The following is a 72,089-nucleotide window of genomic DNA, read 5'->3' on the forward strand; positions in this document are numbered from 1 at the left end:
ATACAATTTTTTGGGCTTCCCTGGTGGCACAGTGTTTGAGAGTCTGCCTGCCAATACAGGGGGCACGGGTTCGTTCCCCGCTCTGGGAAGATCCCACATGCCGTGGAGCAGCTGGGCCCGTGAGCCATGGCCACTGAGCCTGCGCATCCGGAGCCTGTGCTCCGCAACGGGAGAGGCCACAACAGTGAGAGGCCCGCGTACCGCAAAAAAAAACAAAAACCATTTTTTAAAAATACATAGTCTAACCTCTAAGCTAGACCAAACGCTAGGTTATAAAACAACCCTCAGTCAACTTAAAATGGACTGAAATTATTCAAAGTTATGTTCTCCAACCACAGTGAAATAAAATTAGAAATGGGCAACAGAAAAAATTTGGGAAATCCCTAAATATTTGCAAATTAGACAATATACTTCTAAATAATTCATAGTTCAAAGAAGAAATGACAAGGGAAACTAAAAAGCATTTTGAACTGAATGAAAATTTAAACTCAATACATCACAATTTTTATTACACACTAAAACATGGATGAACCTCAAAAACATTTCCTCAAGTTAATGCAAAAGAGCACGTATTGTGTTGTTCCACATATACGATATGTCTAGAAAACTCAAATTTATAATGACAGAAGGCAGATCAGAGGTGCCTGAGGCTGGGAGTGGGGTCCAAGACTGACTGTGAAAGGGTGAGAGGAAATTTTTGAGGTGATAAAAATGTTCTAAAACTACACGTGGTAATGGTTGCACAACTCTCTAAATTCGCTAGGAATCATTCAATTGTATACTTATAATGGTTCCATTTTTTGGCTTCTGAATTGTACCTGAATATAGCTTTTGAATAAACAGAACACACACATTTATCAAAAAAAATTAATTTGGTCAAAATCTGGAAAGTCTTTTATAATAATTTGGTCTATTTTTGTTTATTTCTTGGAAATAACCCCCGTAAGTGTTTAAATTGAAAACAAAGCCTTAGACTAAAATATTTTGTTACAAAGCCCCATTCTTCCTAGAGAAAAACACAGGATAGCTATGGCATTCCAAGTGTTCACAATGGGTGACTAGCTGCTGTTTCTATGTACATGGATAGGTAGAAGCTCTCTTATCCAGTCAATTTGGAAGGAATCATTGACTAGCAGCTTGAAAAAGTTCTTTTAAAGTGGGCACAAAATTAAATCACATGTCCTTTAAATATTTTTGTTTTAATTTAAAACAAACATAAAAATAATTATGCAATAATTATTCTGCAATCATTTCATTGTTAGGTCAATTATTTGTGTTTGGGTTCATTTACTCGAGTTTCCTGTTATTTTCTGGGATAAGCCACATAATGCAATTTTTTCAAGTTCACACTTTGGTTTTGTTAAGGTAAACCATGAACTCGTACATTAATTTCAAAAACAAATGCTAGATTCTTACTAAATTTCCTCATGTATGACAGTGAAAAACTTAAGGACTAATTTTCTATACTGTTCAAAGAAACGGTAAAATGTATTTTCGAAGAAACATTTTAGCATATGGTTTATCTCTTTTTGTACTCATGAGTCTTCTAATTATGTGATAATTAAAGTACAAAATTATAATAATAAAAGCCACTGACATAAACAGGTATAGATACAAAAATGTGAGGTAAGCCTAGAACTGAGCTGGTTGAAGCAGCAGTGCATGGGCTTCAATTAATCTGGTCAATAAATTGAACGGATATTGTTCTGCAGCAAACATTTGAAAACGGTGTTGCCACCTATTTGGCTTCCATATCACTACCCCATATTCTCTGTGGAGCTCCTTTTTCTTGCATCACTTACTTATTGCCACCCAACAACCCAAAACACCACATTGGAATCAATATGAATAGGAAATATTTGTGGTCTACAATTTCACTGGAACTCTCAGTGTGGTTCTACAATCCTGAGCCAGATCCTGGTGGTCCTCCTTCAGTCCCAGTGGGACCTTTCAGCAATGGTCCCACACAGTTTCTTCTCTCCTCACATCTCAAACTGTTTGTATCCCCACAGCTCCATCATTCAGAAGATAAACTTGGTTTTTTTTTCACAAAAATAAAAGTCTTCATTTCTCCTCTCTGATATACATGTACCAAGAAAATATAAAATGTGCCAAATTTTGTAGTGGCTCAGAATGAACCAAATGTTCTTTGACAAGTGTTTAAACACATAAGGAAAATAAACTTTTTCAAGAGCTAGTGGGTAGTGTTGGCTTTGACTTTCTACTTTTGAATAAATTACATGTAGGAAACATAAGTCATACAACACTGACTAAAACCAGTTATAAGTGACTTTTTATTAGAATGTTTCACTCAGGCTATTAAATAAGACAATTACATAACAAGATCTTTTTCCTTTATAACTGTTTTCTTGTTGGATGGGATTAAGATTTGCTAATCTTGTAGAGCAGTATTTCTCAGCCTTTTAGAATTTATAGTATACTTCAAGTACTGGAATATTAGTTAGCAGAGCTAAAGTAATGTAAAGTTTCAAAACAACACATGATAATTAAAAACTACAGCACAATCATACTCTGGTATGAGTGTTTTAAAAAGGTCTATAGTTAATTATTCACTCTTTCAGAACCACATTGGTTTTGTGTAGAAGAATTTCTGCCTTGATCTTGCTTTGTTATACTCACAAGGAATATGTCAACAATTTCCAATAAACACAAAGCTCTTACCTTGCTACCTGCCTTCCGTTAGACTAAAACTAAGTCTCTTCACTCTTGCTTACAACAGACAACAGATTGAATTCTGCCGTTCTTCATTTCACAGGATCCATTCCATTTGGTGTTCTGTTTGAAAAATATTATTCTAATACAATACATACTTAGCTTAAGTATCCCCCCCCCAAAATCATTTCACATTTTGAATACATTTGTCAAGCGCTCAGAATATACATGTGGATTATAATAGCCTGGCTGAGAATGACTTTTGCAGAGAAGTTAGAATGTGTAATCCAGACTGTAAAAATTGAGATTAGAGATGATTTGCTTTAGAGGCAATTCCATGGGATCCTACTGAAGATTTTTAGAATACAAATTAATTTATAATATTTAAGGGCATCAAAGAGAAGGACATTTTAGAACATGGGAAAAATCAAGTCCAGGAGAAGATTCTATTTACTTCTCATACTAAAGTATGTTTTGATTTAAAAACAACAGACAAAATGAAGAGCAAGATACTCTTAGACATCAGAGTCCCATAAAATAAAGTTTCCTTTAGTGATGAGGTTGTATAGAGCGTTTCAGTGTCCATCAGTGTCAGAAGGATTAAAACAGGAATAGAATACAAGGGGTTCAGAAGCACATCGAGAAGTAGTGCCCTTTTATCTGGCAGAGTAGAGTCATAAAATGTTAAAAAGCCATGTTTCTCTACTTTCTGCATTACATGAAGTCCTCAAGATAGGAATAATGATCATCTCAGAAACCTATATAACAGAAAGACTGTAGCATTAATTTCCCAATCAATGAGCCATTTCCGCTGATCCTCCAAGCAACTGGGAAGAACTAGACATCATTATTAAACAAAGAGCAACATTCCAAATGCCAAGCATACATCATAATTTTAAATAATAATACCTTACATTTGTGTAGCACTTCAGAGATTACAAAGCAGTTTTAGGTACATTATTTCATTTATCAACCTCTAAAAGAGGAAGAAAAAATTAAGGCAAAGAAAAGGATTAACATTAGTGTTGCACTGGATAAATGAGGGTGAGTTTCTAGAATAACAGAAGTCCTCAACAAATTGTCATCAGAAACTGATGAATTGCTTATCTCAACTTCATTATCCTTATCATGAGCACTTATGAGAGAAATGAAAAATTGATGAGTACCGCCATAATCAAAGAGAATAAATGTTTCTCTGTTAAAGTGAACGCAGAATCTTTCCAGGAATAAAATAACAATATTCATTCATTATTAAATTCTGATAATACTGACACCAAATCTTGTTTCAACCATTGAAGGGAATTAGCGATATAGAAGAATACTATTTGGATTTGGTGTTAAACTGTATGTATACATGTAAGATATTTTCTCCTCTAAGATCGAGTGCCTTGTCTCTACCAACTGGGAAATATTTTTGGAATCTATTTATGATAGAGTGAGGGCTCATTTTTTATTGGTAGACTGATTACCTTCTAAAAACAGACTGAACAAATATCAAAGGCCTTACTTACAGGAGAAATAACATAATGTCATCTTACAACAAATGGGATTTTCTTGAGTGATCAGTTTTCATGAAAAGATTGTCATGTTTTCTTTTTTGTCCCCTACACCCTCTTAGCCCAGCTTTACACAAATATAATGTTAAGAAGGATAATTTACCCCATTATGTAATTGCCTACTTTCTCCAGCTGATTCTATCATTTCCATTAAACTGATGGAAATTAAAATAGAAAAAGGTGATATTATGCCATTAGCTACTTTAAAATATCCATTAGTAATGTACTTAAAATACAACACTTTTGTACCATGCCCCACAATTCAACTTTCAAAGAAATGCCAAATATAAGTAAGCAAAAGAAAAAAAAAAAGCGTTTCTTCTACTGAGAGATAACCACTGAAAAATGCAGGTTCTGCACTCCTGATTTTTGTGATCATGTATGTGTGCATCTTTGCTTGTGTCTGTGTGTCTGTATGAATCTCTGTGTATAACTGTGCATGTGTGTGCATAGTCTGTAGCTGGGCACATATGTAACTCAGCTGAAACATGAAGGTTTCCATTTCATACACTAGGGGACAGTTAGCAATCGCTACGGCACTAATGCTATATTAGAGTATACTCATACCAGACATTGCAGATCATTATATTATTAAGTGTTTACCGACAGAGAAAAATATCCATGATATCATAAATGAAAATATAAAAATAATCATGATGCACATATAATATTGTAACCTCCTGAAAAATCATGATGCAAAAAGGTTTAAGAGATTGAAATTATGGTTTAATGACATGTATTTAATAGAGATCACACTAAAATTATCCCAATAAATATAAATGTAATAAGCTTTGAGTACATTTCTTGTGCCTGAAAATGTGTTAAGCTTTTAAAATATATTAAGTATGATCCTACATCCAAATTTATTACAGACTGTATTATGCAAAAGTAGAAATGTCTCATTTTCCACCTTGTACTTAAATGTCATCTTGGGAAAGAGAAGAAGAAATCATTTAAGAGGGGTGAAACTTACTATCGTCAATCAGTCTTGTGTGGGCTCTGGCTTAAGGAGTTTTATAGGTATTACTAAGGCAATTCAAATCTCAAACTCTTTATTAGTTCTGTTTCCCCCTTGAAATAGTCCTCCTCCCATGTTAGCATTTGGGGTTAATGGCAAGTAGCCTCCCAGTGGTGTTGGAAGGAATCCCTAGGTCTTTCACTAGGCTGGTGTTGCTGAGGTGTCTTGCTTGCCTGGGGGCACTGTGATGGCATTCACTGTTGAACATCTTGGGCCTCACTGAATTAATGATGTTTACTGCTTCATTCAGAGGCCAAGCACCACCTAAAACAAAACATTAATGCTTGGCTTTGAGCTTAGAACTAAAAATATAAAATCTTCAATGAGATTTTAGTCTTTGAAGCCTAAAATTCTTCAAAGAGAAAACAATGTTGTAATTTCCCTAGATCTTCTTTTTTAAATCAGGAGAAAAGCTTGATGTTATGAGTATATAGTTTTACTCTAAGCCACGGTATTTAGAGGAAGAGGGACATGAAATAAGGGAAGTTGCTTCCACATAAGAAGGGCGAAATTACTGCTGGTGCTAGGAGAACCTTGGAGAAGGATTTGGAGGGGAAAAGTCCAGGGGAAGAGCCCTAATCAAATGGGGCTCTAACCTCAGATGGAGCTTCACCCCAAGAGTAGGGAGGTAAGATGATGTATATAGAGAAATATACCCTATTTGTAGTTTCATGCAATCCTCTCAGAGAAGTCCTACACTCTGTATCAAATAACAGCTACAAGGCATCAGACAGGAGAGAGTACAATGGCAAACTAGACCTCAGATCACTCTTATATGTGTGAGTGTTGTGAGTGGTGGTGAGGTAGATTCAAGAGTTCAGTATGATTCGGTTATGAGAAGTGAATGTACTGAGACATGCAGAGTATCTGAAGATGCCTGAGATTGGGAGGAGAAGATTCCATGAATGAGACATCATGGGAGGAACCATGAGCTTCATATCAGGTGCCACTATGAAATACCATAATTCCAAGTGGCCCAGCCACATCTCATGAACACAGAATGAGGCAGCCATGACCCAGTGGGACAAGGGCCATCAACTACCCAGAAAACAGGTCAAATACTAGAGCATCTCCCTGAAATGCTATGAATATGTCCAATTCTTGAGGATACCTAGAGAAGGAGCCAGGCAAAGGGAGAGTGAGAGTTGCTGATAGAAAGTTGGTCCTTGAAATTGACTGAATTCTCTAAACTGGAAGAAATAGTTTCATTCACTTGGCAAGTCACTTAGGTAGAAGTTGAAAAGAAATGAACCTTTAAAGAGCACAGTGGTCAATTTCTTGAAGGACTTTAGCCTTTCAAGGGATTTTGGACTATAAAATTCTACAGTTTCTGAAATTGTCCACTTGTCTTTTGAAGTGAATATTTTGCAGTATTTATGATTTCTACCTTAATTTGCAAAAACTAACTTGTTAACAAGTAAGATTTCACTTCCAAAGATTGTACTTTCCATAGAAACAAAATTTGTAAGCAATTCCTTTACCTCTAGCAGGAGATATTCTATCATATTAATTAAGAAACATAATCTTTGAGGTCATTTTGAAACTGAAAGTAGACATTTATCTTACTGCAGAGTATTTCCCTTTTCTAATCAATCTCATTAATATCAGAAAAGTTTCCATATCTTTAATTTGAAAAAGGTACAGGAGAAAAGAAAATATTTGAATTAAATATAAATTTTAGACATTAGATTTTCAAAAGAAAGAACTTTCGATCATCACCATTGTCTTTTCTCTGTTTTTCGAGTTATGTCAAACAAAGCATAGAAATGAACTGATCCTTCCCCTTGAGGAAATTACATAGTAAACAGTAGGCACAATATTATGGTACAGGCGTCCACACAATGTAATATCACTGACCATTTAAATGTTCTTGTTATTGCTAAGTAAAAATGTGGTTTTAATATAGTGTGTACTTATGATCCCATTTTGGAAACATATATGTACATCTGTTTAGAAAAATGATTATAAAACTGTGTTTCAGAATACCACCACTTGTCTTTTTTCTGTTTATCTGAACTTTTTACATTTTCTTTAAAATGTGTCACACATAGTAGTAGAATTTTTTAACTTTATAAATGGAACAAGAAGAGAGTTTATTGTTTGTGTTGTTAAAAAAGTTAGTGAATCTCTGTCCTGAAAAAAAAGGACAATCCATCACATAGAAGTAAACATATACTTGATGTTACAGAGCAAATAAGAAACTGGAAGTTGGAGAAGTGATCCTTGACTGATTCTTTGATATCAAGCAAGTCCATGTTTCTTTTCTTTTCTCTAGATATCTTTGCTTAAACCTGGTAGTCACAAATTGGCAACAGACACTTGATTCTATGCCACTTCTGTTTTCATTCAGGCAGCTGCTCGAATGGCTAAAATTTTGAGAGGTCAACTCAAAAAGATGATGAGACCAAAAGGAACACAGCAGGCAGACCTTGCCCCAAGTCATCAAGTGCAATGAAATACAGTACAAAAATCTAACATAAATAAACTGATATGGAAAGGGGGCACTCTTGAAATTCAGAGGAAACCTTTCAGCTCAGAAGAGCTGCAGTGTAATGTTCCTCTTCCAGCTCCTCCTCAATGGAGGGAGGGCAGGACCCACCAGTACTACACACAGCACTGCGAATACAAGAGGGCAAGACATTTTCAGAAGGAAAAACTTGACAGCTTCAGTGGCTTATAATTTTTTTTCCTTTCTCTTTTTCAAAAATTTCCCCTAAAGATTAGGAGTGTCAGACATTGACATCCGTCTCAGAGAACTGACCCGTAAAGTAATTAGAAGAGGAATTCCCCCCATGCCCCACCCTCTTGTCTCAGAGCTGGGTCAGATGAAAGGCACCTCTGTTTACTTCCTGATCTGTCTAATTTCTGTAACAAGGACCATCCCAAACTCATCTCCCAGCAGCTGCTATAACTGAAACTCAAGAGATTGCCCCAGGCACCATGGCACCTCCTTAGAGCTGCTCGACCCTAATGGATTAGCTCTCCTTAGCACAGGTGGCAATTTAACAGGAGACCAAACTTTTACACTAGTAAGAGACCACTGAAAATTACTTCAAAGACCATAGGTCTAAAGCAGAGCTAAGAAAACACAGGATTTTCTAAAATGTGTATCAACTACCTATCCTCACACCCACGCTTTCCAAGGGAAAATGATTATGGGAGTAGCGGGAATGACACGGAGCAAAGATTGATATCATTTCAAAAATGATAAAAAAGTAACATATTTAATTAGGAGTTCTAAAACTGCATGTTTTAACCATTAAATACAAATTTAAGGACCCATATCTGCATAAGGACTTAGTTATATTTCAAACAAAATATGACTAAATTTTTCCCTGATAGACTGCTTACAATGTTATAAAAAGCAATATCAATGATTATTCTTTTTTACTATACATTTCCCATTCATTTTAGGATACTAAACACCTTAAAAAAGTAACAAGCCATGTCATCCTTTTCACAATAGCCCAGCATTTAAATTAAGCTGCTTGCATAAAAATGTTGGTAAACAGGGCATAACACGTATACCATAATATTTCCTAACCTCCAGTGAAAGCTCACAAAAATATTTAGAAAGCAGATGAGTTAGATAGTTAGACAAAAGTCAGATTAGTCAAAAGACAGATTGGAGGCTGAGAAAAATGACTCTGAAATGCTGACAGAAGACTCTAAATTATGGATAATGCACATAAAAGCACTTTGACACATGTAAGAAAAAATGTAGCCATTATTAGAAGGTTAGTAATTAAAAGGGAAACAACAGTCCATACACTGGCATTCGTGTATATATACATGATATATGTATATACATGATGAACTCTCAAAATTTTTCCTTAGTTTTTTAAACATCAGGTTTTGTAAATTCTAATACAGAACTTAAAGTGATTTTGGGATTGATTTCTTTTTGTATAAAAAAAATAAAATCCCAGTTGTTGAAATCAATGGAAAAGAAGTAAAGCTTATAACATGCCTACTTGGAATGTTGCGAAAAATGTCAGATTTGTCTCACATTTTTAGATTTTAATCTCTTACTAGCTGACCACTACCTATGTGCACTACTGGAAAGAATCCTTTTCAAAGTGAAGCAGATGTGGGGAAAAAAATGGAAATGAAAGCATGTTGCATAATAATAAATAAAGTCTCAAAATGCTTCAGAGCTCATATTGACTCAGATTTTAACTTCTTTATCTTCCTTAGGGTAGAAAATTGAAATAAAAATATATGGTATCTATTAAGACATTTTGGTACCATTATTGTACATTTTTTAAAGAAAAATACAATTTCTACTCTTATTTCTCAGATAAAACTGTGCATTTTTTATATCTGCCAGAACTTTCTCTAATATTAATTTTTTAAGTAAGTTAAACTTGTGATTTCCTTCCTATGCAAGCAAAAGCATCCTAAGGGGTTTGATAATGATCTGAATAGGTTCTTAGGGCCGCAAATTGACCTTTTAGAACAGATTCCCTTTTTCTTTATTGCACCTCACTTGCCCTACAGGAAACAGTGCTGAGTTCCACTTATAGACAAAGCATTTTTCCAGGCATGTATGGATCCCAGAATCCTGCATACTATTTTAATCATCCAGAGCTCATTTTATGAGGTTCCATGGAGATGTTTATGAATTAAGTAGCAGGAGAGAAGTATGCTGGAAAAAATACTGATTTAAATATCTGAAGGCTGGGTGGTGTGACGTGAACCAGCTTTGTGAACCTGGACCAATCATTTCATTTCTGTGTACCCGATTTCTCACTGTTAAAATGAGGAGGTAGGGGTGGATTTGATTTCTAAAGTCAATTTTAAGATTAATATTGCATCATAAGATAAATTATATTTGAAGTTTTAGCACCCCTGTCATATTTTATAATACTGTTATAATTTTGCATCCTTTTCTCTTAAAGTTATCTTCACAAATGAGCTGAGTAGTCATGCAATGGAATAATACAGCCACTTTTGTTTTTCTATTTTTGAAGGTAACGGAATAGACTCTAAGTTTGTGACTCGCTGCAAGCCACGAAACAACTTAGTGACAGACTAGAGAAAGGAAACCAGGACCCCTAACTTCCTAATCAGTGTTCTGAATTATAGATGTATTTGTTTAAGAGACGTATTTTGCCAGGAAGTGCCAATTAAGAATAGGATTTGACCTTTGCTACCATTGCTGGCACATAAAAACAAAATTGAAAAAAAAGAGGTTGGATTATGCTCAACCATATGCTTAAATACTTCTGGAAGTAAACAGGGTCCCAGAATATGAGTAAATAACCTGTCTCTCTCTCTTTCTCTCAGAAAAAGCACCCATTCTCCACTACCCAAAATGACCCTTATATAATCTAAGAATAATTAATAGCATCTTTATTGTTTTATTTTATTCCTTACAACTTTATCTTAGATTATTTATTATAAGCTTTTCTATCACTGTATCTGCCAAGCATGGCTGAGAGCTTTTCAGTAAATATATTTATGAATTTCCCAATCACACAGGTGCTCACACTGCAGTTTCTATGCCAAGAAAGACCTGTTTTTAAATCCCCCCTTTGACATTTAGCCTTGTGACCTTCAGCAGATTTTACTCAAATTCCTTGAACCTGAAGTTCATCGTTCCTACCACACAGGGTTATCATAAAGATGAAAGGAGATAATGCAGGTGAAGGCTTTTCGCACAGGACTGTTGGTTCTTCTTCTTGTTGTTAATGTTAATATTTTTATCATTATTTATGTCTATCTATTTCTTCTTTTCTCCCCAGAGACATATCTTAATATCTATATGCCATCCCAAAAGGAATTCAATTAGTTTTGAATTCATTAATGCATAATCATTCTCTGCTTATACCAATAACTTTGTTAGATGCCCTTTTTTTCCAGGTTAGCTCCTGCCCCTGCATCCTGGTCATTTATCCTAGTTTAATGTGAGACCAGTGAATGGCCCCACTGGGCACATACCAGGGAGATGAGAGAAGCTGCAGAGAAAAAAAGGCTGGGAAAGAGCTGGCAGATGTGAGAAGTAAGAAAAGAAAGAGAGGAGCCCTAAGAAATGCCAATGTTTAAAAACTGAATCACTAGGAAGAGGGTGATGTCATCCACAAAAACAGAAATCACAGAAAGAGGAATGAGATTAGGTGGGATATTATAGAGCTCATGTGCAATCTTTTAGCAAGGAAATAGCATCACATGCTGAGATGGCAACACACAGGCGAAAGCGCAGGACTGTAACCTGGGAGACAGGTCAGCCTCGGGTTGTCATCTGTTTCAAGGTTTTAGTTGAAACCAGAAGTTTAAGTTAGGTTGTTAACGAAGAGAGAATAACTGGAGAAGAGATGGTTGAAGACAAATCTTTGGGAAAATATCTGCATTTATGGGTTGGAAGGAGAAGGAAATATTAATTTTTCAACACAGCTACTAAGTACTATATCCAAGGTTTATACAGGTATAAAACTTTACAGTAGTAAAAAAACTGGGTGTGTGATAAAAATATTATACCTTAAATGCATTACTTATGCACATTTTAAAGTAGCTAATGGGAAAATATCATCTTTTCCCATTTAATTTTCTGTTTAATTTAAATACAGTTTCCCATACCTCCATGGCCCAGGATAGGCTACACTGAAAGTCAACACCAAATTATACCTCCTTCTAACTTCAAACTTGGCTGCACACTAGGATGACTTAGGGAAGTCTTAAAACTCTTGATGTCTAGGTGGCACCCTGTGGCAATTAGATCAGAATATCTGGTGTGGAAGCCAGGCATTAGTGGTTTACTAGACCCTCAGGTGATTCCAATCTGCAATAAAGTTTGGGAACCTGTTCAAAGAAAGTGTGAATGAAGGGATCTGTGTGTGTGAGAAGGGAGTGTCAGCATGTGTGCTTTGCAAGGGAGGGCCGACCACGATTTCAACTGGTGAAATATGAGCTTTCCCGTTTTGCCTGGACCAGATCCTGGACCATCAAAACTATGTGGAAACATTAAAATCTTAAGCTTACATATTTTTTTATATGAAGAAAGAATTGCAGAAAGATTTCATCTGTGATTAGGGAATTAAACTGATATCTGAGTTTAAGAAGTAACTCTTTTGGCTTGGAAGATGAGTCTCTGTTACTTGACTTTGGGAAAAGTATTTGGATTATTTATCTGGGCCTTTATGATGATGTCTGAAGAACTTTGCAGAGTTTGCAATGTCTAGAATTGACTGTAAATGATTCACAGTAAACAAAACACAGAAAATTATATATTCTCAGTAGCGTATGGAGTTTAGGAGAAAGAATTTTTTATTTCAAATGCCATTAGAATTAGCATGTATTAATGGAGAAAAAATATCACTCACTAGAGTGGTTTTGGTTATTTTAATTTTTTAAAGGTGGAACAAAAAAGTATATTAGTTATTTATATATATGTAGTTTTACAAACTTCTTTCTTAACAATACTATACCATGAGCATTTTATTTCCCTTTCTTTTTTGGGGGGGGAGAGAGACATTTTAAATGACAAAGCAAATGTCTGACATATAGGTGGACCAGTATTTATCTTAAAAAATCCAGTATGTTAGATATATTTTGTTTCCAAAATAAACAATAGTATAATAAATATTTTCACAGAGTCCTTTGTATTTTTAATTATTTTTAGGATAGATTCCTAGAAGTAGAACTATGACAGATACAGTAGAGAAGATAAAGGACAAACTCTGAAGGTTCATGATACTTATTGACAAAATATTTTCCTGAAAAGTTGTACAAATAAAAACTTTCACTAGTATTTCATGAGTATATGTCTCATTCTACACATTCTAACATAGACTATTATTGCTTTAAATATTTGTTAATATAACTTTACACATTCAATCCACATATCATCAATTATTAGTAATATTAATCATGAATAAAACTGATTTATAACTTCCTGCTTTGCAACAAATTTAGAAAAAGTGACAGTCCTCTATTTCATTACATCTTTGAATTTCAGAAACCAGAATAAAATTTACCGATTAAAAAAAATGCAAATGAAAGTCTTTTATTTTCCCTGTGAAACTGAATAAATGATGGCAATTTTCAAAGGCAAAGGAAAAAGATGTAATATTTTTGAACATGTACTAAATATTCTTAAAGTAATTTGGGGATTTTCTTGTTATTTTAGCTGATGAAATTGAATCTCAGAAAGTAAAGTCTTCAGGAATCTTCATTTACTAAGTGGCATCAAAGTTATTTAACATCAGTTTTTACTTCAAATTCTATGCTCTTTTGATTAATTTTAAATAAATAATGGCTTATTTTTATTTTCATGGTAAAAAAAATAATGTGGGATTTAGTAAGGGCATTGCTTTCTCAAAGGGCAACCTTCTTAGATACTGTGTTGAAAATTAAGAATATTGTAATATATAAATGTAGTGAATTAAAAAAAGAGGTTTGCCTAATAATATAAATATTACAAAAACGTAACAAAGAAAAAACATTTTAAATTTTGTTGAGCCACAAATGAGTTTAAATTAATTGAGACAATGAACTTAAACATTGTTTCTGTCTCAATCCAAGAAACCAAGTGGTTTTTTTTCTAGGTTCATTTCTTATTAAAATATGATGCTACAACACAGAACCCCTACATGTCACACAAAACTTGAATGTTTCATGTTCATAAGCCACAATATAAAAGGGAATGAAATTGTTATATTTAAGTATATAGAAGTTCTTTAAGTTTCAAAGTAGCAGAAATGGTAACGCTGAAATTCAATAATGAGTCAAGTATTCCTATTTAAAGAAGAAAAACATTTTTATTCAAATATAATTCCTCTAAAATATTTCTTTGTGACCATTTATTTGTAAGAATAATAAAAATTATACTTTGTTTAACATGTAATGCTGCATCTCTTGATACTGGGAATATATTGAATATATGTATGCGTGTATACATGTATTTAGATTATAGATTGAGACATATTTTCTCCATGCATATAAACATAATAGTCAAATATACACTTAGAAATGTAAATAACCCAGGTTTATATTCTCTATTACATATATACTTACTTGCAGATTATCTCTATACTATATAAGCAATCACATATTATTCATAACTATGTATTCTTTGCAAGTGTATGAAAGTAAGTTCCTTTCCCCTTTAAAAACAATGTTATACATTTTATTTGGAATAAAATTAGCTCTGAATTTCTAAAAAAAAGAATATTAAATAAATGCAACAAGGATCCAGCATGGAATCATGAAATCCAAGCTGTAAATGTAAATTTCCCAAAATAATGAAGTATAAATACAGGAACAAATTTTAAAAGGGGGACAATATCCTTTATGCTTAAGAACATATAGATGACTAACTTTCTTTTTCTATTTCTATATTTTCGTCATTTGGCGGGAAGGGGGAACAACCTTCAAAAACCAAAGGTAAAGCAGTTGTACAAGAGTAAATAAATGTTTAAACACTTAAAAATAAATGTTTCCCCTTTAAAAATGTGTTCACATTTACTTTGAAAATAAAATTAGCTCTGATTTTTTAAAACGATTACACATAAATGTGAAAATAAGTGGACAAGGACCCAAGATGTGTGCATTATTTATAAAAATCTCTATTAATCATACCTGCCACACAACTTATTTTAATCAATAATTTATTGAAGGTCAGGACCCTTCCTTTGTCTGGTGCTGCAGACAGCGGGGCAAACTCTTCCTGGTTATAATGAAGGTGATTTTCTCATGGTGGGGTTGTGGTTATTGATTTTGAAGTGCTCCTGCCCTGAAGATCTGTAAACTAGCCAAATTTGACATTCTGGCTTAGGAAATCACTACAGTGTAAGCCTATTATTAGATAAGGTTCTTTGTATTTTTCAAAACCAAATTAAGTTACAAAATATCTGTTTTAGGACCCAGAAACACACCTCATACTTATGTGGTAAGCTAGAAAGGCCAAATGAGATCAAAGGAAAAATTTACATTTTCTTTTTTGCCAAAATATCGCTATTAACATTCCCCAAATTATTACATTTTACTAGGTTTCTTGGCTGGTTTTAGCCCTCAAGCCCACAAAAGTATTAAAACTGAGACTAAGGAATCCAAAAGAAGCACTAAAATTCAAGCATTTGTACATTAAGAAAAAGAATGCTATCTATTTAATTAACATGTCACCTCCTGGAAGGCCAGGTGTTCCTTAGAAGTTACCTGTGTTAAGTATTGATCCATCTAAACTTCATACAACTTGACAAGATAATGTGGTAACAGAAGCTTTGTCTGAGGGGAAAAAATATGTCTAAAGACTTGTTTACTACTTCATCTCTTAAGAAAGGATCTCACAGTGTGTCTTTGTTCCTAAGTAGGATAGTGCCTTTAGTACAAGTTTATGCTTGTAGATAATTTTACTGTGATTGTTTGTTGTTCATTATTTAGATGTGTAGTTTAGAAATGTTATCAGAGTTTTCCAGGCTATGTTCCGCACCCCCCGCTATGTGAATAACATATTTGCTATATTTAGATATGGTAGGGTTGATTTCAGAAAATAAGAAAATGCTGTATAAAATAGCAAAAGAATGTCTATTTGCCCTTCATATTTATTTGTTTAATTATATACTTTTATATATATACAGATATGCACACACTCATGCATGTTTATGAACTACAAATATATAGTTATGCATATATTTGTATACTAAAACGTTTTCATGCAGATTCATACATTTATGAGAATCATTACTGTAATTGGGATAATTTTTTTTTCATATTAATGAACAGTTCCTTGAGAAAAAAAAAATATAAATATGACTGACTCACTACTTTAAAAATGCTTAGGAGTAATAATAATTGTGTAATCCATAAAATAAATTTAAGATGAGTGTAATAAAAATATAAATGGGTCCTAGTACCAAGCTTTTATTGTTTAACCAAATGTAAAGATGCGACCAGTAGGTACCATTTCAGAAATGAGGCTAACCAAGCCCTAACTACAACAGACAGTGCTCACCACTTAAAAGGAACTTCTGTTAGATAACCAGTTGCACTGCAACTGTTATATGACTTATTACTCACTTTTAAGAGTCAGGTCAAAATGCTTTAAAATATTAAAAAATAAGTAATTTTAAGTCTGTGAAACTAAATGTAAAAATGTACTATCATAATCTGCCATGACTCACTGAATTGACTAGCAAAATGCAAAGGGAAATTAAGAGATCTAGCCAGGCCTGTGTAAAAGAGACACAGAAATACACACAAATTTTGGTGATTAGGAGGATTTAATAATATAGGGTGAAGTAGGAGCAATTGTCCAGGGTCTACCATATCATAAAGAAAATATTCCACTATGAATCCATATGTTCAAATTTTGTGATTTCTTAAATTAGGTTCTTTTTCAGTTGTCCATGTGACAGATGACTCTTAAGCTTAGTGGCTTAAAATGCTGACTAATTAAATATCTTTCATCATTCTCCAGTTGTCTGGGCTTAGCTCAGTGGATTTTTTGTTCTTGCAATGTCACCTGACTGGACTCCTGCACCTGGTTGGTAGTTGGTGCTGGCTGGCTGTTCTGAACTCACATGAAACTTTTGAGAATGCCCCATTTCTCTTCCACTTGACTCCTCCATGTGGTTTGGGCTTCTCACACAGAGCAACTAGGTTCCAAGAAGGAGCATTCAAAGAAGACACATTCCAATGTATGACGCTTATCAAACCTCTGTTTGCATTATGCTTACTGACATCCCATCAGCCAAAGCTTGACACCAGGCCAAGCTCAACATAGATTTAGCAGAGGACTACACAGGGAATGAATTAAGAAGGCATAGGTTCATTGGGGGCCTCAAAAATAACTGTCTTCCATAGTTTACCTTGTATTTATATGCCTTAATAGGGGTGAAGTGGATTCAGGGTAGCAGGATTTGGAGGGTGAAGGCCAGGAAGAATAGGACTCCAGCTGGAGAACAGTTTCAGACTGATTGCATGGGAAGCTCTGAAGCTAAATTTCATACAGAGTTAGTCCAACCTTCAGGGAAGAGGGCCATGGGACTCTTAGAACCAAGCCAGTCAACTTTCAGCAGAGATCAGCTCTACCTCTTAAGAAGGGGATACAGTGGTACAGTTCAGGGCAATTCTCTGGGAAATGGGATCACTGTTAATTATTATCAGCTAACCCTCATAGTGGCTGGAGCTAGAAGTACACCGTGGATATTGACCTGCAAAACTTGGCTTCCTTGTTCGTAGGGATATTGATCTCAGCAATCTTGATTCCATAAATACTTCTCCTTGTAAAATTGTCATCCATTCTACGTCTTGACTTTCAGGACCTAAGAGCTACTACATCCCTAACCACAGTAAAGCATTCTCATGAACTTGAGTCTTACTATCAGAAAGACCTAATATTTTTTCTCCCTACTCAGATATATGAGTATTTTTATATTAGAATAATTATTATATTTTCTCTCTACACTTATAAATCTATATAAAGGAAGACAAAAATAATCTATGGCATTCTTATTTTTCTTTACTTATTTTTGGAAAATATATCCTAATTGAAGAAATGACTTAGCTAATATGTTAGCTACTATGTATTTAGTACATACTATGTAACAGTCACCGTACTAGCATTCTACATGTATGAAATTATTGGGTCTTCACATCATTGTGGGTTCTAAGGATGAGGCTATGAGAGGCTCATGAGAGGCTATGAGAGGTGATTCTACTGGCAAGTGATACATCTAGTATGTGAATTGTGGATGGGAAAATAGGAGATATATCCATTATGGTATGTTGCCTCTTTAGGGAATAAGGGCTAGATATCTTTCAGACCATTTATTAGTCAGGGTCCAATCAGGAGAGATATATCACTCAGTAATTTCGGGACTTCCCTGGTGGCGCAGTGGTTAAGAATCTGCCTGCCAATGCAAGGGACATGGGTTCGAGCCCTGGTCCAGGAAGATCCCACATGCCGCAGAGCAACTAAGCCCGTGTGCCACAACTGCTAAGCCTGCACTCTAGAGCCCGCGAGCCACAACTACTGAGCCCGTGTGCCACAACTACTGAAGTCCGTGTGCCTAGAGCCCATGCTCCGCAACAAGAGAAGCCACAGCAGGGAGAAGCCTGTGCACCGCAATGAAGAGTAGCCCCTGCTCGTCGCAACTAGAGAAAGCCCGCATGCAGCAATGAAGACCCAACGCAGCCAAATATAAATAAATAAAATAAATGTATTTTTAAAAAGCATATTACTCAGTAATCTAAAAAGAGGGAGTTTAATATTAAGAATTATTGAACTATGATAGAAGAGTTTGTACAAAGATGTAAAGAGAACTCTGAAGGGTTCCCTAGGGATGTGAAAGTACTCAAGAAAGGACAAAGTTTGAAGTGAAGCCCTTTCCCAAGGCAGAGGTTCAGATCTCATTGGAGAAGGTGTGATTTCTGATCACTGTATGGCAGAGAAATTGACTGGTTTTTCCCAGGCCAGAGCCGGTTCATGGTCACTGTCTAAGCAAGGAGAAAACTTTCAGGGTGTAAGCAAGCTAAGTCTCATGGGCAGGGATGGAAAGGGAGTCAGGGTGCTATTGTGAGTGTAAGACCAGGAGTATGTGATATCTACTCTGGGAGAGACACAGAAAACAAACCTCTGGAAAGCAGGTGAGTGAGCCTGGCTGATACAGCTCTCAAGGTTGGTGGGCAGTTTCTCGCTGTGAGTCACTGTACTGATGCAGGCAGGAGTCTGGAGTATGTGGAATCTGCACTGGGAAGGCCCAAGGCAAGGTCACCTCAAGCTCCGGCCCAGGTTGTGAAGTCACTGAGGGAGTCCCCTCTGGGTTCAGAGCTGGGGCGGTGCACAACCTGATGTCTCCACTCACATGCCCTACTGACTAAACATGTAGCAGGAACAGGAAAGAGCAAAATAAAGCCCACTGGAACCAGGGGAAAAAAAGCCCTCTCCCTCCTACCGTGTCCCTACTGCGCCCTCTTCTGACCAAGCTTTACACAGCGGTCACTGTGTGGGAGAAATACTTAAAGAGCCCAGTAGCTATCATGGGGCTGGTACTGAAGGGTGAATTTGCAGATGGGATGCAGTAAAGCCATCACTGGCACAAACCATAAAACAACTGTTATTATAGAGTTGATTTACACAGCTTAAAAATCACTGGAGAACAGTTACACTACTATTTAAGATTATCTTTTGAGAAAAAGTTAAACATCTAAGGAATGGCATAGGCTGTCTAATAACACCTAACAAATTTTACGACCTGAATTGCCAGGAATGGTGTACCCCAAATCTAACAAGCCCTGAATGCTCCCAACTTCCTTCCAAAGCACAAGTTTCTCCATGGAATTATTATTATTATTATTATTGGCTGCACTGAGTGACTTGCAGGGTCCTAATTCCCTGACCAGGGACTGAACCCAGGCCCTCGGCAGTGAAAGCACAGAGTCCTAACCACTGGACCACCAGGGAATTCCCCTCCATGGAATTACTGAACAAACCACTTTCCTAGTCTATTCAGGAATTCTTTCAGATCGAAGGGCTTCAGTCATCTCACAGTAACAATACTTTTAAAGTAATCAATACTTGTGACAACTCTTTGAAATCCCTAGCATGAGTTCTTTCAACTATGGACATATTTCATGGTAGATACATGAATTCACCAGGAAGGAAAATAAAAAGTCAGAAAAGTTTATGATTTTCTATTATAATTGCCTTTTAGAACTGAATGTGATTTTGGTCTATACCACCCAAGTTCTATTCTAGTTTTAGGTTTACAAGATCTTGAACGGAATCTAGAAACTGTAAATGGTTGCTCTTGGTTAACTTTTATTATTAGCAACCAATCAGAAACTCATTTAATGTATCTTCAAGTTTCTGAAATTGGTTCTCATTTTGTTTTTGAATTATTTTTTGGAAGAGTAGAAGAGTAACTACTCTTAAAAGTCATTTTCTTTAATGTATTTTGAAGAAAATAAATTAGGACTAGACAAAATTGAATTATAATTTATGTTCCCATAAACTTTGTGAGGTTTTAAGTACTTATTTGCCATAAAATTTTTAGCCAGTTTTATGTCCTTAACATAGGAACAATGCATTACAGAATTCCCCATTTCAAATGATTATACTGTTTTAATTACACTCCCTTTCCTAATCGCAAAGGAAATGTTAAGTGGAGAATATTTTTTTAAGATTTATATATTTTCCTCTAGTTGAGATAAGATCAGATATATTATGTGGGGGAATAAGAGAGATTTAATAACTAACTGGCTTTCCCTGTATCTGTCACTAAACCAGTTCTTTTTCTTGGTTATGTTTAGGTAAGTTTAAAAATTAACTACTTAAAATTTATATATTTTATTACAAAGATCTGTTTTCAATAGAAGCTTCCTTAGTTTTATAAAAAATGGAACCTAGATATATACTAGGCACATTATGTACTTAGCATATGACCTATGGGCTCAGCAAAACAACCTATATGAATTGCTATAACAGAATATAACAGGAATATTAAAAAATTAAATTTAGGAATTTTATTCACCTGTAGTGGAATTTCCAAGGCCTGTTCTCTCCCCTCTCCTCCCTCTCTCTCTCTCTCTCTCACATACACACACACACACATACACACATGCACACACAACACAGAACCTATTATAAGAGATTTCATTATTATGAACTTAACTATCATATTATGATACAATTCATCTTTATGAAACATAATCACATAAATTCCATATAACATGGTTAGTAAAAAAGGTGGATACAAGTGCTTTCATCACTTTGTTTAAAAACAGTCCAGGATGCCTTATATTTCCCCTTAATTCCTTTGCAAATTAAAGAGTAATTTTCACTTCTAAGCAGCATAACATAGAAAAGATCTTGTGACAAACCCATGTGAAAAGGCCTCTATTAGAGTTAAGATCAGAGATTTAAAATAGATATCTCAGTTTTATGAGATAAATTATAAATTTAGATTCATCAAACTTACCAAAATTACGGATTTTGAGGTTTAAATCTCAGTACTGCAACTTCTAGTCCTGTGGTCTTCACCTAGTTTATGAGCTTCTTTATGTCAGTTTTCTCGTCTAAAGTTTGGGTGAAAATAATACCTACCTTGAAGGTTGTGAGTATGAGGAAGGTAGAGTATATACAGAATAGTGTACAGATATAGTTAGATAGATATAGACAGATAGATGATAGATAAAGTGGTGAACCACGCACAATGCAAGATGTTTACTGAAAGGTTAGTATCATTGCAACTTTCATCTTTTTCTTTTCATCACTATAATATAAAATGTTGCCTAAAATAGTCTGAGTGCTCAATAAATACCACAAAGTACCTCCTAGTAAAAAAAATGCAAAATATATTTTGCTGTACATTTTTAAGTGAACAAATAATTAAATTAATGACTGTTCTTAACATCTTTCCATTTTTGATGCTATACTATAAAATCTAGAAAGGCAAATATTGATATATTTAAGCACAAAAATGAAGACTTATTTTCTCTTAGTCAATGAATTAAAAGTGTGTGCACCAGTTTCTCAGCAGTTGATAGAATAATTAAATCAAAGAAAAATCAATAAAGACAAAGATGATCTGAACTAGAGGAACAGCCTTGACTTTCCATTCACTGAGATAGATCATATACTGGACCATAAAACAAGCCTGGATGTTATCAAAACAACTGAAATCACAGAAAGTATGTTTTCTGACATTAATGAAATTAAACAAAAATCAATAACAAAAAGATATCTAGCAAATCTCAAATATTTAGAAATTAAACAGCACAATTCTCAATAATTCACAAAGACAAAATCATAAAGTAATTAGAACCATTTTTAATTAAGTGGCATGGAAAATACAACGTATCAAACTTTATAGGATGTAGTTAAACACGTTTAGAAGAAAATTCATAGCTTGACTCTTTTAACAGAAAAGAAGAAAAGCTAAAAATCCATGGCATAAGGCTCATATTAAGTAGCTAGAAAAAGAAGAGCAAAGTAAATCCTAAGTAATATATGTAAGAGCAGAATTCAATAAATTTAAGAGAACAAGGATAAAACTAACAAAGATAAAAGTGGTGCTTTAAAAAAATCAACAAAAGTGATAAATTCCTAGCAGATTGTTCAAGAAATAAAAAGAAGAGGGAATGAATTACCAACACCAGGTATGAAAGAGGGATTTTGCACTACAGTTCCTTACAGACATTGTAATAATTATAATTTATATGTAATTATAAAATAATTGTAAATAATTATAATGTAACAATTATAACTTTTAAATAATATTAAATAATTATAAAGTGATTTTATGAACGTAATGAAATGTACACACACACACACACACACACACACACACACACACACACACACACACATGCATGTACACCACAGAGGGCCTGATACTTTCACTGGTGAAGTCTATCGAACAATAAAAGAGTACTGATCTTAAACTATTTCAAACAACTGAAAAATATCGATTATTTCTCAACTGCTTTTGTGAAAAAGAAATTAATTACCAAAACTTGAAAAAGACATTACAAGGAAAGAAAATTATAGGCTAATAACCCTCAGGAATTTAGCCCTGAATGAAATATTAGCAAATAGAATCCATTTATGATGATACATCATGACCAAGTAGAATTTACTTCAGAAATGGTGGATTGATTGAACATTCAAAATTAATCAATATAATTCACATTATCAGAATAAAAAATAATCATATGATTATTTCAATAAATATATTAAAAATTTGACAAAAGTCAATTCCCAATCATGTTAAAAACTCTCTGTAAAGTAGGAATAAGAGGGAGTTTCCTAAATTTGATAAACACCCTCTGTTAAAAAACTTCCAGGTAGGGCTTCCCTGGTGGCGCAGTGGTTGAGTCCGCCTGCCGATGCAGGGGACGCAGGTTCGTGCCCCGGTCCAGGAAGATCCCACATGCCGCGGAGCGGCTAGGCCGGTGAGCCATGGCCGCTGAGCCTGCGCGTCTGGAGCCTGTGCTCCGCAACGGGAGAGGCCACAACAGTGAGAGCCCCGCGTACTGCCGGGAAAAAAAAAAAAAAAACCTCCAGGTAACCTTTCACTCAGTTATGAATTATTGCACAAATTTCCTGTAAGCTTGGGAATGAGGAAAAAATGAACACTTTCACCGTTTTTATTCAACATTTAACTAAGTATGCTAGTCACTGTAATAACTAAATAAATAAGCTGAAGACATAAAGATGATAGAGGAAGAAATAGAAACTCTACTTGCAGATGGCATGATTGTTTATGTAGAAAATTCTAAGGTATTTATAGAATAGCTTTAAAAACTAATTAATAAATTTAGTATATTCACAGGGTATAAGGTTAATAAGTAAAAATACATTATACTGATACATACTAGCAGCAAATATTTAGAAAATAAAAAATTTAAAAATATATTTACAATAGGTCAAATTCATATAATACTTAGGAATAATGATAACAAAGCATATGCAAGTTCTCTCAATGGGAGCTATAAAATATTGCAAAGAAAAAATGTAAGAAACAAATGGAGAGAAGTATGATGTTAATGGACTAGAAATATTTATATTATTAACATGCCAATTTCATTGTAGTTGATCTATAAATTCAATGAAGTCCTATGAAGTCCAATGAAGTCCTCATCATAACTTTTTTTGTTACCTTCAAAAGAGTTTTTTGGTAGAAACTGATGAATTAATTTTAAAATAGATATGGAAATGCAAAAGACCTGGAATAGCCAGAGAATCTAGAAAATGAAGAATAAAATTAGAAGAACTACACTATCTGACTTTTAAGATTTCTTATAAAGCTGCTTGAGAGATGGTCAACTGTGGATATATCTTGTTCTTCTACACCATTTAAAATTCTGAACCATCAATTACCATATATTATTCCAGAGGTATGTAAAAATGAGTGCCAGATAGTCACACTTAGGAGAATCTACTGAATATGAAGAGAAAAAAAATTAAATGCACACACATAAGGCGTTCATAGAAGAAATTAAATAGGATGTAGGGTTAGGAAGGGGCTGGTCAAGGTCTTTTCAAAATCATTCTACAAAATACTGCATCTCTTAAGATATAGTTTTTAAAAAACATTCTATGGCCAATTAAACTAGAAAACTTTTGCGTGGATCATCCGTCTCCTCATGGTCACCCCAGGCAGAGTTGCAACAAAGGGAAACTGACTAAACCCATGGAGAAAACCTGAAGTGAATAAACCTGCTTATTTTATCGAGATTCAGTTGTTTATCAAGCTCTTTGTTGTTATTATTTAGTTAATCATGGAACCCTTTTTCTTGGGAACAATATTAACAAATTAATATTAATGTGTTAAATGCAGCACACTCTGGGAAGGGCTGGATTATTCTAGTAAAAGGACTCTGAGGAACTGCGAGTTTGTGGGAAAGGATGATTATGCAGGAAGGAGGCAAAAGGAAATAAAAAACTTATCATCTTTGGCAAGTTTCTTTTACCTGACTTAACAGGAGTTTCTGTTTTCACATCTATTTGCCCAGATGGGTATTTTAACAATAAGCCTGTGAATAGCTCAGTAGCATGGGTAATGCAGCATACTTCTTAAAATCACCCAGAAGCTGGGGAACCCATCTCACCTTTCCCAACAAATCACAAGTGAATAAGAAGAAACCGAGGTTTCTGAGGACGATACAAATTCAAACTTGTGAATTCTTAACCATCAGTGCAAACCTGGGGTTAACTGGAATCTAGGCTTAAGAGTACTTTGAAAAATCATGTTAAGTATTATATTTTTTAAAATAATAGTATTTGAATATCAATTATAGAAGCAAACCCTTATAAAAATCTTCCTGACCAGAAGTGATTTGAGGAGATAGATGTTGGAGTACCTATATTGGTGAGTCATAATCATTGGGAATGTGGGAGTATGTGTCCTACTGGATATGTACTTAGAAAAGAAGAAAAAGGTAAGAATTCTATGTATTTAAAAGAGAGCAGGCAGAGCTTAAAGTATTGAGAGACATTTCTATCAAACCAGAATTGTTCTGGGAATTGCACAAATTTCTCCGATATTGATGAGATAAACATCCACCAGGCACCTTACATATTCCTATTGCTTTTCCATTTCCAGGTCCCCATGGGTCCCCTGGACATTTAGAATTAGACTCATTAGAATTATTATTCCCAACGTGGGCTGTGATCACAGCAGCACCCTATTAGACACAGGAACTTCAGGGACAACAGAGGTCATCATTACATAGCTCCGAAGCAAAGAGCCTTTGTTCCACTGGTTGGGGGTTTAACATTCTCTGGCTGTGCTTAATTACTGGATGGCCTTTATGCATTAGAAGAAAGGTCATTTTGGTCAAACATTTAAATAAACCATCTCTCCTACACTCATAGAGCACCTATGACTCAGAGTTTTATAAGAATTAACTGGTGGTAAAATAGAGGACAGTCAGCACCTGTGAGATCCTGCGCAATCTTGCTTTCTAGAGTTCAATTTTGCCGCGTGTACTGTGAGAGAATTGGAGTAACTGGACTCCGGGATCCCTCCCAAACTCTAAAGCAAGCAAGCAAACAAACAAATGAGTAAAAACCACTATAATTTTATTGATGTCAGGGATCTAGGTGGGAGAAGGAATACATTCCTCCACTGAGCAAGTGGACCTCTCCAGGAGGTACCCTGCCCCTTCTTACTGGGACAGTTCTAGCGTCATTATAACAGTCTAAATACTGAAACACAAATCTCACTCAAACTAGCATTTTAAATGTTCTAATTTATTATGGTCACTTAAGGAACACTGTAAATTCTCTTTTCTTCACTTGAATACTAAAAATAGTAACATGAAGAGCAACTGTTTTATAAGGAGCTGAATTTATTGAGGGAAGAGGGAAAAAAGATGAAGTCTTTTATTTCTCTCAAATAATCTATGTGTGGTACATAAATAGATGTCACATACCTACTAGAAGTGAGTATTTTTTCTAAAAGGTGGGAAAAACTGTCTGACTTTCTAAAAGGTAGGTAAAATTCCTTGTAAAAAGCTAGTCTTCATTACACAGAAGAAAAATATTTGATCAAAGTTTGCATCCTGAGATACAGTACAAACTATATAGGTCATAACTTAATTTCATGCTGACTGTCCCAGATAAAGGCTGTAAGAGGGAAGGTTAGCTCATATGTTTTGCTTTCAGATTCTCTCAGTCAAGTCTAGATCCCCCTTTTTCCATCTGATATGACATCCCAGCATGCACTCTGCCAATGACATCACATAAACCAACAGGAGACTAAGGCACCCCAGCATGAGACAAATAAACAGCTTTCTGTCAAACTTCCAAAGGTGATGTACTATAATACATTGAAAAAGCAAGCAAACTTGAAAGACAATTGGAAAGTTAAGTTGATCATCAGTGGTGTGGGGCAGGCACAAACTGTTCTGTGAAATGAGCGCTTTGAATTAGGATAAATATGAAAGCTTAAGGCTGATAAATAGTTACTGTATTCAAAGACTTCAGAGATATATTTCTTAGAACTGTGGACCAGAGGAGAACTGCAAGCAGATTAATTAACAATAATGTTTTTGTTTCCATTGCATGGAACCAAACAGAATAAGCAAGTTCTACATGAGTAAATATTATTTCCCAAGGAAATTGGGTTGCAAGATCTTAGTCATAGATGCTTTTATTGGCCTGTGCCCAGATGTCTGCCATCACAAAGTCAGAAGAAAACCACTATGTGGTAACAAACAAGGAAATCGACCTATAATGGAAGTTAGAGTTTTCCTTCCCTAGATGCTGCTCCAGTCTTAGAACGTTCTTACGTTATTTTGGAGTGGCGGGGGTCTGACACGGGTTGTTTTTTTTTTTTTTTTTTTTTTTTTCAGATAACTAAGCCAAGGTACTGTTCTTGGAAACTTTATTTTCTCCATGTCGTTTCTCATCATTAACCCTACTGAAGGATGTGGTGCCTGAAGAAATACAGATTACCCAGCTTTCAGATGATGAGGTTAGAAATGGGATTCAGCTGGCACCCTGTCAGAATTTTTTTTTTTTTTTCTTTCCATCACTCATTTCCTTTCAGACCCTGCTATGGTCACAGTAGAGGATTTCCCATAAGCAGGACCAGAGATGATGACGTAAAGGACTGTCAACATTGCTCTTTCTCTTTCAAGCATGGTCACCATTAATGTAAATACAGTAAAAAGAATGGAAAAAAAACTGTTATAGATTCAAAACAATGCATCCCTTCTGAATCCATGTCTGAGTGCTCTGAATAAGGATATACTCAGATTGTCTTTTCACTAATTTGTTCTTTCCTTCTGTTATTCATTCATTGTTTCACATTTGGTGACTCAATAATCATTTATCACTTGCTTTTTTTTTTTTTAAGATAAACACAATGCTACAGGCTAAGGAGAAATACAGATTTTCTCGTCATCAAAGATTGTGCTGCTTTTCCTGAACGGTGCTTCCAAAACACATGGAATTGGTTAGCTTTATAATGAATGTGTTGAAACATAATGGAACAATACTCTGAATGTTGGAAAATCGGTGCTCTCAAATGATTTTCTATGCATTTTATAAGTAATTTTAAGCCTATGGTCAAGTACTACTTGACCTATGCTAATGCCTTGATTTCCCCAACAGCAAAATGAAATCAATAATACACAGCATTTGCTTACTTTGTGGGAATATTTGGGATGTATGAGAAAGATGATTTTTGCTATTTTGAAGAATTATAAAGTATCCTGACAAATTGTTTTATCACATTTATCAGATGAGAAAACATAAAAGCAACAAAATTTCAAGTAAATCCTTTACACTTAAGACATTTTAATTGGAACAGTAAGTGCATGTGTAAGAATGACTATGTATCTATCATATAAAGTTGTTTTATATAAAGGAGCTGTACTCCATAGTACTGAACCAGGTATTAAATATTACAGCCTGCAATGGTTAAAAAAAAACTAAATTAAAAGACTACTGGGCTTCCCTGGTGGCGCAGTGGTTGAGAGTCCGCCTGCCGATGCAGGGGACACGGGTTCGTGCCCCGGTCCGGGAATATCCCACATGCCGCGGAGTGGCGGGGCCCGTGAGCCATGGCCGCTGAGCCTGTGCATCCGGAGTCTGTGTTCCGCGACGGGAGAGGCCACAACAGTGAGAGGCCCGCGTATCGCAAAAACAAACAAACAAACCACAAAAAACACTACCATATTTTTATGTTATTTACTTTTCCTTTTTTTTTTTAACATTTTTATTGGAGGATAATTGCTTTACAATGGTGTGTCAGTTTCTGCTTTGTAACCAAGTGAATCAGCTATACATATACATATATCCCATATCTCCTCCCTCTTGTGTCTCCCTCCCACCCTCCCTATCCCACCCCTCTAGGTGGTCACAAAGCACGGAGCTGATCTCCCTGTGCTATGCGGCTGCTTCCCACTAGCTATCTATTTTACATTTCGTAGTGTAGATACGTCCATGCCACTCTCTCACTTCATCCCAGCTTACCCTTCCCCCTCCCTGTATCCTCAAGTCCATTCTCTACATCTGCATCTTTATTCCTGTCCTGCCCCTAGGTTCTTCAGAACCATTTTTTTTATTCCATATGTATGTGTTAGCATATGGTATTTGTTTTTCTCCTTCTGACCTACTTCACTCTGTATGACAGACTCTAGGTTCATCCACCTCACTACAAATCAATTTCATTTTTTATGGCTGAGTAATATTCCATTGCATGTATGTGCCACACCTTCTTTATCCATTCATATGGACATAAAGAAACTTAGGTTGCTTCCATGCCCTGGCTATTGTAAATAGTGCTGCAATGAACATTGTAGTACATGACTCTTTTTTTTTTTTTTTTTGCGGTACGCAGGCCTCTCACCGTTGTGGCCTTCCTGTTGCGGAGCACAGGCTCCAGACGCGCAGGCTCAGTGGCCATGGCTCATGGGCCTGGCTGCTCCGCGGCATGTGGGATCTTTCCAGACGGGGGCACGAACCCGTGTCCCCTGCATCGGCAGGCAGACTCTCAACCACTGCGCCACCAGGGAAGCCCCACATGACTCTTTTTGAACTATGGTTTTCTCAGGGTATATGCCCAGTAGTGGGATTGCTGGGTCATATGGTAGGTCTATTTTTAGTTTTTTAAGGAATCTCCATATTGTTCTCCATAGTGGCTGTATCAATTTACATTCCCACCAACAGTGCAAGAGGGTTCTCTTTTCTCCACACCCTCTCCAGCATTTATTGTTTGTAGATTTTTTTGATGATGGCCATTCTGACTGGCATGAGGTGATACCTTATTGAAGTTTTGATTTGCATTTCTCTAATGATGAGTGATGTTAAGCATCCTTTCATGTGTTTGTTGGCAATGTGTATATCTTCTTTGGAGAAATGTCTATTCAGGTCTTCTGCCCATTTTTGGATTGGGTTGTTTTTTAGATATTGAGCTGCACGAGCTGCTTGTAAATTTTGGAGATTAATCTTTTGTCAGTTGCTTCATTTGCAAATATTTCCTCCCATTCTGAGGGTTGTCTTTTCGTCTTGTTTATGGCTTCCTTTGCTGTGCAAAAGCTTTTAAGTTTCATTAGGCCCCAATTGTTTATTTTTATTTCCATTTCTCTAGGAGGTGGGTCAAAAATGATCTTGCAGGGCTTCCCTGGTGGTGCAGTGGTTGAGAGTCCACCTGCCGATGCAGGGGACACAGATTCATGCCCTGGTCTGGGAAGATCTGACATGCCGCGGAGCGGCTAGGCCTGTGAGCCATGGCCGCTGAGCCTGCGTGTCCGGAGCCTGTGCTCCACAATGGGAGAGGCCACAACAGTGAGAGGCCCGCCTACCACAAAAAAACAAAACAAAACAAAACAAAACAAAAACGCATCTTGCAGAGATTTATGTCATATAGTGTTGCCTATGTTTCCCTCTAAGAGTTTTACAGTGTCTGGTCTTACATTTAGGTCTTTTAATCCATTTTGAGTTGATTTTTGTGTATGGTGTCAGGGAGTGTTCTAATTTCATTTTTTTACATGTAGCTATCCACTTTTCCCAGCACAATTTACTGAAGAGGCTGTCTTTTCTCCATTGTATATTCTTGCCTCCTTTACCAAAAATAAGGTGACCATAGGTGCGTGGGTTTATCTCTGGGCTTTCTATCCTGTTCCATTGATCTAAATTTCTGTTTTTGTGCCAGTACCATACAGTCTTGATTACTGTAGTTTTGTAGCATAGTCTGAAGTCTGGGAGCCTGATTCCTCCAGCTCCGTTTTTCTTTCTCAAGATTGCTTTGGCTATTTAGAGTCTTTTGTGTTTCCATACAAATTGTGAAATTTTTTGTTCTGGTTCTGTGAAAAATGCCATTGGTAGTTTGATAGGGATTGCACCGAATCTGTAGATTGCTTTGGGTTGTACAGTCATTTTCACAATGTTCATTCTTCCAATCCAAGAACATGGTATATCTCTCCATCTGTTTGTATCATCTTTAATTTCTTTCATCAGTGTCTTATAGTTTTCTGCATACAGGTCTTTTGTCTCCTTAGGTAGGTTTATTCCTAGGGATTTTAATCTTTTTGTTGCAATGGTAAATGGGAGTGTTTCCTTAATTTCTCTTTCAGATTTTTCATCTTTAGTGTATAGGAATGCAAGAGATTTCTGTGCATTAGTCTTGTATCCTGCTATTTTACCAAATTCATTTATTAGCTCTAGTAGTTTTCTGGTAGCACCTTTAGGATTCTCTATGTATAGTATCATGTCATCTGCGAACAGTGACAGCTTTACTTCTTCTTTTCCAATTTAGATTCCTTTTATTTCTTTTTCTTCTCTGATTGCTGTGGCTAAAACTTCCATAACTATGTTAAATAATAGTGGTGAGAGTGGACAACCTTGTCTTGTTCCTGATCTTAGAGGAAATGGTTTCAGTTTTTCACCACTGAGAATGATGTTGGCTGTGGGTTTGTCATATATGGCCTTTATTATGTTGAGGTAAGTTCCCTCTATGCCTACTTTCTGAAAGTTTTTTTTTTTTAATCATAAATGGGTGTCAAATTTTGTCAAAAGCTTTTTCTGCATCTATTGAGATGATCATATGGTTTTTCTCCTTCAATTTGTTAATATGGTTTATCACATTGATTGGTTTGCATATATTGAAGAATCCTTGCATTCCTGGGATAAACCCCTCTTGATCATGGTTTATGATCCTTTTAATGTGCTCTTGGATTCTGTTTGCTAGTATTTTGTTGAGGATTTTTGCATCTATGTTCATCAGTGATATTGGCCTGTAGTTTTCTTTCTTTGTGACATCTTTGTCTGGTTTTGGAACACTACCAAATTTTAAATTATTAAATAATAAAGTATAGCAGTTTAAAGGTAGACATTCTTTTCACGTTTATATGGATTTCTGTTTCTTCTTAGGTCAATAACCTGGAAAAAATAATAGTAATCTAGAATGTTTATGTCATGTCACCTTTAAATTGATATTTGAAAATGTATTAGCCTTTTTTAGTGTAAGGGAAAACAACCTGATTATTTAACTTCCCAAATATCATAATGCAGAATTGAATGTGATTTAAAGATTCTGAATGAGTCTCTTGAAATCCACATACATTAGGTGATCAGAGTGGCAATTTGATGAGATTGTAGGCCATTTACATTACCATGAAAGTCCTGGATTATTTCTTTTATGATTATTTAAATGTCATATATAGCCAAACTCTTCACTGTAGATATACTACTATTTTGAGATAAGAAACCATATGCTAAGGCAAAATTCTGAACGAGGAATAAAACAAATTGCTTAGTATAGTTGTCACTAGTTTCCTCATATAAATAGAATATCAAAATCATAATATTTTAAGTTAAAACAGCAGTTTTGAAAGTTCAAATTCTCTTGATCTATAAAAGTAATTTATGACTGCACAGTAGGCAAAACAAAGGTTACCAATCCATGGCCCAAATTATTAAGTAGAAAAGACCAAGGTGGGCATAATTATTTTTACTTTTCTGACAGATGCAATTTTTTTTTTTTTTTTTTTTTGAGGTACGCAGGCCTCTCACTGTTGTGGCCTCTCCCGCTGCGGAGCACAGGCCCCGGACGCGCAGGCCCAGCGGCCATGGCTCACGGGCCCAGCCACTCCGCGGCACGTGGGATCCTCCCGGACCGGGGCACGAACCCACGTCCCCTGCATTGGCAGGCGGACTCTCAACCACTGCGCCACCAGGGAAGCCCCAGATGCAATTTTTTACATGCTAATGCTTAACTACATGATGGGAAGGGTTAGGAGAAGTAGATTGTCACTGAAATCAAGATGCACTTGTAGAAAATGCTTGGTGGGATGCAGGAATATGTTTTGATCCTTTACATACAGCTCTCCATGTAGAAAATCCAATATGTAGTGTAGATATGGGGAAAAAGATAACCCTTTCTGCTTGTTTTTACTTATAATGATTTTTGGTCATGTGGCTGAAGCTTGAACATCTGTTTAAAAAAAGCAACAAAGTCATTCCCAAAAAGTAGTTTTCAACTATGAACAGATTATAGTTTGCAGGTTACTTCTACCCTATGGCCTTTAGTTCCAGAATCCATAAAAGGAAGAGGCTGCATTATATAACTATTTAAGGTATTTCCAGACTAAAATTTTATATTTTTATTAGAATGAAGTCTTGATGGATTGATGAAAGATACATATGTGATAAAGGAATATAGTAAAATATTAAGTAGATGGTGTGTGTACGGCATTTGCTATATTTAAAAATTTTTTCATGATAAAATGTTGAAAAATGTAACTTAATATCCTGTAATTGTATACTGATATATAAAAATGAATACATGCCGTCACATAATTTAGTATTTACATTGATAACTGAAGTATAATTGAATTTTTTCAGCTCCATTTTATAAATGTAACTGAGAAGGGAAAAGACTTATCTAAGGTCACATAACTAGTTAGTGGGAGAATTTTTTTAACAGCCCCTGTTGGTGGAATTAAAGTTCAAATTAAGCATTAACATATATCCCCTTCATGAGGCAGGCATAGCTATGGTGAGCACTTATTAAATGCGCACAGCAGCACACCATGGACATCATAGAGTTTCATGGGACTTTATAGTTTCACATACATTGCCTCATTCAATTAATTAAAAAAACAAACAAACTGTAAGATAGGTCATCAGGAAGTATTACCTGCATTATAGCAATGAGGCCTCTCAAGCCAGAGCAATATCATGACTAGCTCAGGATTACAGAATCAATAAAGATAAAAACAGATATGGGTGCAGAATCCTGACTGTCTATGTCCTACTGGAAACATGAAGACTATGAAAGAAAAGATACGGCCTTTACTTAGAAACAACTAAAAGTCAAATTGGTAAGATGTGATATGTTTTATGAAGCAACCAGAAAATAAATAAAAACCACTAGCAAATGTTATTGGTTGTGTAAAAACAGACCCATAGGAACTTATTTACTAAAGACATTCAAATTAAGAGAAAAGGGTGCTGAAAAGACTGTTACTCTCAAAGGACAGAACCTAGCATTTCAGACATCGGTATCAATTCTGAAAATTTTGAAAATAAAGTTTTAGGCTTTATTGGTATTTCTCCAATTCTCCAGCAAATTTGATAATATAGTAATGATCACTTTCGTCTTCTAAAAAGTGAATCTTGAGATAGTCCACTTATAAACTTGACTAATCTCTTTATATATATTTAAGACAATACAATAAATGTTCATATTGGTCCATCATGAAAAGGCTTGCTGTACATCACCACGACCTCAATCTGGTCAACCTATTCTTGAAAGGAAGGACCCTATGACTGTATCTTTATCAGCATATTATGACTATTTAGGAATCTGCAGTGACTTTGAACAATGCAAAGCTGTAACAACAGAATACAGAAAAAAAAGGGAAGAAAAATTTTTTCAAACACAGCTACAAAATGTTGTTTTTGGAAATGTTGGATTAAGAAAATTAAATTAGGTGGTTTGAATATATTCTCTTGTGTTGATATAACCTCAAATTGTCTGAACGAAATTTAAATAAACTATATATTTTCCATTGTGCATGTTCATGGAGAAGAGGAAAAATAAAAATAATAAATTGAGTTTGGCAGAATAAATTATAAGGTTGATTTTAATTGGTTTATTAACTAAGATGTCATTATTATATTATTATTGAATACTTTAAAAAAGAAAAAAGGTGATTTACATTTTCTTTGGTGCCTGCATGCAGATTTCATTCTGACAGTCAGCTATCGATCTACCTATTTGCCATTGGTCAAAATAGCAGAATGTGTGATTATATCTCTACAAATATGGTACAACATCTGTATAATAAGGCAGTCACAAATGCATAAAATAAGAATTCTAATGTAATTATAGATCATTATCACATAATCTTTCATATGAACATATAATTTAGAATATGACACAATAAAAATTCCTTCAAAATTGAAGGACACATTCAGGTTCTAAAATTCCACATTTAAGGGGCAGTGATCCTGCATAAAATTGTTAGACATTTTCCTTTTCTCCTATTCTCTTCTCTAATCCATGGCAGAAGGTAGAATGTTGGCACCTCAAAAATCTTAGGTAAAGGCATTAGTTTCTTCATTCCCAATCACTTTAATTGAACGTGTAGTGTGTATACAGAACTGTAATTCTGTCCAGAGGTTGCTTGTCAAGCCATGTTTTTATTGTAATTACCTGATTTGTTCAGCTTTAGTCGTATTTACTTTTGAAGGTCATCTGTCCTGCTCAGACATGGTTAGTTGAAGTAGGGAAAAATATGTAACACCCACAGACAGAAAGCCTAAAAGAAAGAAAAAGGGGAATGAGTGCAGTCTTCCCATATGGACAAAAAAACAAGATAAAATTGTCACCTAAATAACCAACAGATCACATTATTTTCTTTCACATCATCACATTTAATATTCACTTTTACCATTTGATAGTAACTTGTAACTTTGGGAGGAGAAGGCTTATAGTTCTACTTTGAAGATTTAATTACCTTTATTCTCATTGGATGCCAACGATGATTAGTTATTCGCAACACTTAGGAGAAAAAACTGAAAATACGGACAGCATCTCTCATTTTCCTGGTTTCCCCTTAGAAAACGTAGGTCAATTTTCCAACACATTTCTATGTGTTGTGAAAACCCTCCCAAATTCATACATCTGGATATTGGTTAAACTTTGGTGGGAAAGAGAAATTTTAACATTATGACTCCAATTCATGCCACAGATATTCAGGATTATTATAATCATGTGACAGCAATTACAAATACCTATGAGGTGATGGATGTTAAAACTATTGTGGTAATCATTTTGTAACGTATATATGTCAAGTTATTATGCTATGCACCTTAAACATATACAGTGCTATGTGTCAATTATGTCTCAATATAACTAAAAAAAAAAACCCAAACAAACAAAAATTTCAAATACTTTAGTTTCTGATGTGTTGAAATAAAATTAATACAGAGCAAACTACTTGATCACGTCTTGAAATTTTTCCCAGCAGGGAACCACTTAGCTCGTGGCTTCATGTTGGTATCAATCTCAAAATAATATTAATAGTATGAAGGAGAAGAAAAGGAATAGTAAAATAAAGGCAATTAGTATTACAAAGCAAATTTTAACCAGTATATAAGAACCTGTAGCAGGATCTGATGTGAAGCATCTAAGGCAACTGGACACTTTTTGTACAAGGAAACAAGCAGATAACCTCCAGAATTGTAACCAAAAGGAAAAACAAGGAATTTCAAGACAAAACTAGCACCATGATATTCCAGTTTTATATTCCTGTATAACAAATAATCCCCGAACTCAGTAAGTGAAACACCGACAATCATTTTGTTATATATTTTATACATAGTTTGGGGAGTTGATTAGGCTCAGTGAGGGGTTTCTGGTTCTTGCACCCATTTGCAGTCTGACAATGACTGGGCCTAGAGCTATTTCAAGAGAAGCTAGCTCACTCACCAGTCTGAGACCTCAACTGGGGTTGTCAGGGAGAACAGATACAGATGGCATCTGTGTATGACCTGGGCTTCCTAGCATGGTTTCTGGGTTCTAAGAGCAAGCATCTAAGAACCAGACAGAGCTGTATTGTCCTTTATGACCTAGCCTCAGAAATCACATAGCATCAGAGAGGGTCACTTCTACTACAGTCACATTCTTATCCTTACAGAGGAAGAAACAAGGCCCCGACTTCCCTGTGGGAGGAGTGTCAACGTCACGCTGTAAGAAGAGCACGGAGGGGGTGTGTGTGAGGCGGGGGAGATCAGTTGCAGCCATCTTGGATAACACAAACCCCGTCATTCTCTGAAGGCTGATCAGGATTGCAGCTTAAAGTAACTTTCTGTCAGATAATCCAAATGAGCACTGACTGAAGGCTACAGGTGGCATGTTAATAGCTGAGTAAATGACTATAATATTCAACAAGTTCTTGGGTAAATAAATAAATAAATAAAATGTACATGTATACATATAAATTCAATTTTTAGCTCATCTAAGGACACTGTAGTTCTATTTTTTCCTCCTAATTCTGACAGATTTTGGCTTGCTCATTTTGATGCTACATTATCGGATACATATAAGTTCATGATATTTCTATCTGCTTGGTATTTTCTTCCTTCATCCCAATTCATTCATTTCACCTTAAAGTCCTTTAGTGTGATATTAATAACTGCTATGGTAGCTTACCTTTTAGTAGAATTTGCCTGTTATGACTACTTTTATTTCTTTAATTTCAAATATTCTATGTAGTTCTGTTTTAGGGGTGTCTCTTTCAAGAGCATAGAGCTGGATTTGTTGTTTTAAGTACTTTTTAACAGCTCAGCAAATATTCATTCTTTTAAATACTGAGTTTGGCTCCTTTTGATTTATTGTGATTACGGTGTATTTGAACTTACAATTACTATTTTTTTCTTTTGTGGTAAGTTTTTTATTGATTCCTTTTTCCTCCCCTGGTTCAGAACCTAGAGATTACATTTCTATTGCTTAATTGTTAGTGTTAAATGTTTGACATACACTTATATGTAAAAATTTTTACACAAAATCTAAAATTATTTTGCCCTTTCATTCTCTTATAAAATATAATATGGAACTTATTATGCTTGAGTTTTCATTTAGCTCATTCCCATTTACTAGTATTAATCAAAATTTTAATCAATAATTTTATCTTTCTAACTCCAATATTTATATTAAAATGTTAATAGTTCTCAATTTATTAAATGTTGTCAATTTCTGATTTCACTGTTTTTGTCTAGAGTTCCATACCTATTCTTAATTGTTACTAAAGAACATCTGTAGCAATTCTTCCACTGGTAAAATCTCTTAGTTTTACTGTATCTGAGATATGTCTATTTTATATTCAAAGTAGACAGTCTGAGTATATATTTCTAGATGGATATTTATATTTCCCTTAGCGATCTAAGATATTATTCCATTACCTTGTGGCACCCATTTTTGCTTCTCAAATGTCTTCCAAATGACCCATTATTACCTTTGAATATGATCTTTCTTTCTTCTCTAATAATTTAAAATATTTTTCCTCAATGTTATATTATTTTAACACCAAATGTGTGGAGATGGATTTATTTTTATTCAAACTATTTGATACTCAAAATGCTCTCACCATTTGAGGATTCATATCCTTCACCAATTCTGGAAAAATTCCACTTATTTCTCCATAAATATTGATAGTCTGATGTTTTCCCATACTCTCTTCTTCTAAAATCATATTTGACAACATAACATAAAGGTTAAGATCACAGGCTCTGCATTATGATAACTGTGTTCAGTTCTTCCATTTTTTGCTTGTATATCTTCTACAAGAATAATGTTTCTAGGTTATTGGCATGTCCCATCAAAAATTCTTTTGAATAGACATATCCTATGGAACAGGACCCAATTCCTGATTTAGCATCCATGACCCTGAATAGAGTATGGCCCAACTAAAACTCTTAAACCTAACTTTTCACTAACGTAATATTCAGGATTTCAGTTCAAATAAAGTTGACCTACTCACTGCCTTCTGAATTTACCATAGGATATTCCGTTGCCACAAAGTTTTAAAAGTTGCTTCCCCCTCATAGAAATATTCTACTTATAGGAATCTTACCATTCTCTGCTGCATTTTCCATGAAGAAAATCCAAGTAGAAGTAATTTTTGCCTACTCTGAATTCTTTTAAGTCTTGTGTATTGTTAAAGAATGAATATAATGTGTAGTGTTGAAGTTCACAAATTGTAGGTCAAGATTGCTTAAATTTGAACCCCAGCTCTTCCATTTATGAGATGTATTACCTTTAAAAAGTTATCTAACTTGTGTGTGTCTCCCTTTCCAAATCTGTAAAGTGGGATTAAGAAAAGTTTCTACTTCATAGGGTTACTGTGAGAGTTAACAAGTTAATACAAGTAAAAGTCTCTTAGAACAGTTTTTAACATGTAGTATATACTATTTAGCATTGGTATATTTTCTGATATTTTTCACTGCACTGCAAATTCTTTTCTGCCACATTTAGGGTTGAATATTTTTCCTCACTTCTGAGGATTATTTCTAAGCGGAGGGAACTCAACTGGTTGTAAATCCTGGCCTCTTTGCTTTCTTTTACTCACATAGTGGAATGGAATGTGGACTGACTCCAAGCTTTTCCTCTTTGGACTCAGGTTGCCACAGAGAACAAAATTTTTGTTTTGCTTTCCTTGAGCAGTTCCTGCCCCTACAGAGGGGTGGGAATAGATGGGGAGGCCAGCCCTGGTCAGTTAGCATAACTGGGTGGAGATAGCCATCAGACAAATGGACACACATCTGGTCCATTTGGCTTTCACACTTTATGTTTACCAAGTTAACTTTTATCAGTAATAAAATTATTTTTCATGTGCTATGATTTGTTTTACTTCTCAAAGCATTCAGAACTCAGGAAGTGATGGGAGTCTCCCCTTCCGAGACTCTACCACCTTAGTACCTTAATGACAGTAGACAACTAAATAAATATTTGCTAGAGCCAATGATAACTGGCTCTACACTAGATGAGAAACATTGGATATACTTATATAAAGTTAATATAAAATTGTTCCTGAAAAGATAAATAATACCTTACAGAGCCTATTATTAGAAAATCAAACCTTAAACCGAGAAATCTCCATGAGGTATGGGGCAGCAATTCATAAGACTTCTGGATGGCAACATTATCTATTTTTAAAAGCATCTATCCTCTAATAAGATACGATTACTTAATTTGTGCTTTTCACACCATCTAAATCACACCTCTCCAACCTTAGCATTCATTTCTCTGAGAGGAAATAACAATGGGATAGGAGATGAGATGCCAACTTGGACCAATATTGGTTGAACAGACTGAAATAGGTGTTGAAGTAAAGACACGGTGAGCTAGCACAGAGTAAACTGAAATATGCAGCACCTGAGTCATTGGTAAACTACCTTTAATCATGAGCTACTGTCCAGCCAAGCCTACAACTCATCCCATTCACTTTCCTATGGCAGCATAAAGAGTACCAACATACTTCAGACATTTACATTTATGTTTCACTGAGCCAAATCTTCATGGGCAAGACTGACAAAACTCTAAGAGTCTTGGGCTAGTGTCTTCTTTTCCTTTTTTTTTTTTTTTTTTTTAGTATTTCAGATATAAGGAATTTAATATAGTCAGTATATTAATTTATTCTTCAGCAAATACAGAAGAAAATCATTTGTATACCATATAATGAAATGGGATACTTTTGACTTCTGATATGGCTCTAAGTAACTGAATCAATTAAGGCTCATTCAAAAGTACAGAAACCGCTTTACGTCTTAAAAGCAGAGAAAGTTGACTGTTGGGATTTACAACGATGATGGGAGAGCTGAGGAGCCCAAGAGGAGATAGTGAGGCAGTGCAGAGATCGCCAACAGCAGGAAGAAGCTACTACTCTTAGGTCTGGATGGCATGGAGGTTGGGTCTTGCCAGAACCCAGATGTCAAAGCCTCACATGCAGGAGCTACCGTCACAGTGGGGGCTATCCAGAATCAACTGGGGCCATGGGGGAGTGGTGGTCTGGTGAGCTGGAGCTCCAGAGGAGACACTGGTGCTATCGCAGGGATATCATACACTGGAAGCAAGAAAGGGAGAGATACCTTGGCTTCTGTCCTCTCCCTGCTCGCCAGTCTCCCACTAGCACCTATTAGCTAAAAACAGCTGACCCTTGAACAACACAGGTTTGAACGGCTTGGGCCCAATTATTTTTCAATAGTAAATACTACAATACTACAGGATCCATAATTGGTTGAATCTGTGGATGTGGAACTGTGTATATGGAGGGTGGACTGTAAGTTATACACAGATTTTTGACTGTGGGGAGGGTGGGACCCCTAATCCCAGCATTATTTAAGGGCCAACTGTATATGGGAAGCGAAATATCAAGGGATCTTGGAAATATTTTTCCCAATGGCAAAGACCAGAGCAAGAGAAAGACACGATGCATCTGAGATCAAATAGAAAAACACTCCACACTAGTACTCTTTCAGTATCATTGTGATGTAGATGAAATTTATGACACTATGAACTTGAGTTCCAGCTATGCTGAAGTTCATGGAGTTTTCCGAACTAAGCTGTATCTTGCCTCCCTGCCTTGGCTCAAGTTGCTTCCTCACCTGCAATGCTCCTTTCCTCACCGTCCACTTGAGGGACAGCTACTCATCTTTTGAGATTTGCCACTCTGAGGCCTTTCCTGACCACCCATTCTTACTCCTGGTAGTTTTAAATTGCACACCCCTTTCTGCCACTACTGTGCTTTCTCGATAGGTCTACCACAGCACTTCATTATTACAGTTAACATGTCTGTTCTCTCCTACTACATGGTACGCTCAAGAGAGCAAGGCTTTTATTTTCTTTGTTTCAACATCCACAGCACCTATTGTAATTTTGTGCATAATTAGTTAATGAGTGAGTAAATGATTAGATGGATGGTGGGTGGGGTTCCAGTAGATCTTAATAAATATTGAATGGTGACCTGCCTTGACAGTTGAATGTTTCCACCATGATTCCAACTCCTCACCCCCCGATACTGATTTTAATGAAAATAATTAAATAATCGCAAAGAGGACAGAAATCCTTTCCTTCATCCACAGACTCTTTATTGAACTCTTACTTGACTATAAAAAAAACTACTTTAGGAGCTAATGAAGGGTTAAAGAATATACAATCTAGCTGAATCTTTTGATTGATCTCAAACCAATCTATTTTTTTGCATGGGCCAGCATTAGTACGTATTAAAACAATCTGTATCCATATTAATATATTTAGCTATATAATTGAGTATGCATTATTTTTTTTCTTAAAAGTACTATTCAATAAGCAGATCACACGTTGGTAGAAATTTTATATATGTGCAGTTTACTCTGACGTAAAACTGAACCCATAAACTACATTGTTTATTTTCACTGAGTCAACTGAGCTACTTCATACTAATATAGCATAGTTAATTCAGTACTTTGAAATTCTTTTTTTATTACTTCCCCAATGCAATAATTTTGGATTTCACAAATGAAACCCTAATGTTTGGTAATGAGTGGAACATTCTTTCTTTAAGACAACAAGAGTCTAATTAGATGGGTAAGAGGTCCTACAAGAATTATTGAGTTTGGGACAGTAGTTTTATGTTTGTTTGCTGTTTGAAGGATGGAAGAAAGGAGTAAAGTACCAATCTAGAAGGGAAATTTCTATGCAAAATTTTCATTGTTGAGAATTTGCTAGTGAGCTGGGTATTACTTTGGAAAGAAAGTCCAAAGCAATATTTTTTATATTTTATGCCAGTACAAAAAATTCTAAATTTTTAAGGTAATGAAATTTTTTAAAAGTTAAGTAAAATCAAATAAATATGAATTAAAGATTTGACAGTTTACAAGAACTTCAACTTCTATACTGTATTCTACTATTCAGGGTAAATTTTAACTGACACATAGCTTCTGCTTTAACATGATGATATTTCCCAGTGGTATTTTTATTTCTAAATTCCCATTTTCTCTATTAAATACTCAAGCCAATGCTATTTGCATCAAATATTGCACTGCCCCTGGAGATTTGTTTGCAGGGCTTTCTACTTTTATCAACTCTCTCTTCCAAATAGATCCTATGAATTTCACCCTTAAGTCAAAAGGTTTGGCAGAGGAAGACATTTCGGGGTAAAATTTAAATAGTAATGACAAATATTTTGAAATATTCAACAGTCAAAACTTTTTAGTCTTTTTTCCCCTAAATGTATAAAACAAGCAAACATACTTAAAACAACGACAGTAAAAAGCCATTGTACTAAACAGAGACAGTCAACAGCTGGTAGAAAATTGAATTGAACTTTGTCCAGAGACAATAGAAAAAGGAAATTAAAGGCTTCAAATTGCTTATAGCAGGCCAGAGTAAATCCAACTGCTTTTTGAGGTCATTAAAACATCTTGAACGATTTTCCAAAGATTTTTGGTTCAAGAGGCCCAAAAAGATTTTGCCAAGCACTACTTTCCTCTTATTGTATTTCATAATAAATTTAATCCATATGTTTCTGATTCATTTATACTTCAGTCATCAAACAGTTCTTGTGCAAGAGCTATTTGATTTCTAAGAAATCATTTGAGCCTTTTATAGAGGTCTGCTTGTTTCCTTTGAAGTAAGTTTTGCAAAACTGAAAATACTTGATGTTCTGAACTGAGCTTTTAAGTTTTTATACAATCATAGAACCTTAGATATTAAATGCAATCTATCCCAACATCCATCCCAAAGTAGAATACTTCTTACCAATCTTTGGCAGATAAAATTTTGGTTGCTTTTTTACCATTTTCAGTGATAGGGAACTCATTATTTCAGAAGAAAGCTTATTCCATCAAGACTCATCCTTTCCTCTCTCCTGTCACAATAGCTTGGCACTTATACTATAAGGCTAAGTGTGGTTATGTGTGTGTGTATAATGACTTAGTCCTTTTTCTCAAATGCCTCCTTGTACCTTAATGCTACCTTCTCTTTATTTTGATAATTTGGGAATTTACCTGACGTAGAGAAACTATCTTGAAACACTAGTTTGTCATAGAAAAGCTTCATTTTTTTGTTTAAATATGTAAAAGACCTATAGATTTTGCATAATGTTTCCATTTAATCCATATTACACCCCAATAAGAAAATACCACTGTCCCAGTTTTTGAAGGGGGAACCTGAACTTCAGAGAATTGATTAACTTTAATGAGGTCACATGACTGTTTAGTAGCTCTTGTATTCAAACCCAAGACTTGTTGATTCCAAAGGCATGAATCTTTCTTCTACACAGAACTGAATTTCCATTAAAATTGCCTCATAAGGTCTTTCGAGAATAAGGTATAGCAAAACAGACTGAGCTTTACACACCTACATATTTAACTGCTTCAGAACTGTCTATATAGTAGGTTGTGTCCCATGAAAGCACTATTTTTATCAGTAAAAAACGTTCAATGTCTACAATTTTTATGACCCAGTTTAACATACAGATATTCTTGACACCATGTTAAGTTTTGTAGTAGAAAATTTCAGGTGGTGCATCCATAAGCTCAGTAGGCTGACGAAAATGCTTGTATTAAGTGTTTTCTTTAAAAAATTTAAAGAAATAACAGACCTTTGTTCAACTGTAAAAACTTAATTAAAAATTTAAAGTCCCAAGGGCCTGGCTCCAGGAACCACCCTCACAGGCCCCGCTCCACAATACCAAAATCTGGGCAGGCCCAAGTCCCTTACATAAAATGACTTAGTACCTTCATCCTGCGGGACGCCAGAAGAATCCCACTACCTTCAACCTTCAACCTGCCGGACGCCAGAAGCGAAATCCCGCGGGAAGCGAATCCCGCGGGAAGCGAAATTTCGCGGGAAGCGAAATCCCGCGGGAAGCAAAATCCCGCGGGAAGCGGAGAGTGGAGGAGGCCTGGCTGCGCGGGAAGCGGAATCCCGCGCGAAGCGGAGAGTGGAGGAGGCCTGGCTGCGCGGGAAGCGGAATCCCGCGGGAAGCGGAGAGTGGAGGAAGCCTGGCTGCGCCTCAGAGAGTAAGTACTTAACAGATAATCAAACTCAAGTGCAGATTATTAGGTGATAACAAGCTTTGTAATCCTTTCTCCTCTGAATTCAGTTTATTTGTTGTGGAACAACTACGTGCTAAGCCCAGCGCCCCAGTCTGTGAGATACAAATATAAATAAGTCGCTGGGCCTCTTTCATCAGAGTTTTCAGTTTTTTTGATAGAGATTATTCTCTTTCACAAGCCTTCACACCCTGACTTCCTGGCTCTGTTTTTTCCTTTCATTTTTAAAGTAAAAAGTTAAAAAAAAAAAATAACAACAACAAAAAAAAAAAACGGGGGAAAAAGTAAAAAGTTTAAAAACTTTCTTTAAATTCTCTTAATTCTTGGGTGACCCAATGGTTTTCTAGTTGAAAATGTGACTTCTCTCAGCTCCTTTAAAAAAGTCTCTATAATTTGCTCGTTTCCTGTTTTCATGAGGGCAGTAAAATCTGTCTGGCAGAAAGCATTCTCCTTACAAGTAAGCTCTGAATGCCAATTTCATAGTTAAGTATATATTAGGGCTCAAATTATCTGATTAATCTGCAGAACTTTATGTTGTTTTTAGACACTAATATCATTTTTCATTCTTATAATGAGGTTTTCAAACAAAATATCTAAATATTAGAATATTTTAAAATAAGTGCACTATATTATACTACTAGCCGAAATTATTAAAATACTTACGTTTAAAAATAATTTAATCATGATATTCACTCAACATTCAGTGCTTACATTATTAGGAACAGAAGAAAGGTGCAATATAAATTTTGAGTCAATCAAAGAGCCATTTTTAGGGAGAAGAATTGGATAATATGAACGATAATAAGCAACAACAGAATGTATATATAACAAATATACTTGTAGGGGTAGATTTGATTATAGAAATGATCATTTTGATGAAAAACAGGAATGGTTAGAGTTGAAGGAAGAATAGGCTATAGCTTGGCAGAATGCAGAAGTAGAACATTTTGGTACAATAAATAAAAATTATAATGTGGGAGTAGATATATTTTCTAGGCAGGGAATATGGATTGAGGTATTGCAAGAGACTGAAACCAAACATGTCCACAGGAATTACAGAATCAAAAACTGTAGTGTAGAAGGTGCTTTAGAGATTACCTCACCCAGACATTATGAATTTACAGAGAATTAAATAAAAGCTCCAGCTTTTCCCAGGTAGTTTCCCATATAGCTGGGACTGGATTCCATGAACCAGAAGTCCAAATTCAACGTTTTTTTTCTTTGTGTGATTTATGTTGGCTTGTTCAGTGTATGTTGGAGGGAACAGAAGCTGAGGGCAAACAGAGGCATTGACAATTTACACTACAACTGTATTCATTAGTGAATTACAAGGATATGATACATTGAATAGATATATGAAATTCTTGAAGTAGAAATCTGCCCATGAATGTAAAAGTAATACATTATCCATTCATAAAAAATGTTTCTATTTAAAAGGAAAATCCAAAGTGAAATTTCACAACTAAACTCACAGTGTAATAAATTATGAGTTTAACTGGAAATCAAAATGTTTGATTGTGGATCAGACAAGTTTAGTATCCAGGCAAGAAAAAACCTGAAGCTGGGTGGAATAAGTAAAAAGTTTGGCAATGGTTTTGTTATTGATCTTGAGTATTAAATATAGATTGTGTGTATCAGTGTATATAATATAACCTTAAATCAAAGGCAGTCTTATTTGTGAAACTGTAATTACTGTTCTTTTAATTTATGATATCAGCATGCCAAAGCTCATTAAAAAAACATATAGAAGGATCATCATTTGGAAGCTTTGGAAAAGATGCCATAAGAACTTATCACTACTGGTTTTAGACCTGGGGTAGGGAGTTAAAAGTTGGGCAAGTTCTCACAGGATCTTAGAGCTGGTATGGTTTTTTATCCTTCCATGGATAAAGGAAGATAAAGTTAAGAAATATTACCTACACAAGAAAGTCAGTTAGAGAATCAGTTTTATGTGTGAATTGTTAAGATCACATAGAGTAGCCTCTTCCTTTGTATCTTTCTTTTCTTAAAATTTATATGTTATCATTTTTAAATATTTACTTTTTAATATTAAATATGTTGCAAGTTTCTCCATAGTCATGACATAAGACTTTTTTGAGGCAATTTATAAATTGTGAAGGAAATTAAAGCATAAAGATTATGGAAATTTATATATCTTTTATTAACATACACTATCGTATTAGGTTTATTTATAGTTCTTTATAGTTGTTATTTATAAACCCTCAAATACAAACTCAGGAATTTAGAATCCAATGAAAAGGGGAAATAAAAAGAGGAATAGGAGGAAAAATTAAAGAAAAAGAAGTTACTTCCCTTTAAAATGATTATATTTTATTGTTAGCAGTTATATCATTAGGAACATAGAGACGGAATGGGAGAAAAATCCAACTTCTGGCAATTAATTGAAACCTTATGCTTTATATAAGGGTAATTAAAGCCCAAACTCTTATGATAAGTCATTGGGTAGATCTAGGCTAGAACCCAGCTTCCAAAACCCAGATTCTAGGGCTCCTTTCTTGTCACAAGTCTTTCTACTGACATGCTAATAGTGAGTTTTAATAGCAACAACAATAATAATTTGATTTGCTTTTACAAATGCAATGTAGATAGTTGCAACTAGAGTGTAATTAATGCTTTCAGATGACCATAAAGATCAGAGGGTCATTTTAAGCAGGCATATTTGTATACATCCTGATTATTAAAAGTAGTAGAGATTTTGCCAAGATTTGCATTCTTACTGAGAGTCTTTACATATATTATTGCCTTATATCCTTTCAGCAACTCTGTAAAACATTCAAATAATAGTGAATATCAGGAAGATGAAACTTTTCTCCTAAGGTTACAGTGTTGGTAAATAGCAAAGTTAGAACTTGAACCCAAGCCCCCTGGAACCCACTGCCCAAATCTTTTAGAAAGCCACAAAATTGCAGGGGAAGTGACCAGAGAAATAGAGCATAAGAACTCTTAATATTGTTTATTATCAATGTCTATATATTTCTATCACTATAATGCTGAGAATAAAGAAAAACTGTCTTCCCAGTTTTAATAGGCAAACACAAGTCTGGAGTCATATATTTTTAACTGAAATGCATTATTATTAAAGTATAAATGTATTGACACTGAAGTCACTCACATCTGCATATAAATGCCTGATTTGTACTATGTGAGTAGTCACAGATCCTTCCCTGTACAGGAGGAATATTAGAGTGATCAGTTGTATGAGCAGGAGGCTCAAACCTGAGAGTGATTTGTCCAGGTGAGACAGCTGATACACAGGTGCTTAGGCTGAGCCGGGGTTTCCTACCTCTGGTTTCAGAGTGACTTCCACTGCAAACATTTCCCAACATGAAAAATAAAATACTAATATTATCTATTTGTTTTCCTTTTAAGACTTATTACCTTTAATTGTATAACACATTTACATGGAACTAGTCTATTTATGTAGTTCTTCCCATTATTATAGTATAACCTTCTTTTAAAATATTGTTCCAGACTCAGAAAACCCAGGAAGTCACGTGAAAAGTACCTTATGCAAAAATAGCAAGAGTACTTGAGTTCTGACTAAACAGTATTTACCCAATTAAATATGGATGATAATGGGTGCTACACTAAGTATCTTTTTTAAATTACAAAATATTTTTTTTCCTTGAGCACATAAATCCTATATCATGCAGCTCTATCTTCCAGTTTTAGTAAGATATAATTGACAGAGTACTGTGTAAGTTTAAGGTGGGCAGCATAATGATTTAACTTACATATATTGAGAAATGATTACAACAGTGAGTTAGCCAACGTCCATCACCTCATATAGATAGAAAATGAAAGAAAAACATCTCATACAGCAGTGCTAACTATAGACGTCATATACTAAGTGTCATAACACATATTACCTCTTGATTCTTAAAATACAAGTCTCATTTTCATTATGTTTTCAGCCATTAATTCATCTGATGTGATATTTTCTTATATGTCTTTATCTAAGGGAGGATTATGTCTCAGGAGGTCCTCTTACCGTCCTGTTCATGAATCATGGTGATAGACTGTACCACCTTGATTCTCAACAACTTGACAGAATATGCAATATCATTTTTTAAACTTTCCTTTATTCCTCTTTAAATATTCCCTTTATTCTTTCTCTTTATGTCTCTTTTATATTTTTAATACTTGTATTTTCTCTTTAATCCTTGAGTCAGAATTTGCTATGCTCAATCCCATGATTCCCTATACAGCTTTCTCAATTTTGTCTTATTAAAATACTGTGATTCTGTTCTGAGATGTGGAAAGATTATAAGTTGAGGTGACATAGATGATATTACTGCTATATGTTTTCTTAATAGATGTTAGGAATATATCCCCTTCAACTCAAGGCATGGAAAGTTAACTGTAGGACTTATTTTGGGATTCATCCACAAGAAGGAAAATCCACTCGTTCCCATTATAAGAGTTGGTTTTGTGAAGTACTGTTATGCAACTAACATCATGTGGGGAGAAAGAGAGGATTAAGAACATCATAATAGGCACAAAAATAGGGCCAATTTTCACATTACACAGCTAAATTGGAAAGGAAGGAAATAAAGACATCAGTGGATGAAATTAATGTAATTGGAGAATACTGTAGTCAAAGTAGTTTGTTTGTTCTAATCTTGTACACGATATAAAAATGCTGTTGCAAATGGACCCCAGCTGCAAGTAATCACAGTCAGAGGCTAAATGGATTCAACAGTGATGATCTGGTGGAGAGGCAAATGCCCGTGCAGCTTTTCTTGCAGGAAAATATTGTAGAAAATCAACAGTCCCAAGATTAATACACTGAAAAATGTGCTACAACTCTGAAAATTAACTCATATACCCAAGTTAAGGAATTGAAATAATGAAAAAAATGTTTCCAGCTCCACACAATTATCTTATTTTTAAATTATTCTTTATAGAAATGGCTTGGATGTCAACTTTACATCTATAGTAAACTCATCATCGTATAAGCCATTTATGTATGAAAGACCTTTTAAGTGTGTTTATACCAAAATGGAGTAGAGAACTGGTCCCTCGGTGTCTTACATGTCATATATGGACTTACATGTTATGTTTTAAAACACTGCTTGTTTTCTGTCAAATTTTAAAGACCAACACACACACACACACACACACACACACACACACACACACACAGATTTCAAGAGGAGAGAGAGTCTTACAGGTATGTCCCTACAGCTTCGGAGTACAGAATGTTATATTTGTTTAAGAATTGATTAGCTTTAGTTGTAAGGCTAATGTAAGGAAGTGATTAAATACATTCTCATTCTATTAATACCTTGTCTCTGCAGAAAAGGTCTTTACACAAAAGTGGAGGGTACACCCCTGCCAATAACTGGATACTCACGAATCCCTTCTCAAATGCTCTTTCCTCTGACGAAATGAGGACGAGTACTTGAAGTCCAGGATAAGCAACACTCAGCTTCCTGGGTCATCAATTTTATTCCAGTATTTTAGGAGGAATTTCAGTAATTTTGATAGTAATTCAAAACATTTTACTATTGAAATGAATACAGGCTGCCAACTTTGCATGGATATAAAATTTAACATAAAATTTATATTATCTTTTTAGGGTTATTTACCTTCACAGTACTTGGTGGTAGAAGTTTATTCTCACTTGCATCCAAACAACCTCTGTACAAATTGTTCTCCATCACATCACTCTCTTTATTTTCTTCATAGAACTTCTCACAATTTGAAATTGTCTTGATATTTGGGTTACTTGTTTATTATCAGTCCCATCCTGGAATGCAAAATTTGTGAGCACTGAGTTGTCATCAGTCTTGGTCACGTCTGTTTGACACATGCCTGTCTCAGAGCACTAGTCAAGTGTTTAGTATATATTTGTTGAATAAATTAGTGGATTCTTAAGTTTGAGAATTATTGACCTAATAGATTCCAGGCACATGTTCACATGTGTTAAGCCCTGAATGATATGCTAGGACTCACAAACTGTTCTGAAATGATTTCCATTTTTAAGGAATCTGGTAGGTTAGATAATTTATTCTAAAACACAGAGATAACCATTATTTCCTCAACCTGTCCCCCCTCTGTTCTCTTGAGAATTAAATTTTACAAAGATGCGTTGACCATGAGCTTTAATGTCAGTCTGACACTATCAAACTGGATCCGACTCTTTCTAAATATGACCATAACTGAGTGAGTTCATCTCTGTATCCCAGCCTCTCCAAAATAGACATCATAATTCCTAAGTCTTTGAGTCCTGAGAATTGATGCAGTAATGTATGCAGTGAACATATTACAGTGCCCAGCACATAAGAAGTTGCCCCAAATAGTAGCTCTTCTTATTACTTGCTTGAGTGAATTTTCAAGCAATGATGGGATGAAAGCTGGACTAAAAAATGAAGCCAGAGACAAGCATGATCCATGTGTGGGGAATATGATTGGTTCTATGAAAAGGGCTGAACAGTCATATGCGAAGTCCATGCTAAACATTTTCTTTAACTGTTCAGGTATTAAAATATTAAAAACATTAATGTGCTCCATTTAAAATTAAAGCAACATTATAAGACTAATATACTTTACAGGATAAATACTATCTCATCATAGAAAAGTTCTTTACATCATAAGATTTTTATATTAAAAAATCTTTCATCTTCAATTTCTTTTAAAGGTACTCTCCTAGAATATTTATTTCCTAACTGAAATGATGAAGAGAAGGCATAAATTATACACAATTAGCAGCTTCATCATTTAAAATGTGAATAGAGATAAAGTAGAATTAAAATTCTATTAGATGAAAAAAAAACTGATTTGTAGAAATGTACCTTACAGATAATTTGAGACTTAAACTATTTTTTTGTGTGAATAAAACAGTGTAACATTAACTTAAAGGTGTCTGCAACATTCATCTCATCAGAACTCAACTTCTAATATGAGATAATTCTCAAATTCCTAAAACAGCCTTCAGAGTTTTCTAATTTGGGTTGCATATTTTAAATGAATTATGATCACATGTCATAAATAAATCTAAATTCATTTTAATTAATATAACAAGAAGCAATCTTCTATCTAAGCATGGTCAAAGATCTAAAGTCTCATGTTTTGAATCAGGAGCTGTCCATGACCTGGAGTGATGGAGGACCTGGGTCATATTGTCACTTTAATATCTGGACCAAACTTGTCAAAAAGATTTGACAAAAAAGCACGAAAGAGTATGTTCTCTTACTAAGTCCAAGATCTTTATTTCCATACCTATGCCCTCCAAAACATAGTTAATTTGGAGTGGGTTTGCTTTACAATATGATGCAGATTGTGGGGTTTTATTTTTTAGATATAAATCTTGAATCTTTATTTTTCAGATTATGTTTTATATACTAGCTCAGTCAGCCCTAGCAATTTGAAAGCATGTAACAGGGAAAAATAAAGTCAGTGCTTTAAAACTGGGAAACCACGTTAGCTCCTTCAGTGTGAAGTTTGTAAAATAAACTACAATTTGAATAGGGAAATGACTTCAGTTTTGGTGTTTGTCACTCAAATCTGTTTGGACTTATAATTACTTTTAAAATTATTATTTCTTTTTGCTTGCAATAAACTGCCTAGAGAGAGGTTAACCTATTGAAGGGTGTAGAAGAATGAGTGGCAACATTAATAAAAACAGAAGGAAAATGGGATAAACAGAGTTGACTGTCTCTGGTTTCTCCACTAGAGAGGATGCATTGAACAGTGAATCTCTGGCGGAAAAGGGAAAAACGTGAATTCTTAAAACTTTCATAGCCCCATATTTTGTGTCTAGTTTCTTTATCATTAAATTCTAGAAACCATTCCCTAATACTTAGTACTTTATCTCCACTTCAAAATAAATATCAGGATCAGGAAGAATAAGAACCAAGATTATGCCACCTCTTCACTTGTCACTGAGCAAATACTTTTCTTAATCTTCTTCTGTGAAATGGGGCTATAATATCTCGCTTGTAAGGATGATTTATACATAAACTGGTGATTGGAGAACACTGTATAAATGCTAATTCCCCTGTATTACTGTTAAAGGTTTTGTAGTTGTACCTGCATCTGGCCAAGGAGAGGTCTCATTCATGGTTTTGAACAGCAAAATTCATTCATGCCCTTCTGGAAACTATGTTGGAGTTTTGAGCTTGATTGGTGGAGTGTAATGTGGCTATGCTAACCTGGTTCTGAAAGGGATTGCACCACTACTCACATGAGGTGTGATTATTTCACTACTAAAACACGTTTATATTCCACTTGTGACCATGAAGCCTAATTCGTAGAATGAATACAGTATTTTGACTACAAAAAGGAGACCTGATGAATTTCCAAATGGGATGTAATGAAGTCTTGGGGTTTTTTAAATCCTGAATTATCACCAATTAATAAGCCTAAATGATCGAGTCACTCAACTCATGAAGAACAAATAAAATATTTTTGTGCCCCAGAGTGATGTGATCACTGTTATTGGGCATATAGGAATTGTTAGTGTTTGTATAGAGTCTGAAAATTCTTGGCTGAAAGAAAAACATTGTGTCCCATACATAAAGTAATATGTGAAATCTTTAAAATGAGACATTGTGGTATATGTGAAAAAGAATTTTAAAAGACACCTTCAAAAGAATTTCTGTGTATTCTACAGGGAATAATAGAAAAGCATTTACCTTAAATAGAAAGAAAAAAGTTGGAACTTTCTTAAAGATTCTTAATAGAAAGAAAAAGTATAACCAGCAATTAGTACATTACAATCTGTCAATGAGTTTGCCTCAACCTGTCTAGGCAGAAGCAAACTTGTATTTCAAGAAGATAGTTAAAAATAATAGGAAAATGCAATCTGTGGGCGTTATTGTATACACCTGTATATAAAGTTATATGGTATGATGGTTGGATACAAGTCTGAATAATCAAGGTGTGTTCCAAAACTCCTTTGTTTAATGTCTATGGTTTTGAAACTTGCCTTGCCATCCATGTTTTTACTTGTTCTCACTTGCCTTGGTACAATGGACAAGTGAGAAGTTTTGTACCATCTGAAGTGACAGGTTACATAGCTAATCTAAAATCACTTCAGTATGATTTATTGATATCACTCAGTGCTGTTGATCCAAAATTAATTGCTCTAAATTTGCTTCTGGTAGATTAATGTATTTCTATATTGCTAACAACTTAAAATGTACTTATATAAAGCACCTACACGTTTTCCATGAGCAAAATAAATTTTTGTTCCTTCAGCAACTACATAGCATAAAATAATACCTTTTTTTCATATATCCCTGAGATAATATATATTTTTGTATTCTATGTTTCATCAGTAATTTCCTTGCATTTAGAAATTTCCATGATCTTCAAACCACATAATGTATTTTTCATGCAAATTAGGAGTCTCCAAAAGTTCTGATTGAGGAGAAACATAACCATTGGATTGAGCAAAACTTGAATAAGTTGGGAGTTGAAATGTTAAATATAAACATAACTTTAATGTATACATGATGTAAATTGTATACGTGATGTAAATTGAATGTTTCCTTGGCTAACGTGTCTAACTTTCTTGAACCTGTGGTTTCAAAACCTAGACTGTTCCCTTTCTAAATTCAGAAACCTTGCACTGTTAAGACCCTAAAATCTAGTGTAGACATAGTCTACTGGATATCAATGACCATAAATTGTTTTATTTTTAGAAATTCAGATTATATATATATAATCTATTTTATTTATGTATTACTTATGCAATAAATATTATGGAGTATAAGATTGCTCCAGGGTAAAATTATCTCTTCCGACTCTGAAAGACCAAAAATGAAATGAATCCCCACTTTTAAGTTCCTTTTTTTTTTTTTTTTGGCTGTGCTGCATGGCTTGCAGGGTCTTAGTTCTCCAACCAGGGATTGAACCTGGGCCCTCGGCAGTGAAAGTGCAGAGTCCTAAAAACTGGACCACCAGGGAATTCCCCAAGTTACATATTTTTATGTATTATTACTTACAATTATCAATATATAATGTGTCTTAGATATATGGTTTACATATAAGAGGCTTTGCCAGGCTATTGAGATATTTATTTTCTTAAAAATCTACATCGTGTTATGTGTCAGTCACTGTTTTTTAAGGCTTTGTAGGTCCAGATCCACAGTCCCGTATCTGAAATCCTTGGTGCTGGATGTGTTTTGGAATTCTGATTTATTTTTTATATTTTATAAGGGTAATATAGAACCTATATTGTATATTATAAAACATTTTCATAAAGATCTGGGGCAATGTCCTGTTATTAGGCATATTAATATACCTAAAGGAGAAGTTTGAATAAAGCCTAATAAATATTTTTGCATCAAGTCAAGTAATTTTGCTGTCAAATTAATTCATATCAGGTAAGACCTGGCTGCCAAATTCATAAATTCATGAAGAGGGAGGGGAGAGGAGAGAGAATACGTATAATGTATATATATGGACATATATATGCATATGTAATGAATTAGCGGTATAGCCATATGTGAACTTATTGGGTTGTTCTTTCAATTTAAGAGAATATAAATCAATATTTTAATTCTCCATATTGATGCAAAACACACTAAAGACACATCAGGTACCTAGCGGGGTGACAATATATTTCCATAAGCTACCAAGAAGTAACTTGATAAGAGGAAAAAGATTAACTATAAATAGTCCCTGTAATTTTTTTGTCTAGCAATTTTATCACAGAGATGTTTTGAGAAACTAGGTGGTTAGTAGGGGTTCATAAAAACAGGCTTTTATTGAAAGAAAATCCATGTCCCCTTTTAATTCTACTGATTTGTTCTGTAATTATAGAATATAAACATTTTTTTTTCATTTGTTAAGCTAATAATTTGGAGGTAGTTGGTCAAATCAGATGGAGCTAGCATAAATTAGCAACAATTGGAATTTTTTCTTTCTTTCCTTTTCCTTAATTTTCTCTTCCTTAATTTTCCCTCCCCTCTCCTCCCTTCCCTTCTCTTCTCTTTGTTTCTTTCTTGATTTATCCCCCAGTTTGGCTAATTCATTAAATGGTGAATAACTTAAAAAGCATCAGTAGTAACAAGAGTCTCAAGTATTCTCCATATATTCAGTACTAAGACTACACTATCAAGCTGTCAGTGACTAGGTGGTTAATCCCACCCTTACTTTCTCTACGAGGCTTCTTGAGTCCATCCTGTGATTTGGATAACCCTTCTACACAATGACAGCATCACTGCGTTATGTTGAGAAGATAGTAATTTCAAATTCTGGCAGGCTTAGAATTTTACAGCTGAGATAAAACCCAGAAACATTCTAGTCCAAATGTGAACTTTTCTGGTCCCGCTTTGTGGTTCTGAGAGCTTAAACATGTCTGAAGGTGTAATGAGAATACATTTTGCAGATTTCAAGTTCTGAAGTGTGAAAGCTTGAAGCTCTGCTCTCTCCTTTGCTATCTGTGACACTCTGGACATGTGTCTAAAACTCTCTAAACCTCAGTGACTTTTTAAGATGGGGATGATAATACATACCTCAAAGGGTGGCTATGGTGATTAAATGAGATCATGGAGGGGGAAAAACTGTCACACAGTGGACTGAGTAAATTCAGGACTGCTACTATAATTTTAATAGAAAGGGCCACATTCCTATGAGGTGACAGAATTGTGGTGATAATTCCAGCTTCTTGGCTTTCAGTCCATTATTGGTTTTACTATTCCACATTATCTTACATTTATCTGGAGATAAGAAATCACATAGTAATGTACAGTTTTAACTGCTATATGAGAGATGCGATTTTCCTGAGCTCATGCAAACCTCCAAAACTATATGCATATTTTAAAAAAGCCTTTTAAGGAGAAACAAACAAACAAAAAAGTAATGCAGCTTTCAAAAAATTTCTGGACAGCCTATGAAGTAGCATATAAAAATATAGGGGAAAATATAATGCATTTCAGTCCTGCAGACTTGAAAATACTTTGTGAATAATGTTTGCACGAAGAAGAAATTTTGTAGATTAGAAACTGAATTTTCTTGACGTTTTAAAGCAATATTTCCTTAAGAGGAAAGCAGGCTTAGTTTTGCAGTGACACAGAAAATTCCTATCATTTTCACTTTGTTCCAAAATTATATTAATGGAGTTTTTGTCATGGGAATAAATTAAAATGGGGCATACGGCATGTGGAACGTGATGGTATTTCTGCACCATGCAGTTTACAAGAAAACATTCTCATTTAGATTATATCACTGGTCACGTGGCCCACACAGGAGATCACCTGGAGCCTGTGTGGAAGCTTGAAATGCACACAGGTTCATTCAGTAAGAACCATGTGATTTTTAAAAGATTTCATTTAGAATTTCTCAGAAGTTTATGAAAGGATCACTTATATTTAGATTAGAATGGGCAATTCCTTGCAGCTATGCAAATTACACATTTTATGTAAGTCCTAGAGTTTTCTGCCAGAAATGTCAGTTGAATGACAGTGACAAAAAAAGAAAAAAAATGAGATGCCTTAGTAAAGAAAACCCCAAACCAGGACTTTAAATATCAAAATATCTAAGCTTTAGGATCTTCTGCCTAACCCTGTCGCTCTTAGAAGTGTGACTTTCTCATGGAAAAGAGAAAATATACCATTATACTAAGCCTCCATGTAATTTAATAAGAGCAGTAAGAACCGATCTAAGAACAAATCACAGATCTGAACAAATCAAATTCAGATACAATTATACGCAGGCCATATTGAAATATAAGAATTGGCATCAGACTATTTATTTATGTTTAGTGAGCTTATAAATGTTAAAAGAGTAGAACATAAATGTTTGAAATGTTTTGAGGATTTGGAGGGTTGCTTTAATTTTTATTGTAGACATTTTCCCATAGTAATTCAAATCGTGATGTGAATTTACATATAATCAGACAAAAGCATATCCAGAAATCCAAAACTTGTCTACTTAATGCACCAGTAAATTATAATCTTCCAAAATTTGTCCTCTTCTTAAAACATTTTAAAAATAAGGATAGTGAATAAACCAAAGTAACTATTATTTTGTCTAGTATTTGATTATAACCTAACATCAAGTTGACTTAAAGGAAAATTTTAATGAAAAAACTTCTGAAACTACACATTTATCATATCTTAATAAAATTCTAAATATATGCATGGAGTGATGGGGTGTAAAAGAAGGGAGATATGGGGTGTAGTTGGGGGAAGATCCCACGATGAAGGAAAATTTTTAATTAGCATCACTGTATTCAACAAGTTTCAAACTGATCGTTCCTCTGGTTCTGTGAAATGTATGCCTTTAGCTATAATGCTCCAAAGGAAACAGAACTGCCCACTGGCTGTAGCAGTCAATATCATTCTCTTGCATTTTTCTTCTTTTCCATCCACATTTAAAAATATAAAAATAACAGTTTTACAATTTCTTCTGAAAAAAAGTATTTATGGCCCAACAATCATAGAAAGAGACCATCAAAATACAGAAAAGTCAGGGAAAGAGGAGGCCAAAGAGAGATGGAGGACGAAGAGAGAAAACAAGAATACAACACATTCTCAGAATAAATCTGATAGGAAATTGCACAAGTAAGGCACTCGGCCAACTGCCATATGCCCTGACAAAGATACCAACAGCAGCAGTGAGCCCAGGGAGCTGTTTTATCATTAGCCCCTCACCCAGCAGCGGTGGAAACTCATTTAGCCCCATGCTGGACTTTCATTAGGCCAGACTCGCATCAGATGGTCCTGGGTTTTGGCTCCGGAGCCGTGTGGCCCTGTGTTGGGGGAGGTGGCCACATCTCAAGCCAGCAGGGAGCCCGGATTGGAGCTTTCCTTTCTGACAGATGCCAGGGCCGCAGTGGAGGCGTCTGGCAAAAGGGGCCTGATGCAAGGCTATCCTTTATGTTGGCATTTTGTGACATGAAACTTTTGGAAAAGAAAAAAAAAATTAAACCCTTCAACTTTGTTTTTAAACCTTAACTTCTACTGAAAATAAGATGGAGGGGAAAAAATCTATGAAGCAAAAAGGAAATGCCAGAGGAATCTTCACTTGGAACCATAGCAAAGAGCTGAGTTGACACTGGCAATTTTTTTTTAACCTCAGGACTGTAATAAAAAGTCAACCAAGCAAGGGATGTCAATATATTCTAATAATAGAGATGTGAAATTTATAGGGCCTTTTTTCTTCTTCAGGAAGTTATGTTAAAAATATATAGAAATAATAGAATGAATATTAAAGTCAAACAGACATACACACATAAGAATATGTTTCTTAGAAAAAGAATCTGAAACTTCCATAACAGCAATGATGCATGCTGTGGTTTTAAGGAAGAAGGAATTTTCAAAATTTAATTTGATTTATTTCTTTTAAATCAGTAATAATTCTGTCAAAAAAAATAAGACAGCTGATGCTGATTTTTTCTTATTGGCCTTTTCAAAGAGGAAAAATCATATTCAATATGTGAATTGCTGATTATTTAAAAATCATATTATGTCACTATACTTTATTATGTTATTATGTTTTATTCTCTAAAAGTATAAAAAAATACAGTAGAACCCAAAATGAATCCTTCTATTAATTTTTTAAATGTTTTTATGAATTACAGAATGAATGACAGATGATCCAGGAGAAACAAAACCTTTATTTTTGTTCTTTTATTCCATTCACTGAATTAGTTTATTTCATATCAATTACAAATGCCATTACTTAATATATTAATTTAGTTTTCTTATCAATATTATATATTAAATAATAGTTGTGCAAGTTATTTTATATTTACTTGTTTTTCTGTCCGATATCCTGAAATGTATATTTCAATTAAATTTATATGAAAGCAACAGATTGAAAGGCAAAGAGTTAAAAAAAAGCAGGGAATATTTTCCTAATATCACTATATTTTCATGGAAATTCTATTTAATGTATATTTAGATTTCAAGAAAAGATTAGCAAATTACACAACAATCTAAAATATCTGTAATGATATTCTGGACTCTGTGTAACAAATCAGAGGAAAAAATTGAATAGTTGTCAGTTTCTCATCTTTTTTGAAATGAGTGGATAATTATTGGTAAAGTATTCTGTTCTCTTTCCTCATCTTCTCTTGGAATGAAGTTTGCAAATATCTTTAGGTCAATGGGACATAGGGAGCTTTCTTGGTGCACTGAAGTCCCTTTAGTACATTTCTCTCCAGGTGTCTCTATTCCTGTTAACGACACGTGGCTTATCATCCACTTAATCATCCTGGTGTATGTCAATTTATGGATACATTAAGGAGCATTACTGAAGATGGTTTCTTTAACTGAATAAAAAAAAAGAAACTGTTGGCATTTTCACCTTTCTTTACTTATTTAATTGTAGAATTATTTGAAAAAGGAAATCCCTATTTAATTAAGAATGAATGCTGCAAAATACTGCAAAATTGTTTTTTAAAGGAAAATAATGACACACTTACATGAAAATACAATATAAACCAATAACCCAATCTAAAAGTAAATAAACATGAAGCTGAAATTACTGAAATACCATGGACGTTTGAAGATCACTTTTCTCTGGTTTTTAATTTTAGAAGTAGAGCTAGTATAGGTATGTATGAATACGTGTGTGTGTGTGTGTGTGTGTGTGCATGTTAGTGTTAATTACCAAGGATATACCCTAACAGTCCTTCTGCCTAGATGTTTCAGCTGCCTAGTTATTACCATAGACAACAATCTAGGTGCAATATTAGCAAACTGGGCCAAACCTCTTCGCTGCACCACAGGTACTGGAAAGTTGAGTACACATGTAAGCTCTAGAGCAGGTGGGCTGTGTTGAAGCGCCATCTACTGAAATGTCGTGTTCCCCAGTCCTGCATGCCCAAAGTTGGCATTTACTATAGCATTGGCAAAACTGGTTCAGGGGAAAAAAATGACAGTACAAATGAAATCCTATTTTTGGCAAGCAGGACTCTATAAGTGTGTCAGCCTCAAACTTTACTGATTATACCAGTTTGTCTATGCTAATGCGTTTGTGATCTCCCTTTTCTAAAGACGAATAAAAACCAGAAAGGAGAATATCAGTTTGCATGCTCATAAACTGGGTCGTTCCTAGGTATATGAAACGAAGGGAGGGGAAGGGAGGAGGATGGGACGGTTTTCAGTGCATTTTACACATTTGCCAGATTTTGTTCAGAGTGAAATAGATCTGAGTAGAAATCAAACAACCTCTCACACACATAGCTATAACAGATTATATCATCCTGATGAAGATGATTAAATTTACACTTAAATAGACTTAAATGCATGCATGCCCTTATCTCTTCCAACCAACTCTCTGCCCCCATATTTAAAGCAACCGGAAAAAATAGTGCTCAGTAGAAACTGGATATTCTATCTCACTTTATAAGTGAGAATAAGAATGTTGTTCAGCCACATTGCAAATAGGACAACTAATCCGTGACTGATCAGTAACTGATCTTCAGATTGGTGGAGATATTTTTAAAAGAATAACAGAATATCATGTTGCATCTTGTGGATATTCATGACATAAAACTGTTTTCTTTCTACAACTACACCTTAAAAATACAATGAAGCATTTCTTCTACAAACTAGGCTTGACCTTGATAGGGAAAGCCATTCAGCTTAAGAGCACATGGGTGTCTTTTTGTATAATTTAGGGAAGGTATTGTTTCGTTTTGTCTTCTGACCTGGATTTTTAAAGTTATGTGAGTAGCAAATCCATTCTTCATAGAGGTTTAGACTATCTATTTAAATACTGTACCACAGGTTAACTCTGACAGTGCTAATTTTCTGAATAAAGATAACTAATTTATTTAATGTATATTTTAAAGTAATTGAAGCAGAATCTCCCAGGTATCGTATATTCTTAAAGGTCTCTATGGTAAATATATATTTGCATGATACATATAGGAGCTGTGCAGAAGTCTATGTAAGTAGGAAAGTCATTTATATACTTAACTACTGTAGAAACACACTTACATGGCTTCCCTTTAAGACTGCAGTCTTTTATTATGTTGACTTTTAGACTCATTAATTTCCAAGGTTATACCCTTTGTATTACTTATCCTTTCTTCCATAAATGACCACTGCCTTTGTGTTATATAGTCTAATTGCCAAAGTCGAAATTAAATAATATTAAGGGATTGATTTAGAGCCACAAAAGAGTAAATTAAATTTTAGAAAATTGCTTAATCTTCCTCCTCGAATATAGTTGTAACATCATGCATTGTGTTTTCAATGTAAAAAGGAACTTGTAATTTAAAGATTTAAAATAGGTATTCATATGTAACATTTTAGGGATTGTTCTAATTTATTTTTAGGCCAATGTCCTTAATCAGAATTGAAAGTTGCGCCCTTAGGAATAATAACCGTAGCAAGAACTGGGGCTCACTTTTGTGGCCTCCACTAACTCACTTAATTTGAAAAAATGGAAACCCTTTTCCCTATTATCCATGGAATGAGGCTCATAATAACTACTGTTTTTCCCAGTAAAGCTAAGAAAATAATGTCCTTACATCGTCAAGATTTTTAACCAGTCATTTCAAAACCAAAATTTCAGTACATTGCTAAAAATGAAAATTGAATTTTAAGCTTAATTAATCCAAAGTTACATCTGAAGATATGTACGAACATCTATACAAACATGCTTCTATCAGAAGGACAGCCTCAAAAACAATCCTTTGACCAATTTTGTGGAAATGAATGACTTAGCACTGGTGCCAGATTTAGAATTCCACATTATCCAAAAGCAAATATAAGAATATGATTTATTAAAAGAAAGTTTGTATTGTACAATGGAATTCTATTTTAAAGCTTTCCAAATATCTACCGAAATAGAAAAGGAAAATAAGGGCATTCAACACCTGCAGCTCTGAAAAGCAAATCATCTCACTTAATAGATAGGAAAGAATAAATCCCACATGAGAAGAAAGTTTCTCTTTTTTGATGGAAGCATATGGTGTTTGAATCTGCCCTTACAAAAGAACATGGTGATGAAAATATGCACATTTCAGGTCATAACTACTAACACCTAAAATAACAAAGCACAGAAGCACAAATAGGATCATGAGCATATTGATAAAATGGATTAGCCTTTGCTTTCTTCTGTGTCTCAAACACCATATCATCTATTCAGTAGTCCAGCCCTCAGGCAGAATCCTGAGTAAACAAGTGAGGATCTTACCCCATGCTCCAGGGTGACCACGCTCACTTGTGCTCAGTGGAGGGCACCCTGCCCCATTGCCCTGAGTGGAGTTTTGAGCGTCCAAGGTAGCTCGTGCTTTGGGGCCATACACCATGCACATGCAATTCTGAAATGAAGTAATTGCTTAAACCCTTCTGTCTAGTTGATAAGCAGGGGTACATTTAGGTGGTTCTTTTCATTATGAGACTATTATTTGAAATAATTGTGCTTTCTTTCCAGGTTGGCTTAATTTGTGTACTTTGCTAAAAGATCAGTATGTAATCAGTATCTTTAAGGAATGGTTCTAATTTAACGTATTCTGGATTTCATTTAAAGAAATCTGGAAGGACTTTCAAAGCAATGTGGCTTTTTCAGAGCAGATGAAAAGTGTGTCTTAAATGGTATCTGGCAGCTAACATCCCCCTAACAACACGATCACTGACTTGTTTGTAAACTACGATTCCCATTAACTGGACAGAAGTGCCCGGTTTTCTCTCAAGAGGGTCCTGTGCTAAGTTCAGTGAAGGGTGGAAGTCCATATCGTATACTGAGGCGCAGAGGCTAAGCATTTAAGCAGAGGACTCAGGGAAGACACAGAGGGCACAGATCAAGCCTAATTATGTATGTGTTTTCAATATTCAATATAAATCAGGGCTCCTGGGCATTGTTAAAAGAAACTACTGTTGGGAGGCCTGTTACCATTGGCTAATAGTATAGTCCTAATCAGAAGATATAAATCTCTCTGTTGAGCATCTCTATGTGCCAGAATTTTGTTAGGCACTTTCATATATTATTAAATGATGAGGCAACTGATGCTCAGAGAAATTACATGTGCTTAAAAATAAACAGCTAGGAAGTAACAGAGCTCTGATTTAAATCCAGATCTTTCTGATTCAAAATTTTGTGTTCCATCGATAACTGTATGACATGGTCTTTAAGAATGGTACATAGCCTGGATTATCTTATACCCTGCTGGTTGAAGATTCTTGATGTAAATAATTTGATTATTATATTTTTAAATCATGAAAATTTGCACCTTAGAATAAAATCATAAATATATATTTTTCAAGAGCAAATAGCTTATTTTCTATATATCTAATTTTTCTATGGTCTTTAAAGATAAGATTTGACTAAAAAATATTACTGCTTATCCTGAATACTGGCAAGAAATTATTTTTTATAAAATAACAAAATATATAGCTAATTAAAAATGAAACTTTTCTGTACTTAAAAACTAAGCAAGAGAGTTCTATAACCATTTAAAGACTATTATTCAAAGTACTGTATATATAAAAAGAAAAGCACTCTAAAAAGTTGGTAATTAATTGAAATGAAAATCAACGTGACATTCATTTGCAGTTATTCATATTACTTTTCTGAATACAAAGCAGCATCTAAATGTTTGTCCAAAGTTCCCAATTTTAGTTTTCAGTGTGGTTATTTAGCTTGTAAAGCACAATGCTGGCCTAATTTTCAAGCTCTAGACCTTATTAGTGAACAAATTTCTATATTTAGAGCCTCATATTAGTACTTGATTCCTTACATACCTAATTTTTAGTGCCAAGCCCCTGATTTAGGTTCTTAAATGCATATTTCTAGCAGCCAGCTATTTCTTTTTGTAATTAGATTAAGTTTTCAATGGTAGATCATAAATTAGATAAGATATGCCAAAAATGTTTATATAAAAGTTTAAGACCATAAGTTAGCAGAATTTCATTTAACTTATTACTGTAATCCTACAAAAACCCTGAAGTCGTCATTAGTAATTGGTTAGGTTTATAAATTAGGTTACTAAATTAGCAGATCAAAAATGATGCCAATGATTGTTTTTCTTCAATTAAGAAACCTTATATTTATAATAATCTTACTAGATTTGCAGCAACCAGCCAAGTTATCTGGTACCCAAGTTATCTGGTATCTAGATATTTTACTTACATGGCGGCAGAAGAGAAGGTAGGCTTAGGAAATGGGAAGCTCATCTTATCACTTTATAAATGAGGTCAAGTGACTTACTCAAGATCATACAGAAAACCTGATTTCTGGTCTCAGGCTTGATGCTACCTTTGTTGCATTCAATTTAAAGATGGATTAAAAATATCATTTGTGGTGGAATTCTCTAACAGAACTATGCTTCAGGAATCACTTACCTATTTACATTAAAACCCCTCTTTTCAAATCTGGATGTAAATCCATCTGAGAAACACATACCTTCTATATGTGTCCAGATTTACCACCAGGGCCAGTGGTTTTGAGGGTGGATATTCACAGCAGACATGTGAACCAAATGAAGTTTGTGCCCACCGCCCTGTCTCCCACTTTGTGTCAGTTATCTGGTTTACCTGATAGAAACAGGGCATTGAAGGTAGTTTAATGCTCAGATTATAACACATGCCCAACAGGGAGGCACTCGTTGGACAATTAGATCCCTGAAGGGTTTTCCTGAGCAGGAGAAGGAGCAATGAGAACATGGGAGGAGATGCAGTGGATGCATCTGAATCAAGATAGTGCCTGAAACCGAGATGACTGATGTCTCTAAGGTAAACCAGAGTCAAATCAGAAGAGCTTCCTTTAGCTCTCTCCTTCTGCCCTTCCGTTCCCACAAATAAATAGAAATGTAATTCTTCCCTGCTCCAAGTCAACTGCTTTCCTTTGGTGCTGGCTTCAGTCCCTATCCTGAAACAGCTTGCTCCTGGCTTTCTCCCTGCTCTTCCTCTCTCAGACTCTGAAAAGGACAGAAAAGAACTATCTAGATACTTGTCACTCAAAAAGCAGCTGAATTTCTAAATAAAACAAGTGGGAGGGGGGACTCCTTCACCTAGAGCATATGCATTCTCCAGCGTCAGAGGATTCATGGGGAAACAAAGGGAAAGGCTTCTGCAGGGATTTATCCCTAACACCGTATCAGAGAGAAAACTGATACGACTGTATTAAATGCAACAACTTCAGTTAGAGTTAATTTTTACTGTAAGTACGAGAGATTGAAAGTTCTTGAATGATATGCAACACCTTCTGTGTGAAGCCTTTTCTAGTTTTCCCAAGGAGTCTGTTTCTCCTGCCTTTTTCCTTCAAAAATATAGGATGTTCCCATCTATCAAGCATTGACTAGATTGTCTTGTAATTGGTTACTTACAAGCCTGCCCCCAAGAGCCCATTCAACTAACAGCTCCTTGAGGGCAGGCCATGTTTCTATCTTTCCCCATTGTTACAGTCCCTGGCTACCTGGGATACTCACCCTCTCCTGGTGCAACCCCCATAGGAAATGCACATTCTTGGTTCTCCTCTGTTGTGTGTGTGGGTTTGTGTGTGTGTGTGTGTTCTTTTGTTCCCCAACTCACTTGCCCCAAATAGGATTGACCACATTCCAACCTGCTCAGTGTGATATTACAGCACTTTCATAAACTTTTTAATATGGAACCTGGCACGTATAATATGGGGCCTGGCATGTATTAGACAGCATTATAATATAGAATTAAGAACACAATATCCTGAAATAGTTACTAGATTTTTTTTGGTAACTCCTGACTTAATTATCTTGCAGTATCTCATGTAGAATGCGATAAGTGTTGAATAAAACAGAACAAAATACAAATCAAGTTGGACACTTTCTTTTATTAATGCTTTTATTCTCCCAAGAACTCAAGATAAAAATGAACATCATGGGGAATTCCCTGAAGGTCCAGTGGTTAGGACTTCGTGTTTCCACTGCAGGGGGCATGCGTTCGATCTCTGGTTGGGGAGCTACCCGAAAGCCTCACGGCACGGCCAAATTAAAAAAAAAAAAAAAAAAGCATTCTAAATTCCATAGAAAGCAAAAAGGAAAATAAATGAAATATATTTTTTAAAGTAGAAATCCTGCTTTTATCTATTTTTATCATTGTTCTTTACTAAAATGTTTTTTTAAATGTTAGAGAATTATCAGTTACTAGGGGCTCTTTGCTGTTATAATAGCCCATATTCAGAAGGTTAAAAATAGAATTTAAAAAACAGATATTCTCTGACCAATCACTGTAATGAAAATATTTGGGATTAATTTGAAATAGAGAGTAGCAACTTTTTTATCACTTGGTATGCAAATAAGATCTAAATGCTTTAGACAATGAAATTACAGGCCACCCTATTTTCAGAGAATACACATTCTGTAAGGTTGCCTAAAGCATATTTAACAGATATTCACATTGTGCTTAATATATGCTAGGAATCATTCAGAGCATTTTATCCACCTGCTCCAGCTGTGGAACTGAGGCACATAGAAATTGTAATGTCTAAGATTGCATAGTAAGGGCTAGAGCTGGGATTACAACCCAGGCCTGCAGAGTTAAACTATCACGTCAGGTAATGACTTAGTAATGACTAAATAAGGACTCCACATGTCCATTGGCTTAACTGGGAAATTAGAAGTATGTCCTCGTAAAGGAAATTTTTCAGTCTGAGTTTAAAACTTTGATTGGGGAAATGATTAAGATGCATTCTGCATGGCAAATAACGTTCTTGAGGAGTGCTGATCCAGAGCAGCAATTTGCTTTCTCATAAAATACTGCCTTTGTTTTCAGTTAGAATGTAGTTTAAAATCTGCTAGACACCTCAACTTAGCAAAGCCACAGGTTACTTAGTCAAAATGTCCAACCAAAGCTCATCAGCATTCCCCCATCAGTCCCTGACTGAGGGACCACCACCACCCAGGCACTCAGGCATGAACTTCAGAAACCTGCCTTTTCTTCTCACCCCACTTCTCCCCTGGCCCATGTGCAGCAGTCATCCCTGTGCCTTTGGCTGCCTGACCATCCTTCAACTCCATTCTCCTCTCCAGCGTCATTGGTGCAACCTTATTCCAGCTCCCAAGTCCACTCCTGGGCAACTCTTGTGGTCTCTCCATGGTCTCTGAACTTCTTTCTTCACCCATACTTAGTTCATCCTCCATACAGCTACAGCTGTGTGTGAACTTTCTAGAAGGCAGATTTAATCTTTCCATCTCTCTGCTGCCCCCATTGATTACCTACCCACCTAGGATAAGGCATAAATTCCCTAGGCTGGAATAAAAGGCTGTAGATGACTGTCTAGCCTTGTATTATCAAATATGCTAGCCAATAGCCACATGTGGTTTAAGCACTTGAAATATGGTTAATCCATTGAAATGTGCTCTAACTGTAAAGCAAATGCCAGATTTCAAAGACTTAGTATGGACAAAGAATGTAAAACATCTCTTTAGTATTTTTATATTGATTATCTTGAAATTTCAACATTTTGGACATACTGGGTTAAATAAAATATATTATTAAAATTATTTTCACTTTGTTTTTCTTTCCTTTTACTTTTCAAAAAATGCTACTAAAAAAAATCAAATTACATATGTGGCTTGCATCAAAAGTTCCATCAGACTGTGTTGACTAGTTGTGTTGAACTCTGGACAGCTTCTAGAATATACTCTGCCTAGAAGGCCTTCCTTCTCCACTTCCACATCTCATTGTGGTAAAGTCTCATTCATCTTGAAACACTTAGTTTCCCTACATAGCTTTTATAACATTAGAAACTTTGTGTCTGGCCACATACTGTCTTCCATATTCCCACAATCTACTCCTCAAGCAAGGTACCATCATTATCATGGCTAATGCCTTTAGCATTGCTGGTGTGCTAGGTATGCACTGTTCTAAGTGCTTTCTACATATTCATTTTATCCCTATAAGAACTCTGTAAGGAGGCCTCTGCTCCTATTTAATCCCCACAGCAATCCTCAGTGGTGGGTGCTATTCTTTATCCCCATTGTACAAGCGAGGCCTGGAGATGTGACTCCTGGGCACCCCCCAGCTGCAGACGGTGCTCCAAGCAACACCACACCACCAGCTTCTCTAATTTTTAGTTCTCACTGACTCTACTCCAGTATTCCCTGCCTCATGTTTTCGCTCACGTTGAACTTTTCCTTTGCAGAATTCTCACATTAATTATCTAATACCAGTTTTTTGCTAGCTGGTAACAATGCCCATGGGAGCAGTGGTCAAAACTATCTTCTTTACTGAACTATATTCAGTGCCTAACAGATACCTGGCATGTAGTAACCAGTTGATAAATAATTTCAAATAAAGAAAAAGTAATTACAGACCTAGTTTTTCCTTCTTCTGGACTATATGGGAACTGTAAGGCATAAGCAAAACATAAAAAGAATAATAATGTTGATAATAATAATAGCTGCCTTATGTTGAATGCCTGTAGTGATAGATGTCGTATATATTAATCTCTGATCCTTACAACCCTCAGAGATGAGCAGTATTGTCCTTATTCACAGAGCTGAACACTCAAATTATGTGTCTTGCTGAAGGAAACACAGGTGGTTAATGCCAGGGGAAGGGTTCGAATCCCGATTTGTCTGGTGCTTTTCCCACTATACTATGAGGCTGTAGGAAACTCCCTGAAACCAAGAGACTCATAAGACTAGTTGGAAAAAAATATTGAGTACCTCTTCTTCATAAAAAGTACCAGAGTGATACTTTCTATGAATAAAAGCCAGCTCCAAAGGGGCACTGGCCAGCCTTCAGTTCTCCTCTTCCTCCTCTAGAATGCTAAGAAATGGAAAGCTGCGGATGCTAAACAAAAAATGCTCATTCTCCTGTTTTGTGTACAATTGGCTGCCCTTCAGTCAGGTTTTCAGTGAAAGCTGCTCTCTGGCTTTCTGTGCATCTCTCCCCACCTCGCCTGCCTGGAGCCCACCTTCCTAGACTCTACTCCTGCTTGTAGCCACACAGGATCTTCCTACCTTTCAGAGAGACCATGCTCATTCATGCTTTGTAATTTAGCACTCCTCAAAGACTGTTCCTTCTTTTACCCAAGTCTCTCCCAGGATTCAGGACTAATCCCCTACACCCTGAGGTCCTGATGGTTGCCTTCTCTGATTCCTGGAACACAAGCATTCTCAAGCACTGGTTCTTACTCTTGGCCTGTGTACATGGAAACAAATAACAGGAGGTTGCAATAGTGTTGATGGCAGAGAGAGCATCTTAGTGATTCTTTGTGCTAACAAGGTACCCAGCCTGGTGCTAAGGATGCTTTCACTGGATTATTCCTTCATTCAACAAACATTTATTGTGCAGTAAACAAGGTATTCAACTAAGAGTCTTAGAGGAAACAAATATAATACTTTATGGTTCTTCATGTCAAGGAAAAATGTACATGTACACAAAAAACTATAAAACTGAGAAGAATGGGATAAACTATACATATGAAATGAACATACAGAATGCTGTAGTCTTCTCGTGGAAAATGGGTGAGAGCTGTCAAGGAAATTTTAATAGAGGAGTTGGCAACTGGAACTAGACCTTGAAACCAGGATGGCAGGCCAGTAGTGACTGGGAGAGTTTCTTTAGAGTCCTATTTGGTTACATCATATATGTGTGTTTTTTAAAAGTATATGTTTTTATATATTTAAATATTATCTAAACTAAGCATTAAATTGGGCTCTTTGTCCATTGTAAAATTTGGTATGTATCTTACAAGTTTCTGAGTACTGGTTAATTTAGCAAATACTAGTTAAGGTGCTACTTAGGTGCTTAGCAATCTAGGAGATCCCAATATAAACAAAAGAGAGTTTAAGAAGGCAGAGTCAAGATGGCGGTGTGGGAAGACATGGAGTTAGCGTCTCCTGCTAGTTAGGGCTCCTGCCAGCTGCTGGTGGGGCACTCTGACACCCAAGGAGACAGGAGGAACCCCAGAGTGAACCGGTAGGATGTAGGGGGACTGAAGGGATAGGAGAAGTGATGGCCAGACAGGATCGGTGCCACTGATCAGGAGGGGAAGGAGGCCGGGGAGATCAGGAGAGGCAGGCAGGAGGGGCCCTCGCAGACCCCAGGCTGGAGGAGCAGGAGAGGAGAGGAGGGTGTTTGCCCCACCCACTCAAACCCAGGAAGCCTGCTGGGCTCCCAGGTGAGGTCCCCTGCCCTCTGAGACTACGGGTGGGGGGCACGCCTGGGCCCCTTCTGTTCCTTGAGCCTAAGCCCCACCCCCCACAGCCCCCAGGGCCTTTTCCAGTCCTGTGGGTCCTGAGCATTGGCCCCACCCACTGCCCAAACCTCGCCCTTGCTTAGGCCCTGCCCTCCACAGCCAAGGCCTCCCCCATCCCCCTTTTTTCTTTCTTTTCCATCCTACTCTTTTTTACTGCTGTGGTACTGATGTACCTTTTGGTTATTTTTGTTGTTGTTGTTGTTTTTTGTGGTACGCGGGCCTCTCACTGTTGTGGCCTCTCCCATTGCAGAGCACAGGCTCCAGACACACAGGCTCAGCGGCCATGGCTCACGGGCCCAGCCGCTCCACGGCATGTGGGATCTTCCCGGACCGGGGCACGAACCCGTGTCCCCTGCATGGGCAGGCGGACTCTCAACCACTGCGCCACCAGGGAAGCCCCCTTCTGGTTATTGATTCATCTATATTTGTATTTTTACATTCTTTCTAACATATCTGTTAGCTTCCTAGTCTAATTTTATTTTTTTACTTTGTTACTGTTTTTTTTTTTAACCACCCTACACAGCTTGCAGGATCTTCATTCGTGAGCACGGGGTCAGGCAGAAGCTCCTGTGGTGGGAGCTCCAAGTCCAAACCACTGGACTAACAGAGAACCTCAGACCCCGGGGAATATTCACTGGAGTGAGGTCTCACAGAGTTCCTCATCTCAGCACCAAGACCCAACTCTACCCAATAGCCTACAAACTCCAGTGTTGGAAGCCTCAGGTCAAACAACCATTAAAACAGGGACAGAATCCCACTCATTAAAAAAAGAAAAATGAGATGGCAAAAAAATATGTCACAGATGAAGGAGCACTATAAAAACCTACAAGACCAAATAAATGAAGAGGAAATAGGCAATCTACCCAAAAAAGTATTCAGAGTAATGGTAGTAAAGGTGATCCAGAATCTCAGAAATAGAATGGAAGCATGGATTGAGAAAATACAAGAAATGTTTAACAAAGATCTAGAAGAACTAAAGGACAAACAGAGATGAAAAACACAATAACGGAAATGAAAAATACACTAGAAGGAATCAATAACAGAATGACGCAGAAGAACGAATAAATGAGCTGGAAGACAAAATGGTGAAAATAACTGCTGAGGAGCAGAATAAAGAAAACAGAATGAAAAAACAATCTCAGAGGCCTCTGGGACAACACTAAATGCACCAACATTCAAATTATAAGGGTCCCAGAAGAAGAAGAGAAAAAGAGAGGGTCTCAGGAAATATTTGAAGAGATTATAGTTGAAAACTTCCCTAACATGGGAAAGGAAATAGTCACCCAAGTACAAGAAGCACAGAGAGTGCAATACAGGATAAACCCTAGGAAAAACACACCAAGACACACATTAATCAAACTAACAAAAATTAAATTCAAAGAAAAAATACTAAAAGCAGCAAGAGAAAAACAAAAAGTAACATACAAAGGAATCCCCATAAGGTTATCAGCTGATTTTTCAGTAGAAACTCTGCAGGCCAGAAGGGAGTGACAGGGTATACTTAAAGTGATGAAAGAGAAAAACCTACAACCAAGATTACTGTACCCAGCAAGGATCTCATTCAGATTCGATGGAGAAGTCAAAAGCTTTTCAGACAAGCAAAAGCTAAGAATTCAGCACCACTAAACCAGCTTTCCAACAAATGTTAAAGAAACTTCTCGAAGCAGGAAACACAAGAGAAGAAAAAGACCCACAAAAGCAAACCCAAAACAGTTAAGAAAATGGTAAT

The sequence above is a fragment of the Hyperoodon ampullatus genome (assembly GCF_949752795.1).
Source record: "Hyperoodon ampullatus genome assembly, chromosome: 10".
NCBI classification, from domain to species: Eukaryota; Metazoa; Chordata; class Mammalia; order Artiodactyla; family Ziphiidae; genus Hyperoodon; species Hyperoodon ampullatus.